Genomic DNA, 72,089 nt, shown 5'->3' on the forward strand with positions numbered 1-72,089 from the left:
CTCTTTTCAAGTGTTTCGTGATGTGGAGTTAGTGTAATGTACTTAACTCTTCCCTCCCCACTCCTTGTTGGATACAAATTGTTTTCAATGTTTGCCTAATATAAATAACACTGTGATGGACATCTTTTTGTGGAAAACTCCTTCCGTATCTAGGGATATTTTTTAAGAGGGAAGAGCAAACATGGAATTGCTGGGTACGAGAACATAAACATTATTAATATTTTTGGCAAAGACCACCATACACATCTCCAATGCCCCTCCCCATTAGGAGTAAGTGTGCCCCGTTCACAGGAACCAGTGAACAATGGGTATTTTAAGGAAAATTCAACCAAGCAACCATATGATCAATGAAAAACCCTTCACAGATTTGATAGATGCATTTATTAAAATTTAAGCTCCACAAAGACAGAGACATTTGACTGTTTTGGTTTGTTATTTCACTGATGTATCCCAGTCACCTGGAACTAGCACAGAGAAGGCACCTGCAAATATTGGTAGAATGGAATATATTTTCCACACTGTCCCTTCATCTAGGTGAGGAAGTACAAGGCCTCTTACCTGATGGACCTGGACTGCGATCAAGGCTGCCCTTTACAATCCTCATTCAGATAGATTTCAGTTAGCGGGTCATTGGGAAAACTCTAGCACAGGCGATGTGATGGCTCCCAGGACAAGTGTTTCTGGAGCAGATTCTTACTTTGTATTTCTGGATGCATCTTGTTAACAGGCTCATTGGAGGTGCTTTCATGGTAGATCCATGAAGCCAGGAGATGTCACTAGCATCGTATTGCCGGCAGAGGGAGAAGCAGAGCACTGAAACGGGTGGGTTTAAATGCCTTTGGGCCCAGGTGGCAGAGCAGGCCCAGCACTTGCCTGTGGACTGTTCAGAGACTGGGGGCAGATACCCCAGTGAGATGTGGGGGAAAAAGTCAGCCCGGGCCGTTCTTCTGTCTAGGCTCTCGGTCACCGACACACATGCTCTATACGGGGAGCCTCACACTCCGGTGGCTTGTCCTTCACTCCCTGATTCTTCTGATCAGTTCCCCAAGGTCCTTCTAGCCTCAGTGCAAATGTCTCTGTCTTGGTAAAAAGATCTCTCAGTCTCATGGACTGTCCGAGCACAGAGACGCATCCACTGTGGCCTGTATCTTGTGTTGTCATTGTCCATCTGCTGGTCTGATGTCCCCTTGCACATACAATCTGAGCACTGACTACCTTCATCTTCACGTCTGCATTTTGACAACCTCTCCTGGGTAATTCTCACGCTCCCTGAAGTTTGAAAATGCTTGGCCTCTTTTTGGTTTTGGAAAGCCGCCTAGAGTCTCTACGGGGGAGCTCTCTCCCAGGATGGGAACAGATTTCAGAGAACAACTGCAGCAAGCGGGGCTTGTGCGCACAGCAGGAGGTCCACACCATGATTTCAGGTGCTCTCTCCTGATCACCCAGAAGGAAAGGCTGGTACAAGGCAGAACTTTTTGTTTTTGTTTTTTTTTTCACTTACATAAGCTGTGAAAGTTTTTTTTATACAAGAAAATGAAAATAAAGGGTAAGTTATAAATGCCACCTCTTAATAGGACAGCAGTTAAATTGGAGCTGTACATCATTGACCACTATGAAAAACTACTTTCATAATTGTTTTAATTTTCTCTCTTGGTGTTATGAAGACCTTTATTACACACAGTTCTATATTAGCACCTTTATTCGTAAAGAAATAAAGCTTGGAAGAAAATTGAGGTTAAAACATGCCCTACCTTCTGATGGCAACGAGTAAAGTTGAACTTCGTCGGAAGGCATTAGATACAAGCTTGATGCTCCCCAGTCATTACATTCCTCCTGCCTCTTGTCTGAGCCCCTCCTCCTCCTCATGAGCGTTTCCTGCACGTGTCTTCTCTGATGGCATTAGATTAAACATACAGGAGGATGTCAGGGAAAGTTTCACCCGTGCTGTGTCAGTTTTCAGGAGAAGCATTTGCTCATGAAAACCTCCTCCTGGATTTTTTTTCCAGTCGTGATGAAAAGGCTTGTTTTTTTTTGGTAAAAGTCAAAGAAGTGTTTGTCCCTTGAAAGACTAAATTTTCAAAGATTTTTCATTTAATTTTAGCAGTGAAATCAGCAGATCATTGGATTTCATAGATTTAAAAACAAATCTATTTGCTTCATTTTTAGTAGAAAAATTATATATTGCATTGCATTTTTTGGGAGATTCTTTTGTGGTTGGGAACACAGCAACACATACAATGTGTTGTGGGTGGGCTGAGTGAGGGGTGGATCTGGTTGTTCATTTTCGAAGCCAGTCTCCCTTTTGGAATAAAAGTCAAGGGAGACATTAATAAGGAAACAGCTGCCTACCAGCCCGGCGCAAGGTGGTGCTGGCCATTCATAGGATGGTAGATGAGCGAACTTGTTTTTACGTTGCATTGAATCTTCCTGGACCTGAAGACAGAGCAGCAAAAAGCCAGGCCCTGCTCAGGTGTGTGGTGGAGATTTCAAACAGAGGAATAGCCTCTTGTTCCTTAAATGGTGTGGAGGAATATTGGAACCGCAGAGAAACTAAGACACTCGAGATCATTATTTGAGGTCAGAAGGTTTCCTGCTAAAACTCTCCCATTTAGACCCCAGGGACTGGACTCAAAGCGTGTTTATCAGAAGGCTCTGGAGCCGGGGCTCTGCTTTGACTGCTGGTGTAAGGCATTTGACCTGTAAAATTCCAGAGCTGGCGTTTGAACTGAAGCTTTAGGGAGACGAGTGATGACTGCATGCACTGGTGTGGGTGAATTTAAAAAAGTCGTCTGTGTATTTTTAAGTGCATTGTAGCAGGGCTGCTGTGCTTAGACATCACGGGGCCTTTGCAAAGTGGTCGCCCTCATTACTGTCCCTTCTGATGAACCTTGAGCTGGAGAGGCACTGCTGTTTTTGTTAAACAGCTGCTGCCCTGAGGTCGGGGGCGGACTTGAATAATATCGTTTATGAGTTAAAAAGCAAGGTGCCACCTGAACGGCTTAGGACTTGTCATGGATTCTAAGCCAGCTCCACAGGAAGGGTCTGAAGCCGGCTGTGAGCAGAGGAGGCCCCTCTGGAGCAAGGGCTGGCAAGGGGGCAGCTTTCGAAAGGGCAAACACCTACGTAGATGGGTAAGCACAAGTAAGTATTAGAAAGAAAAGAAGACCTCATGATTCTGGAGTCATGCCTCCAACAGTTCTGCTCCTCTCCGCTGGTGGCTACGTTCGTGGTGTAAACAATTACCTGACAGACTGACTTTAGTTTTTATCATTGTGAATTAATAGGATGGCAACTTTGTAATAGGATGGAAGAGACTCTGGTTGATTAGACTCCCGATCAACATTGCATCGATTCCGAGGTCATTCCTATTGAGCTGGCTGGTCCCAGAGTGTGGCTTGATTCCCGTGGCTGCTTTCTAGTAAGTTCCATTTTAGCTGGAGCAAGGCTTCCCCCTTGTCATGCCTTGAGTCCTGTCCCTATGGTCCCTTCACCCACATGGAACATCATAAGGACAGTTCCTGTTGTGGGGCAAAACTGTCCCAAACTGAGGACATGGAACTCTGGCTGCATGGCGATGTGGCCAGAACTGACCTCACACATGGTTCCCTGGGCCTCTTCCCCATGGACCTCAGAGGTGCTGCTGCCCAGAACTCGCTACTTCAAACTCCGGTTTAGGAACAAGGCTGGATTTGGGGTGTCTGAAAGCCCGTGATGGTCACCATAAGGCTGTTCCATCCGGCTCCATTTTCCCGATGCCTATTTTGGATTGCTAAATGATGTTTATCTTTTGGTTTTTGTAAGTAAGATTTTTTTGGTGAGGAAGATTGGCTCTGAGCTAACATCTATTCTATTGCCAATCTTCCTCTTTTTTTTTTTTCTTTCTTCTTCTCCCCAAAGCCCCAGTACATAGCTGTATATCCTAGTTAGAGGTCATTCTAGTTCTTCTATGTGGGATGCCACCACAGCATGGCTTGATGAGCAGTGTGTAAGTCCGCTCCCAGGATCCCAATCCATGAACCTTGGGCTGTGGAAGCAGAGTGCGTGAACTTAACCACTCGGCCACTAGGCTGGCCCCCTGATATTTAATTTTATCTTACTTTATCTTTTAATCCAGAGTAGTTGTACAAATCAAATGGCCTGCTTGTGATGTGGGTGTGACATTAAAAATATGAGACTCTCTTTTCTGTTTTTTTTTGCTTTATAAATTATCTTGGCCTCTCAGATATTTATAATCTTTTCATGGTTTTAGGAGATTTTTATTGGCCAAGGAGGGCATGGGATGGTGGGGGCTCCACTTGACCTCCATCACTGGGTAACTGTGAGGCTAAAAAGGAACCCTGGGCCTGTCACCACCGGGCTGCCTGTCCGACTCTCTGTTGTATGGGACGAGAAAGGACAGAAGTGGGCTTCTGTGGGAGCGGCCCAGCTCACCTTCCAGATTTGGTTTGAACTAAACACCAGGCAGAGTGGGAAGGCTGGGAACTCTCTGGAGTAGGTTTTGTGACTGCCGCCCAGGCCTTTGTTGGCTGTCTTCACTGTGACTGGACTGGGAGGAACTTGCCATTGCAGAAAAAGCTCTAGGATCTCTGGGGCCGGATGGGCGGTTGGCCTCCAGAATTTTCTCTCTGACTCTGCTTTTGCCCCTGCTGTGTGCATCCTTCCGCTGCGAATGATGTCGGCGTCCCTGGCTTCCAGGATTTCACCTTTTTTGTCCTCAACAGTTTGATCCACAAAATTACCCATTGTGTGGGCATTTGTCTGTTTACTATAATGAAGGCAACTGGATTTGTGATTGTCTATTAAATGGTCTATTAAATAGTGTCGTAGCTAGAGGGGCCTCAGCAAAAATAATTCGGCTTTTCAATGCTTCAGTAGGCTCCTCTTCTCATGCTGTTCTGCAGCACTTTTTGGGAAGATAGTGTCAAATGTTCTTTCTTCTTTTCTTAAACTAGTAACCTGAAGCTATTTTGGTGTTTTTTCCCCTGGGATTCAAATCTCAGTTTCCCCAGGACATGGACGAGTTCCTCTTGCCTTTCCGCCTTCGCTCTTCTCTCCTCTCTGGTGAAATGAAGTTTTCTGCTCCTGGCGGATCATCTTTGCTGTTGGCTGTTCTCAGTGCCGAGTCTCCCAGCTTCTCCAGGGCTCCCCCTGGGGGCTTGCTTCCTGGCCATGTCCCACTCTCCCTGGTTCATCTCTTCCATTTGCCTCTTTGCCTCCTCCATCCCCGTTGGCCATATTTAGATGGATGTTCAAGTGCTTATTTCATGGGCTCAGTTGCTGCTCTACCACGCTCACCACTGTCCCGTGCTCTCAGCTGGGAACGGAAAATCGACCTGGAGGTAGACGTGTCCAATCCCTGAATACCAGCGTTAGAAGGTCGTTCCCCAAATGTGGCATGGGTCCACCGGTGCATGCAATGTGTTTGTCCATGCTATGCAGATATATGTTTAAAAAATTAATACTTAAAATTTGTTTTATTGTTTATAAGTAAAACTGGCTCATCGCAACTGGGAGTCCGTAGAGGAGGATAAAATAGGGAGGATGAGGCTAAAACAGATTTTTGATTAAAAATTTTTGGTTAAAAAAAGCCAATTTAGGGGGAAATATTTAGTAAATAATATTAAGTAAGGGGCCTCACCAACAGCTGCGAAGGTGGCGGAGGGATGACACCAAAGTGGGCAGAGCACTCATCTACTCTAAGCAGCTCCTGTGGAGCCCAGGCCATGTACGCTGGGCTCAAGGGCTGCTGGGACCTGGGCCCATCCACGCCACTGGCACACACCCTGCCAGCCTTTTGAGGAGAACACACTGGTATCCACCTGCCCTGGAGCCTGAATGCCAGGAATAAGGAGTAGGAGCCCTCTGGATCCCTCTTCTCTGCTCATTGTTCATCAGGTTAACAGCAGCCCTGTTGGACACCATGGTTCTCCCTACATTGTCGCAGTCGTCACTTGTTTCTCTTGCCATTGAGCATCATTCACTCTACCCCTTGTGGCAGGACAGTTTAGGGAGATATTCATTTGCATTTGGCTTATATTTTTCCCTTTAACACTCCCACCATTAAATAAGCCAGGGGGTCCCAGGCCCGTTGGAGACCTACCAGCTAGGCTGCTTCTTTGAGAACAAAACCCTGAATTTTTGGGGCCCAGTTCCAGAGGGTAAATATGATCCATGTCAGCCATTCCTCGGAATTTTGCTCTCCTTTCACTAGGATTGGCCTTGAGGTTGTCATCTGATCCAGTTATGGCCAATAAGACCCATGGGAAGTCTTCTAGGGGTTTCTGGGAAAAGTTCTGCTTGTTAATAAGAGAGAGGAGAATGATGAGAAATTCCTTCTTGCTTGGGACACTGTGGTATAAGATGTGATATTTGGCACCACAGCAGCCGTTTTGCCACTCTGAGGGAAGACATGGCCAAGTCTCTGGAGATGAATGAGGCAGTACTGAAGGAGCCTGGGTCTTCATATTCTATTGAGTCACCAAAGGAACCTGGCGAGTTCCTTTCTCTGGAGCTCTTGTTAGATGAGATAATTAGTGCTTTATTATTTGCATCACTGTTTTTCTGGGTCAAAAGTCTCCCAAATGAGACACAGAGACTTTTACTCTCCCATGTGCCCCAGAAGTTATTTTGTTCTTTGTTTTGTTGTTTCGAGAAAAAAAAAGTTTTTTCCCAAGGGAAAAGTTGGCTGCAGACTCTACCCATCTGGCTTTTGTTTTCCAAAACTTGAGCTCCTAAAGAGTTTGTACCTGGGGATGGAGACGGGAGTAGCTGCCAGGCACCGCTGACAGAGGTGCCAGTTCCTCAGAGGGGGAGGTCTCCTTGGTGTACTCAGGAAGGTGGGTCCCTGGCATGGGGCCTCCCAAGTATGCCAGGTTTCTGCCCCCAGTCTGCCTCCAAGGGAACCCTTGGCTTGAACGATGAGGATTTCCATGAAGGTGTGGTGGGTTGGGGCTGCAAGGCCATGGCCTGTTTTCTGGACGCCATAGAAGCCCCCGTACTCTTAAGTGAACTGAAGGAAGGGTACGAGCTCCCAGAGAATGGCTGAGACAGAATTCCTAGTGGCAGGGATGCTTGGATTTCAATTCAATTTGATTTCAAGGAAATCCTGAGCCTACGGAGCAAGAGCTACTGCTGCTGTGCCATGTTGTACATCTTGCCACACTCCTTGCTCCAAATTTGTCTGGCCAGAAAGCTGAATTCTCCCCAGAGCATGTTCAAATGGGGAGGATGCCAAGGAGCACCAAAGGCAGTCGAGGGTCTGAGTAGATGCGCCACCTTTGGTGAGGGTCAGCCAGCCTTTGCCCGCCTTCTGCTAGGACTGCCTTTGGGGGTCGGCCCAGTTGTGTGGCATCAGGGACTTCCTTCTAGTTACAGCACCAAGGATAACGTCTCTCCTGGCTTTTCTTTCTGTGCCACGATGTCACTCATAACAAGGTGTATTTTGAGTGGCGCTCGCTCAGCATTTTAAGAGGTAACTCTCTGGTATCCTGTGATGGGTGAGCAGTGGGGCTAGGATATCGATGGCTGTGCTTGTCTATTCTTCAATGTCTTTTTCACATTCTATTTATGGTAGTTCATCGTATGCTTTCCCCCTGAAGTATCTGGGTGTTTTCTTGATGAAAATTTCCAGCGCCACAACTGAGTTTCCTTTTCTGAGTCACATTTTATTAAAATAAACTTTTTATTTTGGAATAATTTTAGATTTACAGAAAAATTGCTAACATAGTGCAGGAGGTTCTTGTCTGCCCTTCACCCCGTTTCCGCCAATGTTCACGTCTTCCATCAGCAGGCACACTTGCCAAGACTCAGAAGTTAACATCGGCACATTACTATTAGCTAAACTAAAGACTTTACTCAGATTCCTTTAGGTTTTTTCCTTCACAAATGCCCTTTTTCTGTTCTAGGGTCCAATCCAGGATCCCACGTTGCATTGAGACTGTCACAGTTAATTCTCTTTTTGAGATGGTTGTTTCTCTTTTCCCATCCTATTTTTAGCACACACACAGCTTTCAGTCATCTATTGTCTTCATCTTGTGACCTCCTAGCCACCAAAATGTCATTCCTGTCATTGAATATAGAAGTCATATCAGATAATGTCTCTCTAATAAAGTTCCCAACTTCTATGCAATATCTGCGAAGGTAGTAAAACCTTGACAAAATTTAAAGACAGTCTGGGCCACGAGCCTGATCCTCAATGTAGCTTCAAAATAAAATTCGGTGAAAACTATTCCCCAGAGAGCACCGTGGAAGGGAGTACGTACAAATCCTCACAAGGTAAAATATTTTTTCTTTGCATGCAAATTTGGAAATTTCCATATTCCTCCTTGTTTATGGGTTGAAAGGTTACAAGACAAATGGATTTGTATTTTTATCCTTTCTGTGAAAAGATTAGCATATGCTGCCTTTAAAATGCTCATAATAGTTTTTTAATATCCATAGACTTTCATATATGATTGTCTAAGTAATCCAATTGGGAAATTAATTGCTTGATCTTATAAGTTTCTGAGTACAAGACGTGGAAGGGATATCAGAATGTAATTCTGTTTGATGGTATCTTGAGATAGACTCAGTTTTGGAATTGATTTTTGGGTCCATAGGCACCAGCTGTGATATCACGTACAATTGGGGAAGGCCGACCTTGCCTTTTGATACTGTATATTCGCATTTACGCTGTGTCTACATTTGGTTTCATAAAATCGTGGAACAGAATTACAAAGTGGAAAAGAAGTCCGTGATCAATTATTTTGTTTTCGTGACACCGTCTCTGACCTGTCCGATCCTTTTTCCACTGATTGCCTGTGCTGTCTCACGGCCGTGCATTGTTGTTATTGCTTTGGCATCTTATGGCATCCTCGCTGGGTACCACTCCATCCCTGGCGTCCAGGTCAGTCTCATCCCGACAGGTACAAATAGCACAGCACCATCTGCCATATTGGAGCACTCCTGTGTTACTTCCCCCTGGCTTGGCTGATTTCTTTCTCTACTTACCTTCCCTGAAGACACAGGTGCAGCCTTCAGCCACTGGGTATTTGACTCTAGGACAGATTAGCCTCTATCCTCATGGCTTTGGGGACTTGGCTCCTTTCAAACCCACCTCCTTTGAGCTTTCTCAATCGCCCTAGTTGGATATAATCTCTCCTTCTTCAAAACCCCACAGAGCTGGGATCTGACTTGCTCATTTCTTGCAAATCACAAACTTCTTTGCGGGATTCCCCGTTTTTCTGGGTGTATGTTCCCCGAACCCGGCCTCACCCTTTATCTTGTGAGACTGTGGCATGGTGGCAGATGCTCTTTGCATGCCCTTAGCCAATGAAGGGCACCATTTCTGGAGCACCTTCTGGGTTCCAGTCATCGCCCATTCCCTCACGGATCTCATGAATCCTACCCACGATTTTATAAAATGCCTTCTATTATTCCCCCCATTTGCCTGAGAGGAAGCTGAGAACTTAAATAGCTGCTCTGGGCCACATTCGCTAGACTGCGGGCGAGCCAGAACTGGAACCCACTTGTGTCAGGATCCAGAGTCCGAGCTGCACTTCTCTCCCAGGAGCAGACCTGTGACTGTTGCCCGGGGAGCACACGATACATATTGTAGCCCATCAATCTAATGCTCTTTCTTAAGCAAAGAAGAATTCAGTCTTCTAAAATACATCTTGACTACATAATGCTGTCTTCCAGTATGTTGTTTGACTGCCCCCTGATCTTTGAATGACTTTATTGTATTACCTCCTGTCGTTCTTACATTCTGAAATTGATTTTGGAGCAGTTAAATTCTTTCCTTTGAAGGACTAATATGATGCTCTGAGGTTGCCAAGATCTCCCCATCCTGTGCAGGCAAGCAGCAAACTCTCTAAGCCCTGGGCAGTCTCCTGATCATTTTCACCAGCGACATTGGGGAACAGGGACCACTCTTCTCGACCCCCCTCTTTGGGAGAGGTCCCTCTCCCTGGAGCAGAGCTGCTGCAGTTGTGTTTGAGTGTTGGCTTTCCCAAGAGCTGGGTGGCTGCGTGCAATCTGCTGTGGTGTGAGACGGCGTGAGTTTCCAGGGTTGACATGGGTGTTTCTGGAGGCCCTGGGCAGGAGGAGGAAGAGCCACTGGCCTCGCAGAGAAGGGAAGCTCCAGGCCTCTGATTCCCATGGGGGTCTCTCTGGTGGGTCAGCCTGAGCCGTGGTCCTTCAGGACTTGACCGTTCTCGGGGCTCTCCTCGTTTGGACCACGCTGCGTCTCTGTGTTGTGGATGGCTGCGTGACTGTCAGTGGGACTTGGCTTCTTAGCACCTGGCGGGAAAGCATCAGATGCCTTGAGATGCCTGAGATGGAGGAGCTAACTTGGCACTGGCTGAGTCTCCCTTGGGAAGCACAGAGTGGTAGAGAATGAAGACAGGCGTGCAGGTCATCTTAACTTTCTCCTGTGCCCCAATGTGGGGCCAAATATGTCTTGGTGATGGAATTAACCAGATCTTTGTGGGCATCTCCATTCCCCCCTATTGACACAGACATGCCCGGTGGGTCCTAATGTCATTTTGGAGCAGACCTGGCAGCGTGTCCGTCTGTGAGCATTGCGGGCAGGCATGGACCTCTGGGGTTGCCTTTGTTAGTGATTTTTCCTGTGTTCCATTTTCTGTGAAACAAATTGTGGACTGAGAAGTAATTTATTCCCTCATCCCTTTGTCTCATTGCCTCAAATCTATTTCTGCCACGTTAGCCAAACTCAGTGCTGACTGAAAGTGAGACCTCATCACAGAGTCCTCGCCAAAATATGGGCCAAGAAGGGGTCTCCCGGAGCGTCATCTCATTTAGAAAGATATGCCCGCCCGCATCAGGGTTTATTTTTTAGAAGTCCATCTGATGTTTGACCTTGGCCAACCATGCATTTTTGGCTAGGACTCTGTCTCTGAGAGGGGTTGCCTGGCACAGCCCTCGCTTGCTCTTGGTGTTGGGCAGCCTTCATGAGTCTTGGTTTTGCTCCGTGACGTGGTCGAAGTGAACGGTGGACAAAAAACTGTGCCTCATGCCTGTCAAGCACTTTGAACTGTTTCAAAGCCTTTCCAGGCCTGTTATTTCATTTGATCCTCACAACATCCGCCAGACACTGAGCCCCAGGGAAGTTAATTGACCCGCCTGGGGTCCCAGCGGGAGCTGGGACTAGGATGAGGGTCTCCCACTGCCTGCCCCCCACTCACCTCTGGAGGGACGGGCCCACTGCCATGCTCATCTGGGGACTCACAGAGACACTCTCTGGTCCCCACTGCCCCTGCACCCAGTGTTAGTGAAAGCCCAGAAGACAGAACCACTGCAGTCAGCCCCAATGTTCCCATGGACCTCCACAGCGAAGGCCCACAGGGGCCCCGACAGTTCTGGAGGGCCACCCCCAGATCACAGACGTGGCTGTCTGGGTCGGTTTCTGCAGAGTGAATGGCAGGGGCTCCCTGGGCAGCTCCCATGGCTCAGACAGCAAGTAGAAGTTGTGGTCCCCCCTCTGCCTGTCCCCTTCCTCGGCTCTCATCTACACCCACGCGCTTCCAAGTGCATGCTGCTTCCCTCCTGGAAAGGGCAGTCTCTCCTTCCTTGTGTTTCTGCTCTGGCGGAGAAGGGCTTGTGGTCAAGATCTGGGGCTGCCGAGCTAGTTGGGGGTGAGCAAGTTTGAGAAGAGCTGGCTGAGGGGATGGAGGAAGTAACACTGCTCTGGGCCACAGGCCGTATTCCACTGGGAAGAGTTGGAGAGCATGAATGCAAAAATAAAATATGAATGTAAAATGCAAAAAAAGTAGACATTCCCGGGGACACATTTGCCTAGCATCACACTAATAAAGTGAGACAAGTAGGATGATGGGTTCCAAGCATCAGAAAAGAGCTCTCAATATTGGTGTAGTTGAGATCCAGAGGACGATCTCCAGTGTGGGAAGGTGGGCCTCAAAGCACCATCGCCAGGCTCTCCTTCCGGCTGATGGAGGCGCCTGCACACAGCCACTTCAAAATGAACAGGCGGAGTGCATGGAGGAAGGCTGGAAAGAGAAAGCGGCTCCAAGGGCCGCCACGCGGGGGCAGCAGCTTTGAATATTTCAGATGACAAGTCACTCTGTAGCTGAGACACCAGCAGAAAAAACTTGCATATTAACAAAGGGCATCTCAAATTTTAAACAGTTTAGGGAAGAAATCCTGCTTTAATATTAATCCAGAGTTTCCATTTATATTCATATGCGAATTTATCTCTAGAAAATAATCCATATAGTTAAGACTCCAGGGAAAGTAACTGATAAAGAATAGACATCACAGGCAGGGTGGAATAACCCTCAGAAAATCACAGTATGTGGCCGATTTTCCGAGTGGATGAAACTGGGCTTATAGTTTATGCTGGGAGTATTTGAGCTAAATTAAGTCATGAAAGAAGATAATACAATGTACCATCATTTTAAAGTAATTTAATCACGAAAAGTAAAAATTTGGAAGAAAACAGATATTTTACTTAATAGAAACCATCTGTACTGTACAGTAGGCAAATTGTATAAAAATGAATAAAACTGTCTCTGGAGGAGAGTGGCTCAGGCACCAGCTTATATAATGAAGATGTATATGTGCCTTTTAGCATTTGCATTGTCTATTAGACGAGGTAAATCGCAGCAGAGTATAAGAGAAACAGTTACAAATTTTATTACCGTCATATGACTGATGACAAACGCAGCGATAGAAATAATGCATATGGGATAGGGTCTGTGCCCAACTCCAAATGGCTCTCCACGTTGGACCAGTCTTGACGGCTGAATCTTCCTTGAACTTTGGGTCACTAGGATGTTTTTGTCCAGTGACTATTGCTTTGGTGGCTGGTACCCACAAGGACCATCTTTTAACTTGTTTAGGCTCCAAGTGTGCTATTTGGTTTGATTTGGCTCCACCAGCGAAGGAGTTAATTTAAACACGTCTGGAGTGGCTTTCGTGCTGGACTTTTGGCTCGAAGGATCCAGGCGGATGATCTGAAAAGCGCCCCTTTACTCTTGTCGACCTGCATCAAAATGCATTTATTTGACAGGATACTTTTGTTCTCCTGTAATAGGAGCTGGCTCACTCCTCTCTGTAGCTGAAGGTCGAGTGGCCACATTTTTCAAAACAGGCACTTGTTCCTAATCTGCAAATTAACTAAATAATCACAACTGCTAATTATACAGTATCTGGCCTGGAATACATAGGGCTTGAGTAATAATCAGCTTTTTAAATTAAGTTGGTGACAACCACTATTAGCTGCCATGATTTAATAATCCCAATAAATGTGCACATTTTAAAAAGGGGCTCTTTGTAATTTTTTTCCCCAGCATTTGCAACTGAATCTGTTAATGAAAAGAGAACACAACAGTTTTATGTTACAAATGATGCCATAATAGGTAAATAAAAGGGCTCCTCCAGACGCTATTAATGATCGAGATGCCGCGAATATGAATTGGAGACGCGAGGCAGAGCGAAATCTGAAATCAAGTTTCTATTTCTGTTTGTTATGATGAATTAAGGCCAGAAAGAGAATCTGATTCCTTTTGTATATTAAGCATTTTGGGGCAATAAGAAACAGACCCCATTAACAAATATGTAAAGTAAAAATACCTCCCTGAAGATTTAGACTTTGGCAAATTTAGAACAAATGAGATGCAATTTTCTACCTCATGTGCTCGCCCGGTGGTACCTAATATTGTTATAACGTATTGGCGCAAACAGCGGACCCGCGCCGCCGGGAACTGGGGCGCGCGCCTCGGCGGCAGGCAGGGGGCCGCCTGGCGGGGACGCGGCCCCCTCCACTCCTCCCACCCCGAGGACTCCCGCATTCCCGAGACCCCGCTGGGAAATCACCCCGCCTGGCAGCCGTGACTTGCCAAGTCCGAGGGGGCAGGGGCGCGGGGCGCGGACTGTTGACTGGGGCGGCTCCATCAGGGGCTGGTGGGGACGGTCCCCGGCTGACACGTACCCTCCTCCTGCCTCTCTCTCCCCACTGCTGATAGCACTTTTTTCTTTTCGGGTGGTCAATTGAAATTTTATGGCTAAGTTATTTAAAAGAGACTATAGAAGAACCAAATGAGGAAAGAATGATGGAAACTCTGCCTGTCTTTTACAATAATTACTCTCAGTAGCAGTTTGAACTAATTTGCATTAAAAACACCCATTTAACAAATCTGCTGAAAAGGGCGACTTCCTGTATACTGTTTTGTAAGACCTCAGGACTCTTTGTCTCCAAATAGAAATTTAGTTTCAATTATGGAAGTAGTATAGGGCAGTGTTAGTAAATCTTTCTGCACTGGCTGCGCTGGGCCTGTTGTAAACAATGTTGGGACATTGTATCTGAGGGCAAAATGGGCTCACTTCTCTGGAATTGTCCTTTTTACATGGAGCAACTTTAAAAGCCAGGAGGTGAGGGCAAAGATGGGAGCCAGGATTCAAGGCTCTGTTCTCTTTTTAGCATGACCCTAGACAAAATCCCTTATCTTTATGTCTTTGGGTGGTTTTTCATCAGAGCAAGGAAGTAACTAACAAAATGCTTTAATCTCTTCACTCTTCAAGGCTTTAAAAGTCTATGTGCAGAAATAAGTGGCTACTGTTACTAGTCAGACATCGGTCACCTGCGGTGGGCTGTAACTGTGCCCGCGTGTGGATGGCTCACAGCCCAGCGCTCTGCTCTTGGGTTCCCCGGGCATTGGGTGGTTTTGTGTGTCAGTCAAGTGACAGAGCAATCCGGATTTATCCTCCATCTCTCTCTCTCTCTGCTTGGTTTTCCTACATTGTAACTTATGTTTTCCTGATATTTTTATTTCAAAAAGAGAGACGAAGGTCCTAGGCTGGTTATCCAGGTGGTGACCGTTTGGGCCCTCGCGGCTTCTCCTTCTTCAGTTTCCTCTTTTCTGTTTTGTTTTGTTTTGTTACTTGAAAACACCTTAAAACTCAGAGAGGAGAGGAGTTGGGATTCAAAGCAGATATTTCTGAGAGCCTGTGGGCTACGTGGGCAGGGCTTGGCCTGCGGGAGGTCGAAAGCAGGGTCAGGAGGCCTCGGGGCTAAAATTCGAGTTGCCCCAGGTATCTCATTTTACAGATGGAGAAACTGAGGCCCCTGAAGGGGTGTGTGCACGCCAGGCAAGCCAGGCGGAGAGTTTGGGCATTTTTCAGTCTTTTCGTTTATTTGTGTTGATCCTAAAGTGACCACATTTTCTGTGCCTGTCATTTGAATGCTTTGAACATGGAACAGAGCTTTTGGAATTTGAAGTTGTGGCTGAAGCCGGCGGTAAGCCAACCGCAGGCTATTTGTGCTTCTCCCATTGTTTTGTTCTCATCCCTTCCCCGGCCTCTCTCTCTCCTTCCCTCCCTCTCTCCTTCCTTCTTTCCTTCTCTCTCGGCCTCTCTTTCTTTTAAGTTAACGTTCTGGTTGGGTTGGTCATTCACTCCCACCTCCAGTTCATGGTGTGTCCGGGGCAGGCTGGACACAAAGCCAGGCCTTACAGGAGGGTGCATGGGAACGCAGGGCCCAGGTGGGACGCATGGGTGCAGGTGCAGCAGGGTATCGCTGTGCCCTGGCTCAGGCCAGAGAACCTCTGGCTGTGGCAGGTCCTGCAGAGAGGCCGGGATGGCTGGCTGGGCCAGAGAAAGAAAGGAAAGAAGGGAAGGCTGCTGCTCCTGCCATAGCCGTGGGGACACCAGTGCCTCGCGGTTGCTCCTCTCAGGCACAAGATGGCACTCTTAAGCTTTACAAGGAGCTGGGTGCTCAGAGTGTAAATATGACATTCCACCCTTCCCCAGCCCCTCTCCCTGAGAGGCTCACAGGGAGGCAGGAAGAGGGGAGGAGAGTTGGAGGCCTCCTGGACGTTTCCTGGCGCCCACAGTGTGGGGCCCCGCTGTCCCCTGGGCGGTCAGAGCTCCCAGAGACCCACAGGGGGCTGCTCTCAAACCCAGGAATTGCCGGGGTGGTCCTCACTGAGGCCCCTGCAGCTGGGGTCTTGGGCTTTGTTTCCTGGAAGGAGCAGAAGCAGTAAAAAGAGCCGGCTCTGACCTGCGAAACACCACCAGACTGGCCCGGACAAATGGGCTGCAGCCCAGCTCAGGCCCTGATCTGATGGGAGGGCCTGCGTTTGCTCACCTGGTGCAGGTTCAGAGATGTGCTGATGAAGGCTGCCTTGCAGGGAGGCCTCTGGGTGTCTGGGAAGCCCTGGATCTGCTCCAGTGGGCGAGGACCCAAGCACATCCAGACCCCTTCTCTAGGAGGCCTTCCCAGAGCCCAGGGCGGGGAGGAGCGTGGCCTGCTGCTTACAGCATCTCCCTTGGCTGTGATTAGCCACCTGTCTGCCTGCGAGCCTCTGAGGCGGGGCCCAGCCGCGTCAGCTTTGAGACCAGCGCTGGGCTGGAGCTGGGTGCACTGGGAAGATAGTGGGGTCACATCAGCCCCTTGTGACAACTGTGTGACTCAGAAACCAAAGCTAAGGGATTTTGGAGCCACGAGGATCCAAGGCCACAGGAAGTGGTGTTAGGGTTGGGGGATGGAAACCTGCCGTGGAGGCAAGGGTGAGAGGTCAGGATGACCAAGCTTTCACACCACTCTGCTGCTAGCAAATGGGCAGTCCTTGCAAGCTCTCTGGACCTCAGTTCAACCGTCTGCAAAAGGAGCGTGAGGGTCCAATCAGGTTTCAAATTGTGGGTCGCACAGTAAACGTAAATTAGAACAGATGAGAAAGTGCCAGGCTTCAGGGCATGTGGTAAGGATAAATACTATTTCTTGAAACTTTTAGCATATCTCTGTACATATACACACGCAATTGCACACACAGACATGCACATACACAAACACGAATGCATGTGCATATGCATATATGTATGTACTTCAGGCCACGGAGTTAGACAGTTTGAGAAGCTGCAGCCCCAGAGTTCTGTAAGACAGTGTGGTGCAGAGGGAGCAGCTTGGCTTCAGAGTCCATGTGTCTGGGTTCTCATGTGGCCCCACCTCGTTCGTTAGCCACGTGACCTTGCATCTGTCTTTGCTTCGTTTGCTGAGCCTTGCTAGTCGGTGGGATGCTCAGGGCCACATCCGGATGCAATTGGGTGGGGTGAATACAGAGACCAACTGGGGGTGCTCTGTCTTTCTCTTTCCAGCTCTCGTGTTACTCCAACTCTACTAACCTTGCCTCACTGATCATTCTGATGTCTAGTCACTCTGCTCCTCTCAAGAAACCCTGACATCCAGATCCTCCTCCCACATAGTAGCTGTCTTTTAGAAACCCGCATAGAGTGAATAGGGGAAACTGAGGGCCACTGTAAACCAACCTGTGTGGCTCTTGCTGTGTAAGCCAGTGCCGTGGCTGGGTGCTTTTGCAAGAGCATAACGGCCCTGTAATCTGTTGCTGTGGAGAGTCCTAATTTACTTGGTGTTCTCTAGGTCAGTCCACCTACACACGGCTTCCTGGCGCTGGAGTAATTTTAACTTGATTGAAAACTTGCTGGTGGGTCCTGGCGGGGTGTACAGAGGGAGAGTTCTGTCAGAAGCAAAGATCCACAAGGACAGGCTGTACAGTGAGGACTCCAGGGGTATGAAGAGACCAGTGAGTTGGCAAAAGGGAAATGGCGGCGGATGGACGCCAGGGCGGAACAGGTCAGCTCTCCTCTCTGCTCTGAATGTCAATTCCACCCTCCTCTGAAAGGTACAATCGACCCTTTCTGTCATCACTCATTGATCGTCTTTTGCAAAGGTCTGTATTACTGGTTTGGACAGAAGTGTAGATGTTGTCTTTGTTTTTCATAAGCTGGTGTCTCAGGATGAGGATGGGAAGAAGACAGAGTCCCTGGCTGGGAGGAGCCCTGCGGTCAAGGTGGCACCTCCTTTCTAGTGACCTGCCTGTTTGGCTCAAGCATTACCTGGCTGCTGAGCCCCTGTGTGCTTATCTGGCTACTCCAGCCTCTGATCTCCTGCATCCCAGAACTCCAGCCAGCCTCCTGAGATGACCAGCCCATGTTCCCCACCTGGGTTACGGCGATAGCCAGTGAGAGATCCCAAACTGAGAATGTGGAGGCCAGGGTTCCAGCTCTGGCCTCTCTCCCTGGAACTCCTGGGCCCTGGGTCTCAGTTTCCCCATCTGAAAAGCAGAGGGGCCACATGGAATCATCTCTAGGCCCCTGAGGCTCCAGCAGTCCCCGTCTCCGTGTCTGGCTGGGCAGAGCTTACTCATCTGCTCCCCAGTGCTTGGACTTGGGTCTTAATGTCCCTTCCCCAGATCCAGGTGCCATGGCTCCCAGCTTCACCTTGAATCAGACCCTAATTCCTAACAATTTTATTCACAAAAGCTTTGGTTTGATCACTAGGATCCTTGCTGGGACTCCTTTAGTCCTGTTTCTGATCCAGTGGAAACTTTTTCACCTTCAAGAATGTCATGCAATTATCTCCCTGGAGTTTCCCTATTAGTTTTATAATCAACTTCACTTGACCAACTAAGAATTGATATTCAGCCCAAATGCATTCTTGTCAAACTGCATAATTTTACCTCCTGGTTCTACTACTTTGTTCTCTGTTATTATAGATAATGTTTAACTAGCATTGCCTTAATTGTGTTTGCAAAACATTATTTCTACGGGATATTAGAAGGCGTTTTGCAGGGAAGTGGGAGGAGTGTTCTAAAATCCAATATACTTGGGAGGCACAAGTCAAATACATTTGAACTGATTTCATGAGTGCAGACCTTTTCAGAGCCTTATCTATGCAAAGAGTGTCGGGTGGGGGGAGATCTCTCCCCTCACTGCCTCTGCCCTGCTAGGAGATTGTGGCTCCACGGTCAGGGCTGCAACAAGGAGCTGAAGTGCATCATCTCTGAGGTCCTTTTCAAGCTCTGCTCTTCCATGCTTTTGGTTCTGCCTCTCTCTTCCTTTTAACTAGTCAGCTGAGAGGAATTTCTGGGATGTTTCCAATATATAAGATACTGATCTGTGTGCTGTGGGAGTGCCAAGTGGACCAGACCTGGCCTCTGCCCTCAAAAAGGTTCAACTCTCCTTGGGAGAGGACATGTCAAGAGTTTGCTGGTGATTCAAGGTCATCTATGGGAAGCCACATGATTAGGAAGAAGTCCGGAGAGAGAAGGACAGGGGTCTGGGCCAGTTACTGGGGTTTAATGGATGAAGTTGGACCTTAGGTGCCTGTTACAAGAGAGCGATATTTGGATAGGTGGAGAACATGAGGTACCCCCAGTGGGAGTCATCAACGGCGTGGCGGTGGAAATGATGAGGCTGGGGTGCTGCATGGGACCTCGTTTCATAATGGAAGGATGGGGACATTTCATTCCAATGCTGCAAGTGGCAGCTCAGTTTTACTTAAATAGGCTTCCTCTGCGTAGTCCTGGGTGCTTCCTGTCCGTCCGTCATCACTGCTCTGGCTACTCCCTCCCACCTCAGCTGGCTCATTTGTACTTTTCCAAAAAGTACACATACATAGAGTGTGATCCACAGTATTTCCCTTTCTCTCTCATGAGTGAGCGGTTTGGAGGATGTGACATTGTCCTGCCTTCTTCCCTGCTTTGCTCTGAGGGTACATACAGGGGCACCCCAGAAACACCAAGGTCTGCATGTGGCATGGGGAGCCCATGTGAACAGTGCGATGATTCTGTCATGCCTGGAAGAAGGGAGCCGTCGCTTTGGGACTGTAGAAGCCAGTGTAGTAGAAAGGAAGAGCGTGCGACAGCTGTAGCCTTTGGGATGAGCACATTCACAGTGAACAATCCTTTAAATGAATTAGTTCATTAATTTGTTCCACAGATATATTTATCTGAGCACCTTTGACGGGCTATGCACTCACGATATAAAGGGGAAAGGGCAAAGGCATAGGCCTTGTTTTTGGGGCGCTCATGATGGACAAGGAAAGGCAAGCATGATAAACAACAAAATACCCTGCGGCCAGTGCCCCACTGCCTTAGTCCCCCATGCCCTGGGCCAGGTGCCCTGCAGTCCTTCTTTTCTTCTTTCAGGAAATGCTCACGACAGTCCTTTGCAAGCTGGCAGAGTTAGCCTGTGGTTTATATGATTGTGTCTTTTCCAGCTGTAGAAACTCAGTGACAAAGCAGGGCAAAGACCTTAGTCTGTGTGATTCTGTGGTGTTTGTTCTCTCTCAGGCCCCAGGGTCACGATAGATATGGGAGTGAAGGTTCTGGACCACAGAGGAGAAGTTAACTGTGACTGGAGAGCCAAGGAGGGCTTGATGAACAAGGAAGCATCTGGATTGGGTCTTGAAGGGTGAGTAGAAGTTTTCAAAGCATGAATTTGGGGCACAGAAGGGAAAAGCATTTTTGGAATAGGGAATAACATGTGCAAAGGCTACAGGTCAGAGAAAAGGGGATTAGGAATCTGTGAGAGGTTACGTCCAGTGTGGGAAGGGATGCTTGGGCTGGTCTGGGAGGAAGAAAGCTGAGGGCTGAATAAGGCCCCCACATGCCAGGGCGAGGAGTCAGTATTGCAAGCTGTTAATAACATAGATTTTAAACCAGAGGAGTTACCTGAATTTCTCTCCTCTTCTCCCCAACTTTACTAAAACAAAGTCACATGAGGTTATGTGTTCGAAGGATGACATGTTTATCTGGGGGTAGAAGCAAGAGGCAGACCATTATTCAATCCGTGAGGGCACCTGTACACCTTTAAATGGCACATAAGCAGTGCAACAGCTCCAGCCCCTGCTTGCTGCCCAGGGCAAACTGCCCCTGTCCGCAGCGGCACTATTTCATTGAGCAGAGAAATCTCAAAACCCCTGCCAACTCTGCAAAAGTTAAACATAGAGTTACCATACGTAATTCCACTCCTAGCTGTATGCCCCAAAGAATTGAAAACAGGGACTAAAACAAATATTCTTACACAGATGCTTATAGAGCACTGTTCATGACAGCCACAAGGTACAAATAACCCAAATGTCCATCAACAGATGAATGGGTCTATAAAACGTGGTGCAGCCATACAATGGAATATTATTTGGCCATAAAAAGGAACAAAGCACTGACACATGCTACAGCATGGATGAACCCTGGAAACATTACATTGACTGAAAAAAGGCCAACCACAAAAGGCTACATTTTGTATGATCACATTTATATGAAAGCTCCAGAAAGCAAATTGGTGGTTGCTAGGGGCTGAGGGTTGGGGGGAATGGGGAGTGACTACTAATAGGTACGGGGTTTTATTTTGGGGTGATGAAAATGTTTGGGAATTAGAGAGGTGATGGTTGCACAATGTCGTGAATGTAATCAATGCCATTGAATTGTGCACTTTAAGTGCTTAATTTTATGTTATGTGAATTCCACAGCAGTAAACAAAAAATCCTCATCAACACTGTGCTCAATGGGCACTGCCTATCGGCTGGAGAAGGGAGCAGCGTGGCCAACAGCCTCCGGACTGGCAGCGTGTGTTCAGGCTTCCCTGGGAGGCCCAGGCCCCATTCTCGCCACAGAGATCACCCTAGAGGCCTCGGGGAGGACAGGCTTCTTTACCATGTCAAGTGGTTATTTCCAAATTGACCCATTTGACTCTGTAAATCACTTTCTTGAATGCGAGATAGTAAAGGGCAAAAGTTATTTCTTTCCTATTCTTTTAATTGCCAGGATCAATAGGCACAATTGATTTGAATTGAGAAATAGTCTCTAGGTAACATTTAGGGACAATCATTGAGATCGGCACATTGAGAGTGACTGTGTGCTGCCCTCCGAGGGGACTGCCTCTGGGGTTCTGTCCACCGCAGAGAAGCCAGGGGGACAGCCTCTGCATGGTCAGTTGGATAGGCTGTGTCTGCTTCCGCTCGGGTGAGGTCAGTGGGAGGGTCAGGCCCTGAAACTACACTGCAGGGCGGGGGTCTGTGCTCCACGCCTTATGGCCCGGTGCTGGGGAGAGGTCCCTGAGCAGCGGCCGGCCCCCGGGAGCGCCCAGGCTGACCTGTATCTCCTTGGCTCTCTCACTCAGGCGCTCCACTGTGACGTGGGTCTGCCCTCTGAGGCCCCTTTCTGCGGGAGTTTGCTGCCATCGCACCTGGAGGGGACAGCGACCCTGTCCTTTGGGTCTCTGTTCTGGGTGGTGTGAGGCAGGGACCATGTGATCAGCTTGTGCAGATGACCCCCCTACTGGCCTGCGCCTTTCTGTAACTATTGGGAGGAACGGTTGGTCTCAGAAGAGAAGCCGGTTTCCAGCCCAATACTTGAGGAGTGATATTAAAGGGAGAAAGAAATTCTGTTGACTCCTAATATCCTACCTTGGTTAGACAGCTCGTCAATAGGATTGGGGGACAGGATTGATCTTTCGCTTATAATGCAGAACATTCAATGGATAGCAAAAGTGCTTTTAAAAGGGGCCCATGGAACACTTTGAAAATATTAATTAGTGTGTTGAAGCATTCTGCACAGCATATCATAGTGAAACTGCTCCAGGGGGTTGCTTGAGATGAATTATTAATAAGCATCCCTCTCCACCCTGCACCTCCCACCCTGATTTGATGGGAGTGGGTGTGGGTTGGGTGTCTGTTAGATGCATTCACTGCTCATTTCATGCAAGTGGGGCAGTTGGGGTCACCTATGTTTGGGGCCCGTGTGTCTGGAAAAGAAGACATACCCCGAACACCAACAACACACACTGGAGGAGAGAGGCTGTGCTGGAAGTGACTGCGTTGGGTCTGGTTCTTGATATTCCAATTGGAAACCAAATGGGTATGGCTTTTGGGGGTGAGTTTAAGGTTTCTTAAGGATTCACGCCAGAGTGAGGGTGACAAGGCTCAGGAAGCAGCAGCTTTTCAGAACGATCAGAGAAACCTGGGAGGCTTCTTTCTAGAATCCTCGGACCCCCGCTTTGTCTGTATCACGGGTGGGAGGAACCACCATTCCCTTCCCAACTGATCTGAGTGGTGGCCCGAATTCGCCAAAGCGTATGGAAATACAACGCCCCCTAAACAAGTTAGTGGGCCGATTCTGAGCTGAGAGCGAAGCCTGCCTTTTCCTGTTTTCAGAAGCATAGATTTGTAGAAATATAAACATATTAGGCAGGGCATTTTGCTTTAGAATTGTAAACTAATTCAATCCAGGATCATCGGACTACTTATAGTTCTGTAGAACTGAACAATCAGGATCGGTGGGTTAATCTAGCTATTGTGAGCCTTCCTTACCTTGGAAATAAGCCAAGGCATGAATTCACAGGAATGCCTCCGACAGCCCCTCGTTTGTCTGCTTTTGTTCCTTCCCTCCCCCAACTCATTTCACACTTTGCACTTACGGACTCCACGTCTTTTTTCTTTAAAAAAAAATATGTACAGATGTCTTGGCTTGCTGGAAAACACTCAAAAACTCTGTCTGTAATGATGGAGATTTTCGACATTATTGGAGATGTAGACCATCAGATGAAATGGTAAATTTTCCACTTTAATTTTATGGGTGTTCACTGTTTTCAGGATATAAAAGAAATGGCCTTTCCAGTTTAAAAATGAATTAGTCAACTGGACTTCTTTGTTCGATAGGTTTTACAAGGATAACTCTGGTCTCTTGGGCCATACAAATGTGCCTTTCTCCCCCAAAAGTTTGAGGTGTCATATTGGACTCCTTTGTGTAACTCTCTAGGGAAAACCGCAAACCCTAAGCTTAACTGGAATTTTCGTGTTGACAACTTCCTGCAATTATCATAGGAGCCGATCGTTAGCAGTGGACTGTGTTCAGGCAGGGAGGGACGCAGTAGCCGGGGATGCTTCTGAAACACCACCCAGACGCCTCTGCCTTTTATGGAGTTAAGAGCCTGACAAATTTTCCTGAGGAAGCCGTCCTCGCACACCGTGGACGTTATTGGCACCACGTCCTCTTGAGCGGGTTCTGTAGCCAACTGATTAATATTTTAAGCATGTAGACGACCTCCAGACCTTCTGAGTCAAATTTCTCTCTCTCCATCTTTCTTTCTCTATGTCTGTCCCTCCTGGAAAAAAAAAAAAGACTTCTCAGCTAAAGGTCTCTATGAAATTTCACTTCCCTGGTGCGATATTATTATTTTATTCACTTCATTTCGTCAGAATGAAGCCTAGATTTAAAAGAGAAAAATTAGCGCTGCCAACAGTGAAAGCACAATCGGACACCCTCCCGGTGTCATTTGGGAAGGGGTCTCCTTTTTGGAGAGCGTGACCCGGCCGGCCGTGCGCAGAACCTGCTGTCCGTCTCCAGCGCAAGCTGAGCGAAGGACGAAGAAGGGAAAGGAAATGAGCCCTGAGATTCTGCGGCCGTGTTCCTCACCTCACACATGGACAAAGGAATCTGCAGCCAGCAGCCTTGTGTGTGTGTGCGTGTGTGCGTGTGTCAGGGGGGCTTGCTAGAAATTGCAAAGTTTTATTTTTATTTATTGTTTGGTGATGATTTAGATACCCCACGCTGCCAAATCATAAACAGAAGGAAGCCCACGTTTGGCTTTTATCAGCTAAGAGAATTAAGGTTATTTTTTTCCTTGACTTTTTTTTTTTTAACAGCCCCAGTGCCTTGGCCGGATTCCAGTTCAGGTAATTACATTCTGTCTTCCTAAATTCCCCTGTAACTCCAATTGGGCAAGCTGCTCTTCACTTCTCTCCTAGAAGCTGCTGTGCCGGGTGCCTGGCATCAAACGGGGTGGCATTCCAGGAGTGGTCCCAAGGTGTTCCGCTGGAAATGCATTTCCAGCGGCTTCTGCATGCAGGGCTTGCGTGCAAATGGAAGTAGTATTATTTATTACTCTTTTCCATCAGCAGCTGCCAACCCCGAAACTATCTCTGAATGACATTTTAAATATGAAGGCCAGGGTCATTAGGATGATGAGATACAAGGGTCCATTTTGTTCACCTCTAGAATTATTGGGTGACTGAACGGGACTGGGGACTGAAAAGAAGGAGAACACATCTGTCACGGGAAATAATTCCTTTTCCACAAAACGGCTCTGTTTTTTTCTTATTTGTATGTTTGCTGCCTCCCGATTAAAGTTAAGGAGGATTATTGGGCGTTGTTTTTGTTTTTGTTTTTCTAGGGATGAATGGAAATGGGGGTGTTTTCCATGTGCAGGAGTAAAATACCATTGGCTTTTTAAAAAGTCTGAGATTCAGTTTCTTTACAGCTGATTTTTCAAATATTTATTGAGTACCTGCCATACACCAGACCTTGTCAGAGGGCTTTTTAGGCCACAAAAGCGCTTATTGTTTTTATCCTTTTCATTAATATTTATTTTAATTATGGATATTAATGTTTTCTTCAAAAACAATGAAAGTAATTCCTATAAAATAGCATCTGTACAGATGACCAATTCTGAAATAACACGCTTGTGTTTACACAATACGTAATAATGCCCTGTGTAGACGGCTGATGTTAATGAAAATACATTTCCCAAGATTGACACCAATATTCACCGCAAAATAGAATTTAGGATGTGTACTGAAAGACCAGGAAGAAATGGGATATAGGAAAAGCACTTTCATTTTAAAGATAAACACAAGAGTAAAGTGATTCCTTTTCTAGTTGCCAGTACAGCTTCAGGAAACTGCTGCCACGGGCCTATTGTCAATTCTGTTTGTTTCCTGATTCCTGCTAACCCAGGAGGTGAAGGTGTGGTGGACAGTATTTCTGAAAGAGACCGAGTTGATGCTGTGGGCACGCGCCATGACATGATGTGCAGTCCTAGTCTCGGTCTTCCCACATCCTGAAAGCACACAGATCCTCCCAGCACTTTTAATTTTTATTTTCTGTTAGCTTTAATTTTCCCAACTCTGCATCCTTCCACCACGAGGTGCCATAAATTGATGGTGCTATCCATTTACAGGTAGTGATCAAAGCTACTCTGAGGGAACCGACGACCACGTCTGACGAAGGTCCTATCATCCTGTGTTTGGATAATAATTTCTTTTCGCCCTCTCACCCCGCAATAGAGTCATTCTTTACAGAGCGTCGAGTCCAAGCAGATATTAAACAACTCAGCTCAACCCAGGGATCTCCTCTGGGCTTGTAACTCTAGTGAATTGCATTTTTTCCTAATTACAGGAAAAATAGCAAATTGGCAAACATCAGGAAGTGGGTACACCCCCTCTGATTTACAAGGAAGAGTGTAGGGTGACTTTACAGCTCAGGAATTCAGTGAAATAAATTTATGGTTAGAAAAATTCATGTTCTTAATGTGATGAAGGTCCTTTAACTTTTAACACGCTTCTCCAGTTAAGCTGTGCAGGACTCACACGGAAATGGCTGTCTACAGCTGCTGCAAATTGATTTATCCCCAGATAATAGTCAGAGCTGCAGACCAAATTGTTGGAAAGAAACAGTTCTTTAATTTCGGTGTTTGGGGCTGTCTATATATTGTTTATGCATATTCCCGTTGTGTATATGAGCAGAGATTTGTGGTGGCCTAGCTTTTCCGGGCAATCAGGGTAATTTCCCTCTAGCCCCGAGGGCCGGCACTGCTGAGGATCTCTGTATACCGCCTCCTCGCCGGGGGCTGCAGCCCACAGCAACTCCTTCCTTGGCATTCGTGAAATTCTTCAAAGAGTCAGGTGGTCTACGTGAGAAATTACGGAATCAATGTCTATGACAATACTAATTTGTGTTTGGAAAATTATATTTTGAGGATCTGCAGAAATCGTTTGCATTGTGAAAGTGATGAATTTGCTCCACTTATGTTGTTTTCTTGGAATGACAGAGGCATGGCCCCAATCCTGATATGTTTTGGCTTCTTTGGGGCTTCCCAGTCCATCTCTCCGGAGGGAGCAGAGCCAGACACCAGGTACTGGGGAGACCTGTGCCTTCATTCAGTAAATATTTCCTGAGCATCTACTATGTGCAAAGCTGTGTGTAAGGCCTGGGCGATGGGGGTGGATGAACCAGATGCCACCTCTGCCCCCCTAGGGTTTGTAATCCATTGAGAGAAAATAAAACAAGCAAACAGATAAATGCGCAAATCATCACCAGTTGTGGAAGGTACCCCCAAAGAAAAAATACAGGAGTTGTAAGAGAGAATACAGGGTCACTGCTGTAGGGGGCCCCTTGAAGGTGGCGACAGGAAGGCAGAGGCATTCAGCCCCCAGCCCTCTCTGCTACGATTTCAGGGGCATACCTTGCTTCTCTCGGCCAGAAGGAATCTTGGGGAGGTGCTGTTGGCCCGGGGATGAATCACAGGCTGGTCATGGCATAAGGCTCTGTGGGGTTCCGCCCAACCCTGAAGCCTCTGCCTTCTCCCAGGTTCCCAGGTCACCCTGTGTCAGCACTGGTCAGTTGGGCTCTCTCCTGTCCCTGGAAAGAACTGGTCATCTCTGGCTGTGCACTGTTTAGGGGGCATCAGACTTCCTGATGAACTGTTCCTGCTCCTCAGGGCCCCCACAGCCCGATGCTGTTGCCATCTTCCCCGGTTTCCACACCCGGGGTCAGGACTGTCCTCTTCCCGTGTGCGCCCATGTGTCTGAGCTCACCCCCTCCGCTCCCACTCCTGATTGGAAGGAGTGGATCCCTAGGACTCCAGCCCCTGGAAGACAAGGCTTGATTTTTCACCTTCCCACAGCTTTGAGCCTGGATGTTTGGGTCTGACGTTTTAGTGGGTAGTTGAGGACAGGGGCACAGAAGTCTAAAACATTTTATCTTTGTATAGCTTCCTTCTAGAGAAAATACTCACTGTGTATTTTTTCTTTAAAAAAAAAAACTGAGTTTTTGAAATATTTTGTTCCTTCTAATAAAATTAAGAGAGAAAAAAATTAAGATAAAAAATTCAAACATAGATATACAAAAATTATATGTAAGTGAGGAACAAGGGGAATTTATCATGAGTGATTAATTTCTTTTTCCTTTATTCCAGAAATGTTTATTGAACATGTTCTATGAAACAGATACTCTTAAATCGTTTTATCCCTCCATCCCTTTCTCTCGTCTCTTTTTTTACCAAGCATTTGTTGAGTACCTACCTGCTCCTGGTGAGATGTGGCCAGGCGCTGGTGACGTTGTGATGGAGATGTGGCTCCTCTGTCTTCATGAAGCACAACAAGCTGGTTCATGAGACAGCTATGTGCACATCAGCCCCTGGGAGAAGCCTTGCTGACACACACCTGTGCACAGGTGAGCCACTGGTACAACTTTCTGTGTGAGTGCCGAGAAAGTTGTGACTGGAACCATCTGGGGAGCCTCCCCAGCATCAGCGGCACCTGATTTAGGCCTTGAAGACTGAGTGGGATTTTTCTAGAAGGAGCCCTGGGGAGAAGGGCACTCCTCAGCAAGGGCAACACTATGAACCAACGCAGCGGAGGGAAAATCCTTGGGACAAGCGGGGAATGGTAAACCATTGGCTCAGGTCTCCCACGGTGACTGTGGAGCAGCTTTACTGTTGAACCTTTCCGGAACCTTCCCAGAACCTTCAACACTTACCAGTCCTTTGTACCATTCCACAGGGCCTGCTTCTGCTGTTGGCAGAATAAACCTGTAAATAAATACAGTGCACTTATGGGTCTTCCAGGCCCTGACCACAAAGTGGCCCTTATCATAGGTGAAGGGTGGGAGGCCTTGGAGCAAGGGATCCTGGTGGGGCCGGTCAACCCACCATGCATAGGTGGCTGCCCCTCCACCGGGTGCAACTGAGTCACGGCTGTAACCAGACAGGGAGCCATTGTGGAGACTCAGTCACTCACTCAACAAAGGTCTGTGGGACCTCGTTTGACAATCAGGGAGGCATCTTATCATCCTGTTGTCTTGAGCAAATTTGTGCCTAAAAGAGAAAACACTGAACCCTTCACTCATGTTTGCTCTGCTTTTTATTATTTAGTGTATTTATATCGAACTTTTCAAGGAGATCTGTGGGAGAATTTGCTTGACATCGAAGAAAAAATGATTTCCACCTTAGTTCACCTTTACACTAAAACTCCTGTGAATTACTGTTTCTGTGATAAATTGAAATGCTTTTCATTCTTCTTTCTTAGTTACTGTTCAGAGATTCATTCTTTGATGCAAACCTAATATAATGGATGCCTTTCAGTGGTGCCTGTCTGAAGGTTTTTACCTGTTGGATACATTCATTTCTTTATCTAGAAATTTTCCTTGAGGCCTAGGATGTGCTAAGTAAACAGGGCACCTGATCCCTGTCTCTGGAGAGCTCACGGTCTAGTGGAGGAGTGAGGAAACTCCACGAACAACCGCAGTGAGAGAGAAGACATGACATGGGTTCTGAGAGCCACGTAGCTGATGAGAAGGGTTGGCCCTGGGAGATGATTCCTGCTGGGGGCCTGGGCTGCCCTCTCAGATGGATGCTCGGAGGATGGATAGGACGTCAGGAGGCAGAGAAGGAGGGAAAATGGCATTGCGGGCAGAGGACACAGGGCAGAGGCAGGGAAAGGCGTGGCCAAGGCCAGGCCTTTGGGGAGATGAGGAGGCTCATCTCCAGACGAGGCTCAAAGGATGGCTTTGAGCCAGATTGGGAGGGCCTCCGTGCCGTGCTGGGGACATGGCCTTATTTATGCACCCGTCGTTTATTAGCCCCAGGACCCGGGAAGAAAGCAGGAGGTAGAAAACAGGGAGCCATCCAAACTCCAAGAAGGGGGTTACAGGGGAGATCTTTGATTTAGGGACACAATTGATGTAAAAAAGGGAAAGGAACGAAAATGGGCCATGGAGTCTCTAGGCACACATTTAGAGAAGGGCACGGCCCTGAGCTGGGCTCCCAAGCCAGGAACCACACTGTCCACGCTCTGCTCAGCACTTTCTGGCATCTGCACTGCAGGCAGGCAGCTTGTGGGTATGCGGCCCCCGACCCTTGGACTGCCAGAGACTGCCTACTGTGTGCAGATACTGCGGTTACGGAGACTCGAGGTCCACTGGCCGCACTCACGAGCACGTGGGCTGACAAGGGAGGCTGCACTACCTCTTTCTTGCTGGTGCTTCTTCCACCACTTACCTAGAAGCCTGGGGGCTTTACTCACCTTGGATTCATCCTGTATTTGGGGCTGCCAGATCACACCCAATTCACACAAAAGCCTGAGTTAATCCTGACCCTTCTATTCACCTGTTTATTCTTCAAAATGTGATTCTGACAACTGCAGAGAGGCTATCTAGACCCTCTCGTTGCAGTGTAACAGCGGCAACAGCACCGCCGCCAAGAGCAAGAGGACACATCTTAGGAAAGCAAATTCTGTGTAACGGGGTCCCCCATGCATCACGCTTACAGACAGTGACCTCACAAAACCAGAGTTGGTGACCACAGTGAAGATCTCCTTCCCGACCCTGGTCAAGCTCTAGGCTGAGTAATTTCCAACCTCCAATTGGGTTCTATCAATTAACCAACAGACGTGTCCAAGTTCACATTTTACTCAGTGCCTTCTGGTGCTGGATGTCATGGCTACTCCAGGGAAATCCTAGGGCCGGGCCTCCTCTCATTTGGCTAGGAAGCAAGGACAGAGAGAGAAGGACCCATAAATAAATGTCCAGTGAGCATCCATTCTGTACCCGTGCTGGTTAAAGGGAGATGGCGGGAATGGGCTCCGTGCACCAGAGGAAGGTATGAAATAGATTTACTCATGCCCAGTCCGAAGTGGTGAATTGGCCGTCCCCGGGGTCTGCTGACCCCAGACAGATCCAGTGTGAGTGAAGTCAATCTTCATTTATTGGGCACTGGGGAGTCAGAAACAAGAAAACTTGCCCCAATCTCAGAAACTCTCAGCCTGGGACACAGAGCTGAGCAGAGCCGACCATGGTGCAGGAGGTCCCTACATAAGCCTGGTTGGCGCAAGGCTGAGGGGAAGGCCATCTCAGTGTCCCTGTGTTGTCCTGAAGAGAGGTGCCGGGCCACAGGGCCACCCTCTCATGGATTTGCTAAAGCAGCCGTTGGCTCCTGGACAAGAGCTGGCTGATGAGGACACTCTGATAAAATGAGTGGGTTTTCCCAAGTTTCTGATGGTTTCCGTAAAAGAAGCTCAGGGACGATGACTCCTGAAGAGCACACACATCCGCCTGTGTAGCTTGGGGAGTCACCAAATGCTTCTGTGCCAGGAAGAGGGTCCTACAGAGGAGCCAGCTTCTAGGAGTCAGCATAGAGGGTCAACGACCAAGACACGAATTTGTCCCTTCACCCTCCATGGTACTCAGGAGCCCCACCCAGGGCAAGGAACAGAATGCTGTGGACAGCAGGAAAGCCTGTGAGCACACTGGCCTCCTGGCTGTCCTCTCGGGTTGCTGGGCTGTCTCCTGCTCCAGCGGTCTTGGTAGCCCAGGAAATGGGAAAGTAGAGACTAAGAAATGAAATCCATGGGCACTTTAGATGGAATTCTCAGGAAGCCCAGAGAAAATCAAAATTGTCAGAATTTACCCAGGAAATGTTGGCTTGGAAAAGAGATGACGTTGGGCTGAACTTCAAGTCTGGACAGGATGAATAATTACGTAGGAAGGCTTGCAACACCACCCTGGAAGAAATAAAGGCAAGAAGGGACAATTTGATTGCTCAGGATCCCTGTCACAAGGGTACCCTCTCCAGCCTGAATTACAGTCAAGTGTGTTTTAAGAGCTGTACGTATCAGGAGAAGTTCAAATCAACAGACTCATCCTACTGTGCTGACCATGATTCTTGAGACCGTGAAGTGTTCGAAAATATGGAACACGGTCGCTGACTGTAGGAGTAGAAATAGCTGAATAAAGAGAAGACTTCCTTATGGGGTAATCTTCCAGCGAGCAATCTCGTGGTTTGGTCTTGTGAGCAGGTTAATTTTTCAAAGTATTCTGAATGTGCTGAATCCACTCAAGTTTACTATTATTTATATCAGGTAGTGTGGTAACAAATGTCTTTCTTCTGGACACTCAGAGGTCATCAAATCTGTTCTGCAGAATTCTGGGACACAGGTAACAATGTCCTTCCGAATGTGGAGAATTAGGAAAGTGGCATCCATTTCTTATTGATCACGGTTTCTGAAGTAAGGGATACAGAGCTTTAATCTTGGTGCAAGAATTGAATTTGTTTTTGATAATACCAAATATTACCAAACAACTCCAGTGTGGGTGTAACAGCAACGTGAGGTTTGCATACATGCAGCTGAAACAGTATGTTTTAAATAAAAGAACTGTTTTGCACATATAATAGTGCCTGGGGGCTCTTTGCGCAGTTGGTATTTGAGTTTTCTCTGCTTTGACAAACTTCGTGCCCATTTTGGGAAAGGCGAGCTAAATTTCCAAACTCGGCCAACGCTTTCCTTCTATCCAGCCCACCCTCTCCCCTGACAGTCTTTGGTGGGATGTGGGTGATGTGGGATGTGGGTGATCTGGGCATGCGGAACCGTCAGCGCCCCAGGTCACTGGAGGAAAGTCTAGTTTGAGCGCCTTTCTGCGCGTCTCAATCAAGGTCGATCCAAGAGCGAGCGCTGGGGCCTCTTCTGGTCTTCAGAGGAGGCTCCCTCCTGGGTCTGGCGCTGGGTCACTTTGGGCGAATGCTAAGTAGTTCCCACTCATCCGTGTAAACACGGACGTCCTGGCGTTTCCTACAGGCCTTATGTAAAGTGATAAATTGCCCCCAGAAAGGCTCGACCAGCACGTGGGCCCTAATTGTCTCCTGGCACCAGGGGTCCGCCGAGCCCTTGAAGATGTGTTTGCAGGTTCCGCAAACCAATCGTGGACCCTCACCCTTCCCTTCCCTGCCCCCTCCCACTCCCGCCTAGGCCACGCTGGGTGCGCCTCGGGAGCTCTCCCGGGGAGGCCCCGCGGCCCAGCGGCCACACCCAAGCCTGCACGCGCGCCCGCCGGCCTTCGCCGTCGCCGTCGCCGTCACGGGCAGGGAGCGCACGTTTCCATCGGTTAATTAGAAGCCGGAGTCCGTGGAGCCCCGCCCGGCGGCCCGCGCTCCGCCCGCCAGGGGCGCCCTCCCCGCCGCCCGCCGGCCCTTTGATCGCCCGCGGCCCGCGGCCCACAGCCTGCGCCACGGCGGGCAGGTGGCGGCAGCGGGGCGCGGCGCCCGGGCGCACGGGTCCCCCGGGCGCGGCGGGCTCCCCGCCACGCCGCACATCAAGGCCCGGCCGGCCGGCGGGCGCCTTCATTAGCAGCCTGAAATTATAATATTATGTTAAAGAACAAAGCTGCTCCCCGGAAAAATATGTGCTGCATATCTGACAAAGATAAATTGGATTATTCAAAATAGTCTTGATGAAATGTTACATTTTGCAACTAATTATCAATCTGTTTTATCTGCAGACCAGCTGGGCATTTTTGTGCATGCAAGACCTGCCTTCGCAATGATCTTAAGATGTCACTGTAGCGTTTACATCTTTTATTTCAAGATTTAAATAACTAGGAAGTAGCTAATGTAATTCACTGCTGAGAAGAAAGGCGAGCTCCTTGATTCCTTTCCAAAGCGATCTCCTCCTAATGAACTTCTTTGGACTGTGAGTAATGAGGCTTTATTCAAATAATGTTTAAGGAAGCCTCTGTCGGTGTAATTTCTAGAAAAAAGGGACCAATGTTTAATACATTTAAAACATCTCTATTCATACGATAGTAGCTCATGGAAGGCCACAATAGTACTTGCCAGGGAGAACTCTGTGTTGCTTTTTCCGCTGAACTTGGCTGGGCCGAGCCCTTCCGTGGCCCTACAAAGCAAAGGACTCGGCACTCCTTTTTATCTGGCGCTTTCTAGAGCTGCTGTGTTGAAGATACTCTGGGTTGATATAAATCTTCACCATTAAGAAGATTCAGCTTCCTGCTCTTGTCTCTCCTTGTCAAAATCTCTCTCCTGTTCTGATCCATCTTGGGGATTAGGTCAATATACTTTTCTTGTTTTGTGAGCATTTTATGGTTTGAAGCAGGAGAAAAACAGAATCTAACCGCTTCTAGGCCTTTCACACTTTCCTGGAGGGTAGGGGGTGTCTAGAAGATGCCCTCCATCTGTATGTTTAGCAGTGAGCCCACTTGTTCTGACGTGGCAAATGCATTCTTCATTTAAGGAAAAAGACCGAACACTGTTGTGTATAAACATACGCAGCAGCGCTTTCCAGCCTGCCCTGGGCTTCAGTTTGTTACAGCTCAGGGATGAATGTAAGATGATTTGCTGTTTGTTGAGCAGTGTTTGCTTCTTCAGTCTCAGTGGACACTTGCTGACACTACAAGGAGAAGGCAAGGCTGAACTTCATTCCTATTTTAGAGATGAGAACACTGAGGCTCAAGGAAGGAGATTATGCCGCTTGCTCAGCGATCCCCTGAGAGCTGTGGTGGGGGCAGGGCTCGAACCCTTTCCACAACCAGCACCAACACGTGTTGTAAGCGCTCCACTTAGATGGATGAAAGATGAACGTATAATTGATGGGAGGGACATGTGGCAACCTGTCAGGATGTGGATTTCCCTTCTCAGTTGAGAGGTCTTCAAAGCGGTTATGAGGGAACATACCAAGGAAAATCAAGCAGCCATTTTCCCGCTAAAAATGACAGAACATACATTCTTCTTGCTTTCTAATTGATTTCATTGTGACTGCTTTTCCATAAAATTATCCCCAGATAGATTCTCAGAGCTGTCACTAAGCCATCTGAAATTCTGCATGAAGCGCATTTATGTGTGCATTTCTGTATCTAGCTATATAACTTTTCTCCCCCTTATTTGGAATGGTTAGAAAATGTCTTTTGTTCAGATTGCAAAAGAAAATTACACCTGAGCTACTCTCTGCCTGATTGGACTCCTGGGTATTGTACTTTGATATTCCTATATTAATGGTCAAATTATAAGGACTTTAAAGAAACACTGGCTGGACCTTCGTAAGACTATGCTCTAGTGAGAGTCTGATCTTCTGTTTTAAAAATGTTTTCCTGGGGCTGGCCCGGTGGCTCAGTGGTTAGCTTCACACGTTCTGCTTCCGGGGCACGGGGTTCCCTGGTTTGGATTCTGGATGCGGACATGGCACCGCTTGGGAAGCCATGCTGTGGCAGGCGTCCCACATGTAAAGTAGAGGAAGGTGGGCACAGATGTTAGCTCAGGGCCGGTTTTCCTCAGCAAAAAGAGGAGGATTGGCAGCAGATGTTAGCTCAGGGCTAATCTTCCTCAAAAAATAAAAAAATAAAAATGTTTTCCTGCCAAGATGCGTCTTTTCTGGGAGTCCATGGTCATCCTGGATTCGGAGGTTCTGGGGCCCCTTGGAGCTCCGAGGAGACCCCACTGGCCATGGCCTTTCCCGGTCAGCTTCCTGGGTCTTTTGCTCAGAGTGACTTTTGGGCTCTTGCCAGGCGATTCCAAAAAATCTCCTCTCTGAACAGACAGTGAAATCTCCATCACAGAGATGTTTGTTTATAGAGTACCAAATACTGGGTGCTGTGTTTTATTCTAAAATCATTTCTAATCTGAAAATTAGTTCATTTATATTTTGGAAGACATAAAACAGTTTTTATTTTCTCTTCTATGGAAGAGTTATTGTGTGTGTATAAATTATTTAGCCATCTTAACAGTATGTGGCACAAGAACATGTTAGAACTCTCCTGAAAAACTTTGCCTTGCCTTTTTTTGTTTACCCAGAAAATGCCTCTGTCCTTCATTTGTGGATGGCTGGTGGGGCTGGGTCCACTATCGTACTTTGAAGAGTTCTTTAAATAGTCTAGAGCAGGGGTTGGCAAACCTTTTCCGTGAAGGGTCAGATGATAAGTATGTTAGGTTTGCAGGCCGTCCTGTCTCTGTTGCATCTCCTCAGTTCTGCCGCTGCAGCTCAAAAGCAGCTGTAGATAATATGTAAATGAGTGAGCGCGGCTGTGTTCCAATAAAACTTTATTTATGAGCACTGAAATTTGAATTTCATATAATTTTCACGTGTCATGAAATATTATTCTTCTTTCGATTTTTTGCAACCGTTTACAAATGTAATAACCATTCTTGGTTTGTGGGCCGTACCAAAACAGCCAGTGCCTGGGTCTGGCCACGAGCTCTAGTTTACCCCTCTGCTTTCGAGTTTAATAAAGGTCATTGCAGCTGCTCTGAGCTCCCTTGCAGCTCTTGTAGGACTGAGTGAATAGTGCCTTTTATCTTTACAGATTTTTGTCTGCTTACACAGTATTAGGTTCTCTGTGAGTCCCCGTCCCCCAGTTTTATTGAGACATAGTTGACATACAACATTAAGTTGTAGGTGTGCAGTGTAATGATATGATATGTGTGGATGCTGTGAAGTGATCCTCACGATAAGTTTGGTTAACATCCATCACCTCATGGAGTTACAAAATTTTTTCCTGTGATGAGAACGTTTAAGATCTACTCTCTTAGTAACTTTCAAATATACCGTACAGTATTGTTAACGAGAGTCACCATGCTGCACATGACATCACCATGACCTATTTAGTTGATAACTAGAAGTTTGCACCTTTTGGTCGCTTTCACTCATTTTGCTTCCCTCCACCACCTCGTGCCTCTGGTAACCACCAGTCTGTTCCCTGTATTGAAGAGTTTGATTTGTTGTTGTTTATTTGTTTTAGATTCCACATATAAATGAAATCATATCATATTTTTCTTCCTCTGTCTGACTTATTCCACTTAGCGTAACGTCCTCAAGGTCTACCGATGTGGTAGCAAATAGCAGGATTTCCTTCTTTTTTTATGACTGAATAATATTCCATTGTGTATATATATATATATATATATAAATTTCCTTTATCCGTCCATCCATCAGTGAGCACCTAGGTTGTTTCTACATCTTTGCTATTGTAAATAATGCTGCAGTGATCTCTGTTAGTTTTCTATTGCTGCATGATAAATTATCATATGTTCAGTGGCTTAAAATAACACCAATCTACTGTCTCACAGTTCTGTAGTTCAGAAGCCCAGTGGGCTTGGCTGGGTCCTCTGCCGAGGATCTCACAAGGCCAAAAACAAGGTGCCCACTGGGCAGGGCTCTTATGTGGAGGCTCTGGGGAAGAATCCACTTCTGAGCACACCCAGGGTGTTGGTAGAACTTGGTTCCTTGCGAGTGTAGGACTGGGATCTGGTTCCCGGCTGCCTCTCAGCTGGGAGCTGCTCTTAGCTCTAGAGGCCGTGCACATTCCCTCTATCTTTAAGACACAGGGTGCCCCGGATCCTACTCATACTTGCAAGCTCTCTTACTTCCTCTTCTGCTACCAGCCGGAGAAAGAGCTCTGTTTATAAAGGGCTCGTCTGATCAGACCAGGTTCCCCCAGGTAAGCTCCCAATGTTAAGGTCAGCTGATTAATAACCTTAATTACATCGCAAACTCCCTTTTGCCATGTAGCACAACATAACCATGAGTTTCATATCTCGTCACATTCACAGTCCTGCCCACACTCGAAGGAAGGGGATTCTATAAGGGGATGAGTCATGGGTGTCCTTTGAATTCTGCCAGCCTCAGGCTGCAAAAGCCATCTGTTAGGATGACTTTATTTAGATGTTTAAGTTATATGGTTTCAGCTAGTAGGGAAATTCTGAAAGTTGAAGACTTAAATATGAATTCTGGATCTAAACTAAGGAATAGAAGTGAATCTGGACCAACCTCTCTGCTCAGCTGCTGGGAAGGATGGTGATTAGATAGGGGAGGAAAGGGAAACTGAGGTACAGGAAAAGTGAAGGGAAGCAGAGGGGGGGCGGGGAGGGTCCTTCCTGAGGACTTTGCACCCAGGAGTTAAGGAACCGACTTCGCGCTGTGAGGCTGTCAGCAGCACCTCTAGCCCTCAGACTTTTTCTACAAAATCGCACACATACCTGTTCACCGAGCAGCTACTGTGGGCCAGGCGGGTGCCAGACACTGGAAAAGCGAAAGCAAGGAGTCAGCGTGGCTGTGCTCAGGCTGTGCTTACAGCCCAGTGGGGCAGCCATAACAAATCAGCACAAATTTGTTACACAAATCATAACAAATTGAACTCAGGTAGCTTAGGACAGGGAAATTTATTCTCACGGTGCTGGAGGCTGGAGTCTAAAATCAAGGTTTCTGCAGGCTGTGCTCCCTCTGAGAGCTCCAGGGAATTGCTTCCGTGTCTCTCTCTGAGTGTCTGGTGTTGCCACTCTGGCCAAGTGCCAGTGGGAGGAGGTGATGCCATTTCCCTGGGCATTTCCAGCTCCCTCCCATGTTCTTCATTACATCCTTGACCCTGAATTACACTAGATTTACTGTTCTTTGGTATTCGACTTTACTTGAGCTTTGACCCCCATCCATGCCGCCAGTCTCAGAACATTGGCCCCTAGAGTGGGGCAGTGGTGAGGATGTCCCAGCTGAACACGTTGGTTTCCAGGAATCTCAGCCTGAGGGCACTTCCACAGGGACCTGGTTTCTCGCTGTAGCCTTTTGAGGGGAGGTTCCATGAGGCCAGGCCAGGTTCCTGCTGCCCAAGCCCCCAGCACTGGCCAGATGCAGGGTGGACCCCAGCCGGTGTTGTCCAATGGGTTGTCCAGTGGGGATTGACCAGGGCACAAAGTGGATGGTCTTTGGAGTGGGGCCAACCTGAGATACAGACTGGAGCTCAGCTTCTGCTTTCATCTTTGGCTTTGCCTGAGCAGTGACAGGGGCTATGTCTCTACAAGAGGCACATGCTTGGGGAGGGGAGATGGTGGCTAGGCATGGTTTGGTTGGCCAGGAGATGGCAGGCTGGGCAAGACGCTGGAGCTGGAAGCTCTCCCAGGACCTGAGTGGTGCTCAGCCCCACAGCTGGCGGAACCCCAGGTGAGAAGGGGGCAGGCGTTGGTGCGTTCCTCCTGGAGTCCTAGCTTCTTGTAGAGGGACACGTCTTCTGTAGCCAGTCTTCTCCTCGTGCTGGGGAGAGCTGTAGAGCTCTCCTTTTATGTTACTGAAGAGAAGCAGAGGCTCAGAGATGGTCACTGAATATTCCCAAAGTCGCCTCCCTAGAAAGCGGAGGTGGCCCTGTGTCCGCAATGGGGGAGGCTTGGGGAGCCACACCCACCCCCTGCTGGCTGGGCGGGGCTCCCCTTCTTCCTCTTCAGGGTGGACTTTCTTCATGCCTCTGGGTTGAGAGCTTGTGTTCCTCACCTGATGCTCCCCAGATAGCAGTGCAGGGACCGAGGACAGAAGGAGGTGGCAGACTCCACCTCCAGACTTGGGGTGCTGTGTCAGCCACAGTCTCGCTCCCTGACTGTTATCATGGCCCCTCGGGGACAGCAGACTCAGGTCTCTGGGCTCCACGTGGTGGCCAGGACTCTTCTCCCCTGTCTTCTGCCTCCCTCCCAGGGCGTCCTTCTGTTCCCTGAGCCTCCTCTAAGTCAGACCCTGTGAGATCACAGCTGCGGGAGATACGCAGGGGCCAGACAGGCTTAAAGGATTCCAGGGTGGGCTCCCGAAAGGGCTCAGCCAGGACCGGCCTCTGCTGCTTGTCACCATCACAACCACGACACACAACCTCTAGTGCCAGGCTGAGTGCCTCCAACGCCCCGGGATCTTGTTTAATGCTCACGGCAACCTGGCAAGGGAAATATTATTACTACTATTATTAAATTAACTAATTCCCCTTTTCCAGATGTGGAAGTTTAGGCTTAAATGGGATAAGCACTGGCCTCGCCTTGGTACTGCTGGAGGTTTTTCCTTCTCCCGGGAGAGGTGTTCATGAGCATGTGTGCATGTGTGCACATGGATGTGTGTGTCTTTGTGGATGTGTGTGTATTTGTGTGTGTGCACGTGTGTGTTGAGGGGTTGTGAGGCCTCGAGGAGCAGGCTGCATGGCCGCTTGGGTCTGCCCCTGCCAGCAGTGCCCACACGGAGGCCCAGGAGACCCACTGGGCCTGGCCTTCTGGAGAGCCAGCAGGGCTGTCAGGGAGTAAGAGGTGGCCAGCCTGAAGGTGGGCTGACCCTAGCTTTGTCCACCGTCTTGGGAGCTGGGAACCACGCTGAGGTCTCCCCTGCTTTGCCTGTGCTGGCCAAGCCAGGCCTTCTGGTCGGCGGCAGCCAGCGTTGTGCCAAGCTCGGCTGCCTTTGGGCCTCATGTCAGCAGCAGCTCCGAGTGCAGGAGTTCACGCCAGAGGAGGAGATTGCTCCGTGGTGGGAGGGCAGGAGGGGGGAGGAAAGGAGCTCCTGCCTCGCTCCCACAGTGCATCTTCTGAGCAGCCTTCTGACCACCCGCCAGCCTGCCTGGCAAGAGACGGTCCAGACTTGTTCTGATATGGCATCCATCAGCCACATGTAGCTATTTAAATGCAATCAATCAATTGATTAATTATCAATCAAACTAATTAATTAAAATGAAACTTAAACATTCAATTCCTCCGTTGTACTCACCACCTTTCACGTGCTCAATAGTTGCATGTGACTGGCAGCTCCAGGTCTGGCAATGCAGATAGAGAATATTTTCCTCATTACAGAAAGTTCTGTCGGACACCATGGTTCCAAACGGCAGGTCTTTTGGCATTCCCCATCGCCTGGGTCACATGAAAAATGGCTGTTGGGACTTCAGGGACCCCCTGCTTTGTCCTTGAGCCGCATCTATCCTGCCTCCCACGACGGGAAGGCCTTCACTGGTCTTTGGAGGCCTTTACAGGCAAGGCCAGACTTTAGATTTTGTCTCACTTTTGGGAGAAGACAGGCGGAGACAGGAAAACCTGTGGCCTTTTTCTTTCACGTATGCCCATCACAGCGCTGCACGCTTTACACCTGTTAACGGTAACAGCAATGCATGCTAAGAAAGATCATTTATTGGGTACTTAACATGTGAGAGGGTTTAAGTCAATATGTGCTGGGCACTGTGCCTGGCCCCCTTAGTCTTCTCTTCCCGCCGGGACGGGAGGTGCGGGACAGGGCCATCCTCCTTTGCAGACCGAAACCTGCAGCCCAGAGCAGCGCCCACCCCTCCTGTCCCGCTGGGAACCCTGGGACTTGATTCTGATGGAGTTCCGTCTCCAAAGCTCATTTTCCAAGCCTTTCTTCAGTCTCATGTTCCCTCTTTTACTGGAATAATTATAAATTTTAGCCTGAACCTTAGCATATGTATTTTTGCTCCCCATTTAAAATTCTTTGGGGCCGATCTTGCAGTAAATTGGGATGATGTATTGATGGCCTCCATGATCCCTGACATTTGTTCTTCTTTTCTATGTGGACTGGCAGAGTTGCTTAATTTTAAATCTCTTCGTTTCCATGTTTTAAACTATCATCTTTTGGAAAGTTATTTAAGACCATTTGTCCTCAGGTGATCACACAGGTTCTTTCTCCTCTGAAGAACTTGAAAACAAGCAGTTTACATTAAATATTAAAGCATCTTTCTACGACCAGCTAATTTAATTGTAAACATCAAGATAAGCTTCAAGGATGTTTTCCCATCACTGGATCCATCAATGGTATTTTCTGGTGAGAGGTTTCAGTTTAACATCCCTGATCAATCAGTGCTTTACTCTCAGGAGGAAATTAAAGAAATCACTTGAAAATGGCTGGGAAATAGAAAAAAAACCCAAACCCTCTTGGCTCCAGCAGGCGTTCTGGAAAGGTGGATGCGAGGTCAGTTGAGTGCTAAATGCTGTTCTGGCTCTCGGGTCCTCCCCTGGCACATCCGCTCCGACAGCTCCGTGATGAGAGAAGACAGAGCTGGCTGCTTTCAGGATGACTTTTGGTGGGCCACCGTGGTCTGTTAAAATCACAGAATACATATGGCAAGCGTCGGGGCGGGAGAAGGACGCTCGCTTTGGCTGGTCTTTAGAAAAAGAAAACAAGCTCGGTATCTACTAAGAGATCAGTTCGCGCCTGATTTGGTTTAAATGCTAAACCCTATGAAATGATCTTAAGCAGAAAAATCAATTTCCCAGAAGTCTCAGATGTACACTGGAACTCTTATATTTGAACTAAATCTAGGTAGAGTTAAATAATTGAGCTTGCTCTCTTTAAGTGATACAAATGTATTTCACGCTAGAAATAACTCATGTGAGGGGGGCAGCTCCAGAGGGTGCTAAGGCACCAGAGCCCCCCAGAGATGGGCCAGGAGCACCAGAGCCCCATAGAAGCAGGCCTGTAGCATCTTGAGGTCATGCCTACCATGAGGGGTCGGGCCAGGGTGGCACTGAGTCCCAGGTATCCTTCTATTCTGAATGAACTGGGAGGGGCGGGGACCAAACCTCTGATCAGAGCTGGATACTCTGGGAATTGCCTGCATTGATATCAAGGAAAGGGTGGGGCTTGCCATCCAGTGTGGCATTTGAGAAGCGAGGGAGCCAGCCTGGGGACACCCTGGTCCTGCAGAGGAGCAGAAAAAGAGGAAGGTCACCGTTCCTGACCTCACTCACGGTTTGGTCCTGACTTCCAGCTCCTGCCTGGGTTGACCTGGGATCCACACCTTCTCAGAGCCTGTTTCCCATCTGTGAAATGGGACTCCATTTGCCCCTTCAATTGCACCTTTTGACTGTCCTGGGCACTGGGATACAGCAGTATACATGGTGGACAGAACCCTGCCTTTCTGAGCCTGTGGTTCTGGTGGAGGAGACAGACAACACAGATCCAACATGTTTGCAGAAGCATTAGATTGTGGAAGGTGCTGGAAGGAAGAACATGGTTAACAAGCGTATCTGCTTCCGAGAGTCCTTGGGGGACTGAAGAAGTAGATACAGCAAAGTGCCCAGAGGTGCTCAAGGAACGCCTGCTTTTACTACTGTGGGAGTTCTAATACGATGGTTATTCTTATAGTTATTACCATCAGCATCGTCTTCATCCCGCAAGGCGTGGGGAGGAGAGAGAGAAGGAAAATAAGAAATTAGGAAAAAGGAATTAAGTAGAAACACAGGGCTGGTAGGAGAAGGGGGTTCTGGGTTTATATCATCCAAGATGCAGGCACATGCTGCCTGCCTTCTCTCCATTCTAAGTGGGCTCACAACCCCCCCCACGAGCCCCCGCCCCCTCATCCTGGGAGGCGTCAAGGAAGTTCTCTGGGGCCGGAGACATGACTTGGACCCTGCTGGCCCTCGCAGCTCCTCCATTTCCCTGCTATATCTGAGGAGCATTTGCAAGTTGGAACAGGCCAAACTCTGGCGTGAGCCTCTCGCTGCTGGCAAGGGACCAGTGGGGCGTGAGTGCTGGTGTAGTCTGCTCACGTTCGGAGATGAGGCATCCCAAATGCAGAGAGCACAAGTGTGCATGTTTATCGCTGGATTTAAAAGCTGGTCCTTGGGGCGCATTTACACTGAAGCCAGAGTCCCCGTGGCCAAGGCATCTGGCCGGCTCTCCTGGCCTCCTTGTTAGCGATCCGTTCCTCTTCAGAGTGTTTTTAACAGCTGGCTGTTTGCCTTGCCAATTTAGAATACACGGGTCCTGCAATGAAGGCATCGATAACCCGTTGCAAGGATGACGTGACGGGCGTCGATTTGGAAGATAGAAAGCAGATGAGGGTTACGCGGAGGTAAAATGTGGTTTCGATGCTGACAATCGAGGCTCTGAAATCCAAGCTCCCCCTGAGTTTCAGCGGCCTGTGTTTGTCTGCTTACTTTGGCTGCTCTCTCTGCTGTTGGAATGCCCTCTCCCTCCCCTGCAGCAGGGCCAAATGACACACGGTTCATCTAAAACTACAAATCCGAGGTTCTAGGGCCGCTGCTGTCACCAACCAGCTGTGTGACCTTGACAGGCCACTCAGTCCTCTGGTGTGCTTCCTGTTTCCTCACCTGCAAGGGAGGGAGTTGTTCCCAACTGCAGAATCCCATGATTCCATGGGAACTCCCCTTATTTAGAGAATTTGGTGAACACAATATGAGCTCATGGGAGACCATCCAGGGTCTGTGAAGTGAGGCAAAGAACCAGAGGGTTAACTTTTTACACACTCTGTATTTGCAGGAAAGCGCATCTGACATACTTCAGCCTACTTCGCTGTCAAGTCCCAATTTAATTTGTCTACTTCCTACGGAAAATCTTGGTAATACATTGATAAACTTCCATCTTTAAATAAAACCTGCGTGTGAAGAGAACTTCACTCCCCAAAGAAGGCACGACCTTAATGAGGTTAACTGTTATCAAACAGCACCCTAGTAAGATGGATAGTTGACATCAGGGTGACAAGAAGTGTTCTCCAGTCTGCACTGCGCCGCAGTCGGCCGGGGGACATCGCTTTTGGCTCTTATCCAGCAGGAGTGAACAGTAAATAAATGAAGAAGTATATTAGGCTGAACTGCTGACATTTGTATGCAGGGCAGTAAATGTTTGTAGATGAAGAGCAGCAAAAGATTTTTTAATAAATGCTTTTGTGACGGATTTTATACTAAATCATTTCTTGACATTTCGACTAAAACCAACAGCTTAGATAATGGATCTGATGTTCATACCATGCATATACTCGGGTTTGATAAATCCGCTGCTAAGAGGACCTCCATGAAACCGGATTCCCTCTAGACTGGGAGAAGATTGTATGTGGAATACATTAACGCGGGGAAGCTGGGGAGGACCCCGGGGTCTGTGCTCCGGCCCACGCTCCGGATCTGTGCCGAGGCTCAATAAATGGTCTCCTTGGGTTTTAAGTTTGGGCTGGACCACGTTAAATAAACTCTGTGGTAGAGATGACTTTATGATGGTTCTATTTTCTGATGGGAATATTTACTCAAGAAAGCAAGAGACAGAGAGCATGAGAGGAATGAAGGAGTTAGCAAGGCAGCAGTGGAGAGGCCATTTTGAACAACGTGTTGCCCTGCTTTCCCTCTGTGCAGGCCCTTCCTGGCCATTGTTCTCTTCTGGACAACACACACCAAACAGGGACACATGGCCCACTCTTCAGGCCTCCTGGAGGCAGCCCTGCTTTGTATCTGCAAGCCCCGGCTGGCCGAGGGGCAGCCTACTCCTCCTTGTCTGGCCCTTGAGGCCTGGGCTGGCCTCTCTGGGTGTAGTCGCTGGAGGGTCTTCCCACCTCACTCCATGCTGTTTCCCCCCTCCTCTCTGCTGGAGACTCCTCTTTGTCTTGCGTGTCCCTGCTCCCTACTGTCTTCCACTCAGCAGATTCTTCCCTTACCCTCCTATGCGACCTCCTCTTGGAGGCTCCCTCCTCTTCCCCTCTTTGCTCCAGGCAGAGAGGGGTGCTCCCACGGTGGTGCCCTCTGCCCGTTTCTGTCTTCCTGGATAGCTCCACCTGCAGTTTTCAAGGTGTTTCTCACCGCGGGGTCTGTGCATTACCAGAGACCATTAGGCATGTGGTGTGACATAATACCGATTCCTGAATCCAAATCTCTGGGGGGGGCGAGTGCAGGAATCTGCATATCCAGCGGGCACCTCCTCCTGATGTCCAGCACGTACAAGGTACCCATGGCTGTCTGTGGAAGGAACAAAGGAAGAAATGAGAAAATGAAGAAAGGTAAGCTATAACCTTTAGATTACTCAGGGCAAAGGGCTCATCTCGCATTTTTTTTTTCCAGGAAGATTAGCCCTGGGCTAACATGCACTGCCAATCCTTCTGTTTTTGCTGAGGAAGGCTGGCCCTGAGCTCATCCGTGCCCATCTTCCTCCACTTTATATGTGGGATGCCTGCCACAGCATAGCTTGCCAAGCAGTGCCATGCCCGCACCCGGGATCTGAACCGGCGAACCCCAGGCCGCTGAAGCGGAATGTGCGCACTTAACCTCTGCACCACCGGGCTGGCCCCCTCATCTCACATTTTATTGTTATTTTACACATGTCGTGTGTAGTTTTCAGCAATAAGTGACCTCCATCCTGATCCTTTGTGGTGCAATAGATTAAGCCATCCTTCAGAAAAAATTAAAAAGCCTTGACAATGATAATTGCTGTTCATATCACTCTGGACATAGGTTTGCTGATTGATGAGTTAGGAAATTTGCTTCTGAAACAACATGAAATGATGTGGGGTTTGGCGGGTAGGAGCTCGGCCACGCCCACGGAGGCATCTGCAGGGAGAGAAATGGCACCTGTGGGGCTGGACAGGCCCTCCCCAGCGAAGCCAGGGTGATGCAGACTCAGGGCACACTTCCTCCTGAGCTGGGCCCAGGCTGTGTAGGTACTGTGGGTTGCAGCCCTGGTGAGTGCGCTGACATTGAGGGCCACCACGGGCCAGTCCCCAATGCAGGGTGAGAAATTCATGTGGTTTGCAATGAGCGCCAGCACCTTCCTGCTCTGATTTTCCTTTTCCCGTTTTACATGCCCACTCTCCCTGGTGAATAGTCCTTGGCAGGTTTCCCGAGATATCAAATTCCAGGAGAGAAAATACACAGGTCATGTGTAAGGACTAAATAGAACCCTTAGTTGGAAACGACTTTTGTCAGGTGTCTGCCGAACAGCTCCGCCTTCAGCTACGAGTTAATCAGACAGAGAGCAGCGTGCAGGGAACATGGCATGGGGCCCTCTGCTGCCTCCCGGCGCCTCCCCGACTCACCTTGGGCAGGTCATGCCACTTCTCGGGCTGCAGCCTTCTCATCTCACTAATTAGGGTCTGGGTTAGCTGGGCCAGGCTCCTTCTAGGTCTGAGAGCGTGTAATTCGATCCACCTCCCGTCAGTCCCAAGCTGCCATCATCTACAGCTGGGATTCATAATTCTGCGCCATGCTTCAAATACTTAGCTGGGTTGTCTGGCTGTAAAATCACCTGTAGTTTGTTTTGCAATTCGCTGTGACTTCTAATCGTAGAAACAGGTGAGATGGGCACATGAAAAATGTTTAAACACTTTCTGTGCTGATTGCAGTGACTTATTTGGCCTGTGCGCATGACCTGGAGATGGTACCCAGAGATGCTGGGGTAAGTTTTTCACATGTGCACACTGGAGAGATGTGCCTTGGACATGGACGGGCAAGGCCACGGGGAGACAGAGGGCAGTGCTTGCTCTGGGGGCCTGTGTGATGTGTCAGGAGGGGTTTGACTCTGAGCCTTGGTTTCCTCATCCGTAAAATGGGGTTAACAGTCCCTTCTAGGCTTGTGAGGAGTAGCAAGTGTGATAACAGACATTGCAAATACATGCAAAGGCCTTGGAATGGTGCCAGCCCATAAGAAGCACTGTATTAGTGTTAGACATGACTATTTACACAATTCAGCCATGAGGTACGCTAACTTTCTTCAGCTGCTTCCCTCTAGGCACGGCCTCTTCCGTCACTGTTGGGAGGAAGATCAAGGTTCTGATTTTGAGGCCTTGGTGACTTGATCCTCGTGGGTAAGGAGATGCTGATGCTAGTCCAGGGGGAGCAAGGGCTGCATATGAGAGGAAGCGAGGAGGCAGCAGGGAGGGAGGCATATGTGGCTCCGCCTCATAGGCATCTAATCTGGGGACAAGCTGGGCTTGTCATTTGCTTGGCATCGAGTCCGCCATGGTTTGCATATGGGATGTTCGTGAGCACCAAATGCGTGGAGAACAAGACAAACTGGCCTATTGACTGGGGTGGGCCAGGCCACCGCTGACATTCCTGGACGCCCTGTTGACTCTGGACACGTCTCCACTGGGGCCGTGGCCTCCTTCTAAGGGACTCTGTGTGTGTGTGACTCTGCCCTGGCCCGTCAGCTCCCTGTGCGCAGGAACTGTGCTGGCACCTGCGGGTTCTCAGGTGCTGTTTGTTGAATGAGTGAAGGATACACTGTGACTCTGGGGGACACTTCATATAGCACATCTTTTCCTGAAAATAGGAGCCCAGGAAGTCTTACTCAGCTCCCTTCCCAGAGCAGCCACGTCAGCCCTACTTTCTCAGAGTCTATAATCTCCTGGAAGGAGAGTGGGCCTATGTCACTCTGAGCAAAGTGTCACCGGCCTGTTTGTATAGCCATGGTGTGTGACCTACCCTGACCCTCGACACATGCAGTGTTATCTAGCAGCTGTGTTTTTTAAACTGTATTGAGGTACAATTTTCAGCTGTATTGAGGTACAATTTACATGCCGTGAATGCACCATTTTCAGCATACACATCAATGACTTTTAGTGAATTTGCAGAGTTGTGCAACCATCACCGCAATGCAAACTCAGGACGTTTCCATCAACCCCAAAAGATCCCTCAGGCCCATTTGCAGCCACTCCCCTCTCCCACCCCCAGTGCTGGACAACCGCTCATCTACTTTCTGTCTCCACAGATTTGCCTGTGCTGCACATTTCCTATCAGTGGACTCATGCCATACGTGGGCTCTTTCAGCAGCCATATTGATTGCTCTCGCTCCTGGTTCCTGGCAGGAAACAATTTGTATTTGTGGTTGGAAACTATGTGGGGGTCAGGAGACAGCTGCTCCTGCCCACGCCGGCTGGAGCCACCCCCCCCCCCCCCCCCCCCGCCCTGTTCAGCCTCCTCCCCCGCATCTACCATTTGTGGGCCATCCACTCGCACGTGTCTCTCTCCGTTCTTGATCTCACTGCCGATGCTTCTGCTTGGTGATGTATGGTCCCTCTGCTGAACGAGTCTAATTTGGAACTCCCTGCCCGGTGCCACAATGTTAGTGAATAGTGTGACCTTCCCTTGGTGGACAGACTCTAAGGTGGCCCCATGATCCCGGCCCCCTCCCCTGGAGTGTGAGTGGGGCCTGTGTCCTGCTTCTAACTGTAGATGACAGCAAAGTTGAGAAAAGGTATATGATTTCATGGTTACAGGACCTGAGATCGTAGCACCAGTCTTGCTGGAATTTCTCTCTCCCTGTTGGCTGTAAGAAAGCAAGTGGTCGTGGTGAGGACCCTCACGTGGCAATGGTGCCTCCAGAAACTGAGGGCGGCTCCAGACAACAGCTGGCCAGCTGCAGGAACTGAATTCTGCCAACAACCGTGTGAGCAGGAGAGTGGGTCCTTCCCCAATCAAACCACCAGATGAGAATGCTGTTCTAGTTGATGCCTTGTCTGCTGCCTCATAAGACCCAAGTGGAGAACCCAGTTAAGCTATGCCTGCACTCCTGATCCACAGAAACTGAGAGATAATAGATGTGCATATTTTTAAGCTGCTAATTTTGAGGTGATATTGTTATGCAGCAACAGAAAACTAATGCCTTCTCCCCTGTAAGGCGGCCATCTCAGAGTTCTCTTCTCTGCTGCTTCAGCCTGCGTCCTCCACACGTCTTCTCCTCCAGCCCCACTGCCCTGCCTCACTTTAGGCCTCAACCTCTTGCCTCTGGACTGTTGCAATGGCCTCCTGCTAAGCTCCCTGCTAATAGACTCCCTCCCTACCTACCTCTGCTCTCCAGTGTCTGCTTCACTCTGATGCAGAGAGATCTTTGTGCAAACTAGGACTGGCCCTGGCCGGCCTTGTGTGGCATGACAAGGATCTCACTTTGGCCTACAAGGATCTCCAAGTCCAGTCCCGACATCCTTCTCAAGCTTTATCTTCTGTCCCTCCTGTCCACATGCCCATGTTCTGGCCACACTGAACCACCTGGCCAAGCTTGGGAGTTCTGGCTTTGTCTGACCTCTTGGATTTTGCATCTGCTTTTCTCCCTGCCTAGAATGTCCTTCCATCTCTTCTCAGCCTAAAAAACTCTTACTCATTCTTCAAAACCCCAGGTCCAATATCACCTCTTTTTGAAACCTTCCATGGACTCCCTAGACAGAAAGAATTTGGACTTTATTTGGCACACTGTGCTTTCCTTGTGTTTGCTGATGGTCATGTTGTCCTGTGATCCCCAGTGCCCCTACCAGAGTGTGGACAGGATTTGAACTTGCTCTCCCCCAGCGTTCATGCCTGACTGACACCTCTGGTGTTTAACGTACATCTTTAGAACAAACAGCTGACTGCCTGCTTGAACAACTGGATGACCACTTCAGTGCACGAGCCAGAACCTCCAGCCAGGACCTTGTGTCATGGACCTCCTAGGACTCCATGATTTACAGGGAGCTGGGTGTGCAGGTCGGGTGGGATGGGGGCAAAGGGAGAGATGTGTTCCAAATTTCAGGACAAACTCTGGACTGTTTTGCAGATCTGAACATCACAGTCATTGTTCTAACGAGGTTCTCTCCCAAGCTGGGGGACAGTGAGACCCACCGCCCCTCTATCCACTCTGGCGCCCTTCCCCATCCCCTGCTGGTGGCCCCAACACGCGGAGACCAATCCAGTAGAAGTCTCAAACTATTCGGAAGGAATCTGAGATGCTGTGGACCCTCCCCCATCACTATAATTCAAATCACGCCTACCTCGCACCAGGTACCCCCGCCCACCTGTCCTGTTCACCCCAGCACTCTTCACTGTCTGATGTACATGTTATTTATCTGCTTGTTTTCTGTTCCCCCAGGCAAAGTGTACCCCCTGTGAGGGCCGGGGCCTGTCCATCCTGTTCGTTTCTGCATTCCCAGTGCTGGGACGTTGCAGGTGCTCAGGGCCTCTGGTTCAATGACATGGAGGGACCACAGTTGCCACGGCCCCGCTCTGCCTGCATCGAGGCTGCCTCCTCTGCCTCCTGATCTTTCTAAAATTCAAACCCATCATGTCATCCGTGTGCCTAATCCACTTCACTGGCTTCTCATTCCCCTTAGGATAAAGAAAATAATCCTTCCCTCTAGGAATTTCTCATTTTACCAATACATCCCAGATTAAAAGTTTTAAAAAACCCCTCTTTTTATGGATTACACTTCACTCTAAGCTAAACTGTAACTCTAGCCCTAACCCTAAAAGTCTAAAAGATGTATATGAAGTTTTCTTCCTAACATATTTTTATTTTGGAAAGTAATTCGGTTTGTCTTCATGTATGTTATAATTCTAAATACTCAGAGCCTGCCAGTAGGTTCTTCTTTGGTTGATTACAATTTTAGAAGCTTAGAGCTAAACGTGTGAGGGTAGAGATGGTGTTAGAGGGAAATGGTACTACTGAGCTGGGTGGGAAGTGGGTGGTGGGGGGGTCTGACTATAATCCACCGTGTGGGTTATGATCCTTTGCCAGCCTATTCCTACGTGATGATGGGTATGGGGTGGGGGTGACTGACGTTCCAGCATTGTTTCTATTGGTTTTATGTTCTTTGCGGGTTTTGCACTTCTACTGGGGCTTGTGAAGCCGTGGCCTTGGGGGCCAGTTGGTCAACCATGAGAAGCAGCCCGCAGTTTGGGCAGTTACCGGACAAGGACAGCCCGTGGCCACTCTGGCCCACTGCCTGGCTGTCCTTCACCGAGGCGGGTCACCTTGGTGGGAACAGAAAGACCAATCATGTTAGAATCACAGAGGCCACTTAGCTCCATAGGGCTTGGTGTGTGGGGAAGAAATAGGTGTTGGGTCCGACCACTGGGCAGCAGCCGGTATGCGCTGCAAGGTCTTAGGGCCAGCATTCTTCAGGGTGAGGTTTTTCTCTCCCTGAGTGGGTAGAATAGACTAGAAATGCCATTCCTAGCTCTTTCAGGGAGCACAAGGCGAATAGGCAGTTTCCCTAAGCCAGCACTGCTTGTATAATATGTGGTCCTAAGAAATTAAAATGAATCCTTTGTGGCCAACTATACGCCTCCAAAGGACACCTCATTTGGTGTTTTGTCTTGTTTTTAACAGAGAATTACACCCACTCCCTCCAGCACCTATGTGAGTTGAGGATCTAAGCCAAATGCTGCTTCGTGTCACCTCCGGGAAGGACAGTGGCAAATGCATGAGCTCATCTTCAGGGGACACTTCAATTCCAGGGGCTGCAGGTGAGTGATAAATTGTGCTTTAGGTCCCAGTGAAAAGTATTCTCGAGGAACTGCTGCCTGAGCCGTGAAGTAGGAGACCTGGGCAGACCTCCGCCAGGCACAACATTTGTGCGGCCAGAAGTGGAGTCCAGAATGACAACCCCCGGTTCAGCCCTATGGAGCTTCAGTATGGCGAGGTCTGACTCCTGGCGAGGGAAGGAGATGCTCGGAGGCAGAGACAGACGTCTGCAGGGAGGAATTAGGAGGTTTGCTCCTGATTTTCCGCTTCCAGCCGTGACATCGCCACTCGGCCGGTCTGTCCTCTCCAGGAAGGCAGGTCCAGATGCAAAAGTGAAGTGGATGAGAGGCTCCAGAAGGTTCTCACCAGACTGCCTCCCCATCCATTGCTCTGCCCAGTGGCAGCTGCCGCCCACAGCCCGCCCTGGGTTCCAGGAGCTCCTAGTTCTACCCTGGGAGGCACTCAGAGTGCAGCTGTGTTGTCCTCATGCTCGCCTCCCCATGCTGTCCTCTCTGATAATGCATTTGGTTTGGTCTCTGAAAGCCTTCCAGATGCCCATAGAGAGGAGCTATCAAAGTGCTGCCCGCAGACGGGAGCTGCCCCCTTGCTGTGATCACCAGGGGAGCCCAGGGCCTCCAGAGGCCACATTGAACTGATAATTGCAACCCGTATGTATCCCTCAGATTTCCGCCAAGCCCTTCTGGTCAGCGAATGCTGCACGGAAAGTCCAGGGTTCGCTCTTCACTTTTACGGGGCCAATTAATTTCCTCTTCCTTCACGGAATTACCCTGCGCTCCTTGCAATGATGTTTAGTAATTCTCATCGACCGTTGAGAAGCCTGCTGGGACACTACCAACTGATCTTAACAAGCCCACTTACCGCAGGGTTTCCCACTGTTTTCCTGGGCTAGCAATTCCTTCTCCAAAGGCAAGCCTCCCAGGAGAACCTAGAGAAGGTGCCTCGTTATGAATATTTTGATGTTGAAAATGTTTGGCCTGCAAGTTGGTTGCAAAGCTGGCCGGTGTGTTTGGAAGAACAGGGTGGGCCTTGGGCAGACTTGAGGCAGGGTGGGCTTCCCATCCTGCTCCCTCCACCTTTTATCCTTCTCTTGTGTTCCTTCTAGCTCATCCTCAGACACCCCCGCTCCAGCTGCTCCCTGCTCCTCCACACGTCCACACTGAAAGCTCGTGTGCTAATTGGTGATTAGGCGTTAATGCATGGCGATTGTTGGCTTGTTTCCTCTCCTGGATAACTTGTGCTTCCTTTTTGTATTAGTTAGAGTCTTTCATGTCTTAACAAGAGGTCCAACTTGTAGGAGATTTCAGGCAGGCAGGTGGGCAGGTTATGAACTTTTGGCTCCCTTCCCGAATCGCATGCCTAGGTGATCATGTGTGCCACACGGAGCTGTGCCTGGCCCTGGGACTGGCTTCCACATGGGAGATCAGGTTGTGTGATAGAGACAGGGGGTGACGACCTCTCCGATCCTGGCTGCAGAATGTAAGAGGGGAGAGTCTCTGGATGCTCTGGGGCTCCACAGGATAACAAAGGATGGAGCACCTTGTGCTGCACCCAGGCTACAGGACCACCACAAGGACAGACTCTGCTTTGGGCATTACGAAAGTGGAGGGAGCCTCCTGTCAGAAACATACACATTAGGAAATTAGAATTTGCCATCAGAGAAGCTGAGGGGTAATCAGCTTATTACACCAGGAGACTTTATTATCCAAGAGCTGGTGAAATGGTTCAGGAAAAAAATCAATCCAATAAATGAAGAAGAGGGATGCTTACAAATTTACTATGGGGTTTGAACCCGAGAGCCGATTCATTTGCGTCTTCCAAGATTCTCCAGGCACGGGAGAGAGGCCACGTGGAGACAGACCATAGTTCTTCGCAGAGATGAACGATGTTCTCGAGTTTAGAGCGGGGCCGTTGGAAAGAGCTTGCTGCGCAGATACAAATGTTCTGTATCTGTGTAGTCCAGGATGGTGACTGGTCACACACTTGGCTGCTGAGCATGGGAAGGGTGGCTAATGCACCTGAGGAACTGAATATTTCATTTCACTTACTCTTAAATTTAAATCTGAATGCCACATGTGGCTGATGGCTACCGTAGTGGACACTGCATGGTGTGTGCAGGTGGCAGTGGGGGTGGGGAGGCATGGGGGTGCAGCATGGGAGGGAAATGCAGAGAGGTGACCCAGAGAGGTGGAGGGAACCAGATTGAGAGGACTTTGTAAGGCGTGTGGGCGCATCTAGATCTGTCTCTGGAGATGACAGGAAGCCACAGAAGGGTTTCAGCAGCGGAGTGATGCATTCAGATTTACAGTTTAAAAGACCCCCCTTCTGGGGTCCATGTGGAGTAAGACTAGGGCCAGGGGAGCAGAGAAGGTTGTAGTATATATAAATACACAGACACCATAGATATCTAATGATATATAATTGTGGAGGACGCTGATTGCCACAAGCTGTGCCGAGCATGCCACACAGATGATCCACCAACCGTGGGAAACCATCCCAAAGGGAAAGTTGTCTGGGCTTTGTGATCAAGCCATTGACTGTTGAGACAGAGAGACAGGAATTGAAGACACCCCTAAGGCCTGGCTTGCAGGTCCCGAAGCATCCTTCAGAGAGAGAGGGAGCCTGGGGGAGGAGCAGGTTTGGACACATGAGTTTGGGTTTCAGCCACCTGGATTAAGCAAGACTCAGGGCACTCCTTGTGCATGCCCCACCTTCAGGTTGGTACCTCCCCCCAGGACAGCACAGGCAGACCTTGGAAGGCCACTTCTCAGAGAGTAAGGGAAGATGATCCCGGGCTGGGGCAGTGACAACTGGCAGAGGTGTCTCTTCCTGCCCAGGTGGTTGGGGCTTGTCCTCTTTGACTGGAGAGGAGAGGCCGTGAGTGAGGTAGAGGCTCCTGGAAAGCAGAAAGGGTACTGGCTGCACCACACAGCCACAGGGAAAGGTGGCATTAATAGGACAGAGGTGCGATCAAGGAGCTCCTGTGGGCAAAGTGCTCTTAAAAATGATGCGGTAACTTACTAATTCACAAAGTTCCTATTTATTTTATACAGTAGTTTTTATAAAGCATTTCCTGCTCTACCTTAAAAAAAAGGTGTTTTTTTGAGCTAAACCAGTTATGTCTGCATTTATCCTTCTTTATTTATCCTAAAGAAATAACCATGGGCATATGCAAAGCTTTAGCCTGGAGGATGTTCCTTGTAGCTTGGCGTCTCCAAATGCTTGACAGTGGTACACTGGGAAATAGAGGATGCTATGACTGCATCCTTTAAATGATGCTGAAAGAAAATATTTAGGGACTTGAAAATTGTTCAGATTATGTCAACAAGTGAGAAAAAGCAAGTTATAAAATAGCATGTAGAGTCTAATCACACTGTTGTTTTAAAAAGTTATATATATTCATGGAAAAAAATTAAGATTATATACCAAAAATCATGGTTACTCTGGGAAGCAGAGTTAGAATTGTAGGTGTTTTACAATTTTCTTCAATTTTATGAATTTTCTACAAAAAACATATTTTGCTGTGAAATTGGAAATGAAATTTTTTGTGTGCGTGTGAAGGACCAGTCCGAGAGGGAGGGGCAGAGAGGCAGGGGGAGGTGGAGAGGGTTCTGCCCTGGAATCTGGCTCCATCTCCCCGAAGCTCACTGTATTAGATGTTTTTTAGATGTGAAAATGCAGAAAAGCTGTTTCTAGTGAATCCTTTGTCTTCAATCAAAAAAAGCATTTTCCTCCTCTGCCGAAAGCAAAGTGCAGGCTCTGTCTGGTCCCCGGCACTGAGCTGGCCTGGTGCGGAGGGCCCGATGGGATCATGCCTCTGTGAGCAGGCAGTGACACCTCTGCTCCCGTGCACTCAGCCGAGAAAGGCAGCTTGTACTGGAGCCTGGCTCCGTGAGATGCTGTCCTACGGTGGCTGTGCAGAGTCCTGGTCCCTCCTGGCGACAGCGACACGGCTGAAATGGGATTGCCCACTCAATCAGGTCGCCGGATTCCCTCTCCCCGGGGTCCTGACTGTCAGACGGAATCCACGGGAGTGTGAGCAAGGGCGCATGTCATTAGGACCCAGGCTGGGCCACGGCATCTCCATAGGTGAGGTTCGTAAGCCAGGCAAACACAGGGCTGAGCCACAGAGCTGGGACCTTGCAGATAGAACAGGTAAAGGCTTTTTAGTTGGGTCCTAGTCTCTTTCAACACATTCACTCAGTGGCGAGTTGGCCTGTGATTGGAGGAAACAGAATTCTTTACACGTCTGAGTGTTTCCGGCAAGGTCTGGCTCTCAGTGGAGGCAGAGAGCTGACTTTGCGGGCAGCCAGGCTGGGGCTCTCCCACACCTGTAGCCCTCCCCAGAGTCACTTTGGGAGGCCATGTGACCCTGTCAAAGTGGAGCATTGCTCAAAAGTACATTTAAACTTGCCTTTTGGAACAACCTTTCAAGCTTGATGCTCATTTGTTCAATTATTCTTAAAATGGCCAATCTTATTTCTTCAAGAAGGCAGATTTTTCTCTTCGGAAATAGACAAAAGTCACTTGGAGCTGAGCGTGATGAAGAATATGAGTGCCGAAAGGTGGACGTGCCCTTAGAGCACACTGGGGGCCCTTCTGATTGCCAAAGGCTACTGGGTAGGAAATAGCCTCTCCATTTTTGCAGCCGAGAGGACAGAGACTAGGAGAAATTAGAGGACTTGTCCTGGGCAGAGAAAGGCAGAGCCACGGTTCACAGCCAGTGCCAGGATGCTCACCATGCTGCAGCCTGGCATGGCACAGAGTGAAGCCTGATGGATGTGGCAAGATGACTCTGTGCTGGTTAACGACTTGCCATGACATGCTGCTGTGTTCTAGCAGAGCCCTTCGTGAATGCTTTTCCTGTCCTGTGCCCATGGCTGGTTCTGGGCATCTGGGGTGTTTCCAGATCATACCAATCTGGAATGACCCCAATAGCTGTTTCCAGACTTGATACACGAAGATACATCATGTGAGGAACGATGAACATTTTCGTGGCTCATCTGAAAGTTTTGGTGTTAGATGTGGGCAATTTTCCTCATTTTGTGCTGGGATCGCATACTTTTCTGGGTTGAGTGATTTATGTTTTCTTCCAATAAAACAGTCTGCCATTTAAAACCAGGCCTATTTGGACACAATCAGAGTAGAGTTCATTTGGCACACACTTCCCTAGGGTCTGCTCCCCCGTCAGAGAGCGGGGCCGCCTCACCCACCAAGAAGTTAGGCTGCTGTTTTCCTGCTTCTTATGAATTATTTGGACTTTATATTTAATATATATTCAGATGTTGATCTTTTCATGAATTCAGAAAAGGCTTTTCCCTTCCAATCTTCATTCATGAGGTTTTGGTTAACTAAACGCAGTGCTTCATGGTAGCAGGTAGTGGCTAGAGTTCTTTATGAAATATGGCCTGTAGTGGGTCTTGATTGTCAGTCTTTCTTTCCAAGAGTTTTCCATCTCTTTTAGAATTAGAAAGTTTTAGAATTTTGCGTTCAAGTTTTTGTGATATTTCTCCTCCTTTCTCTCTCTCTCACCGTGTCTGTCTCTCTGCCTCTCATTAGAAGGAACTAATGAGAAAGGCACAGAGAAAGTGGAATTGGCACTCGCTGTTGCAAAGGGCCTTGGGGAGAAGGGGGAATTGTGGCCATTGCAAGGCGCACCAAAGCAGTTTGGGGCCAGCCGTTGGCGTGACAGCATGACGAGGCATGTCCAAGTCCCCTATAATGCCACGGGCAAGGAGGGAGTGAGGCAAAGCCTTTGGAGGCCACCAGGGAGCTGCAGGAGAAAACTCAGGAACCTGGGGCGAGAGCAAGACGGACAAGGCCTGGTGCAGCAGCAACTCAGCTGTGTCCCGACAGAGGAAAGCCGCAATCTTGGAACCAGAGAGACAGGAAGTGAATGTTTAATACAGTGGTCCAAGAAGGTGGCATTTTTCCTTGACTGGAACAATGCGCAATTAATGTGCATTTGCAAGAAGTATCGTTAAGATTATATGTTCTTCAGAGAGATGGAGAATCAGGCAAGAAAGATGGTGCGAGGCATTTCTTGGCTTGGTAGAAAAACGGCAGATCACTTTTATATAAATTTGCCGACTTGGAGCTGCAGGGAACACAACTAGTGCCTCTGAGAATATTTCTTTTGTGTTTAGAAGTATCCCATGATCCCAAGACCCCAGACAGGCATATGACTGGAGAGCACATCTTCTGGAGCCGTGAAGTCTCAAAGCATTGATTTGCTGGGTGCCCACAGGTGGGCCTGACCTCACCTGGTTCTGGTCATATGTGACACTGGGTTTGTGCTGACACTGAGGCAACAGGTGCCAGAGCTGTCCCGCCACCACGCTTCTCCTCTGGCTGAAGCTGGGCTGCTCCGTGGACGCCCCCTGCCTGGCTCCGCTGTAGCCATCCTCTTCCTCTTTTGCCTTCCGTCTCTCCCGACCCTGTCTTGCTGAAGGCTGTTTCTTTCTTGCTTTAATATTTTAAAAAGAAAGCAGTGGCATTTCCTAAGATAGGGACTGTTGACGGGTCTACTGATGTCAGACTCAAACCTGTCTTAAAAACCTGCCTTCTCTGTGCGGTGGGTTTTCCATATTGGAGCCACAAAGCTGGCATTGTTTTGAGAGGGTTAACTAAGATTAATGAGGAAAGAAACATGAAGCCATAAAGGATCAGCATTTCCAATCAATGACTGAATAAATTTAATGTGTATTCCATCTGCAGTTTCTTTGGCACAAATGTCTGGACTCCAATTCCGAAAGGTTTTGCCTTTTTATACTTCTAAATAACTTACTAAGACAGGAACAGCGTGGACTTCCAGTTTAATAGTGCTTTATTTAAGGTTTATACTGCAGTCGATGTATCGATCAAGAGGAATTTGTAGAATACAGAGGCGTGTTTAATAAGAGCTAGCTAGAGGACCGCAAATCTCGCTATTCCCAGCACTTTATCAATTGTGAGTCGCAACTTCAGCATCTTATTTGGGAAAGAAAGGAAAAGGAAAAGAAAATTAATTGTAATAGAGTAGTGGAGACAGCAAAATGAGAGCTCTAATACCCACCAAATGCCCAAGTCATGAAATCAAGAAGATTCTCCATAGGTATTCAGAAATAACTTTCAAAAAGCACCTTTGCACATTAGCATCTTAGAGGATGTGTGTTTAAGCTGTCTGGAGTCACTGTTTCATGGGCAGAGGGATGCAGAGACTCTGTCCACTTTATTTCTAACATTAGCCTTGCACCAGCAGGAGAACATCTCTCTCTTTAATCACCCGAGATTAGCCTGCAGTTGCCTCTTTCTATTCGACATTTGAATAACAAGCTTGATGAAGCCACTTAACTCCCTCCAATTACAGGTGCCAAATGGGGGTACAAAAGAAAGAGGCCTTTTACATGTGTGAATGGTTTCACAGTCCAGTGTCATAATCAGATTCGAGAAATTGAACTTGCAGAAAGTTTGTGCTAGCCTTGTGGATTTTCATTTCAGATGTTGTCAACTCAAGGGCATTTGGACCAATCAATATCTGTCTGTCTTCTCGCACATAGAAAGTTGGCTATTAGAAAAGAGAGGCTTACAGCAGACTCAGCCAATACCATTAGCCCTAGCCTTAGGGCAGTTCTGTCCATGTGCCCGGGTAGGCACCTGCCCCCTCCCCTCCCCCACCATTACGGAGGCCACTTGGGATGTCATTTGGACAGAGCGGGCAAAGAGCACTTCTTTATTCTTTCTCTTTTTTACACCCAGACTCCCCCAAAATCAATAAATCTGTTCTTTGCTTATTTTCAGAACTTTACTTCAATATAAGCAAGGACTTTCCTTCCAGCAACAAACTTGAGTAACACCATGTCAAGCTTATGTGTGTGTGTGTTTTCTTTCTCTGTTCCAATTTGAAAAATAATTGGAAATAATATCTGATTGATGTTCTCTCTCTCTCGCTCTCTTTTTAGCTAAAGATTTCCTAGATGAAAGACCTTGATCCACAGCCTTTCACGATTCAGGACCTGGTTTTCTGCCCCATGCATCCTTCTACTCCCAGTGATTCTGTGACATTAAGGAAGGTGTTGTTTTCTTAACCAGAGAGAACTTTACACACATTGCATTCATTGACTGCATTTTGTATTTCATTGTCACTGATGATGCTTTTCTTGTGACTTTTACTTTGCACCGAGCAGCTCCCTGACTGAGAGAAAACCCTGAAGTGTTAAGATACCAACAGAGGGAGAATCGAGCATTGGTTAGTGGAGGTTTGGAGCATCTTCTGGCAGGTCTTAGAATTTTGTTCAGTTTATTGTGATATTTCTCTCTGTCTCTGTCTCTGTCTCTGTCTCTCTCTGCCTCTCACTAGAAGGAACTAATGGGAAAGACACAAAAAAGGTGGAATTGGCACTCACTGTTGCAAAGGGCCTTAGGAAGAAGGGGGAATTGTGGCCATTGCAAGGTGCACCAAAGAAGTTGGCATGTGGCCAGCTGTTGGCATGATGGCATGATAAGGCATTACCAAGATCCCTATAATGCCATGGGCAAGGAAGTAGTGAGGCAAAGCCTTTGGAGGTCACCAGGGAGCTGCAGGAGAAAACTCAGGAACCTGGGGCGAGAGCAAGACGGACAAGGCCTGGTGTAGCAGCAACACAGCTGTGTCCCGACAGAGGAAAGACGCAATCTTGGAACCAGAGAGACAGGAGGTGAATGTTTAATACAGTGGTCCAAGAAGATGGCATTTTTCCATGACTGGAACAATGTAGAATTAATGTGTATCTGCAAGAGATATCATTAAGATGAAGTATTCTTCAGAGAGATGGGAGAATCAGGGACTCAAGTGGGTTTGTTGGCTAGGCAGCCCTCGGATGCCTGACCCACCTCCAGGCAGAAAGGGCATCCTCCGCGGTAAAGACATCTGTTGGCAGACAAGAGTAAAGATGTGAATTTCTTTTTAGTTTCCTGGGAGAGCACAATACTTTCAGTTCTCTCTTTAATGCGACTCTGGATTGCTTTTTCCGTGACAGTTGCTGTAGAGATAGGATAGGCTTGCTGCGTGGTGCAGACGTACTCTTCATTTCATTGTAATTAGCAAGGGTAATTTTCTGGCATGGCTCCGGAATGGTCCGTGAGGGGTTTTCATATTTGAAAGCAGAGGAGAGCTCAAGGTGAGATCCTGAGCTTCAGCAACAAAGACTAGTTGGAATCTGGAGCTAGAGTGGTTGTGCCAGGACCTAGGTTGGGTTACAGCACCAGGGGGTTACTCAGGCCTCAGGGTGAAAGTCTTTCCTGGGTTCCTCGTGATGTCTTTCCCGGGGCCTGGTCAGGTGGGTTCCACGATCTGGAAACTGGACGGCACTGTCCTGCTATATAAAGTGTTTACTCTTTAGAGGGCTCCACTGAACTCTTTTCCTTTTTGATGAGAACATAGATCCTTCATTCAGGGGTTTGCCGTTACTACCTCCACCTAAAGCTCATCAGTCATCATTGTGTTATAATTGTTTGTGTATATGCTCATCTCTCTTACCAGATGGTAAGAAATAGCCTGTGTGTTTCTTATTCATTTCTGCCTCTTCAATATCTGTCAGTGGAACTTGCAGAGACGTCACTCAAACAGGTGAAGCCAAATGTGCCACTGAACACACTGTTTAGTCCAACTGACATTTTTTTCTCTGATAGCAAGATTTTCTCATCAAGGAAGCAGCATCCTGATGTGTACGTTGATGAGGCATATCTTGGCATGGATCTGTTTCAGATAGCGCGTGTGCCTCACTGCTCCTTGGACCAGACTTTGAGTGGCGCTAGTCTAACAACGAGCCCTGTTTGTTTGGTGATACTGCAATCCCCGTCCCCCCCGCCTCCCACCCCCTCTGCCACAGCCACACCATACCATTTCACCCTGTAATGAGGGGTGGGGCTGGGACGGAGGCTGAGTAAATCTTAGTGCCCATTTTCTGGTCATGTGATCGCTCTGGACGTGATCGTGTGGCAAAGTCTAATCTAAGTCTAATCAAAGTGCAGAGTTAAAGCGAATCTTTTCTTTCTAGTTGTGGAGCTGGGATGGTATGAGCCTAGAAGCTTCCAGAAACCCTTGTGTTTGCCTCAAAGAGAAGCTTGGCTGAAAGAAGAAAACCAACCTGAGTAGAAAAGGGCATGGGAGGGACCTGGCTCCATCCAGGTCTTTGATCCAGCTGTCCCCACCCACCCCCTGTAACTTTCCAGTTTCGAGCATCAAGCATCCTCTTTTCTCCCCAGCTCCACTGAGTTATGTTTCTGTCATTGCTACCAAAAGAGCCTTGATGAATGAGAAATCTCAAGATTCCTTGGGAGTTTTGAAAATTTGAATTTTTAAGTAAGTCCTCATGTTTTAGAGTTTTCTTCCAAAAAGAGGGGACTTTCATGGTCCAGAAGATAAGGAATTTCTATAGATGCCATGTGGTCTCTCTAAGCAATTTGAACAGGACTGCTTTGCAAAATAGTTAAACATTGTTCCTTTGAATTATTCATTTTCAAATGTGTATGTGGTTCTTGGCAAACAGGAGACAATTTGCATTAATCAGTGATCTTTAAGTATATTCCCCTGCAATCCTTTATCTCCAGATAAACACGGAGCTTCTTGAGCATTAGAAGGGAATCACACTTGTGTTTTAGGATGGCTTCCTCTTTTATGAATAAAATGAATAGGTTTGGGAGCCAAAATAGTCTTTTTTTCGATAACTGCAAGACTGCAATCTTCGTTTCCAAGGCAGTTGGATCCCACAGTATTTTTTCACTGTAACAGACAATGAAATGGAGTTAAAAAAAATAATAAAGCCACTATCATTTTTCAGAAGCACCAATCTGAAGCTCAAAGCAGGTCATTTTGTGTCTCGCCTACTGTTTCTTTTCATTCAAAACTATTTTCCAAATTAAATTCTCTGTAATGGTATTTTTTTTTCTATGCAATTTGAACTGAAGTTGCAAAATTGGAAGATTTTAAGGTTAAAAATAGAAGTGCAATGGTTACAAAAGTCCATCTTGTGACCAACCATCATAGTTGTAAGTGTGCTTGGTAGACCTATATTTCTTGTCTGCTCTATATCCTCTTCTTTGAAGATGAGCCCTTTTACATTATAAAATAGCCTTGCTCAGATTCAGAGGTCAAACTGGCACCTGCTCCTTCTGCCTTCCAGCCTGGGAAACCCTAGAGTGGGCGCCTGCCCTCGAAGCGCAGAGTCCCCATCTCTGCAGCATCAGTGATTGTCTTGAGAGTGAGTTCAGGACCTTCTTTGGACCACACAGGTTCCTTCTCAGGGCTTGTGCTGGAGCTTTCAAGAGGGAAGCTCACTTTCTCTAGGATCCGAAACTTTAAGGACCAAAGGTTGGAGCTATGGAGAGCATCTGCCTGAGGGTACAACCAAGCAGAGAGTACCGCTAAGCTGGATGATAGAGCTGTCAACCTGGTGTGGTTGAACCTTGGGCTCCAGTCACATAGGAAGTGGATCCTGACTCTATCCCTGGAGTTTCCAAGTTAGTTGAGGCAATGGATTATCTTTTGTGCTTAAGCTAGTTTGAGTTGTGTTTCTGTTACTTATGACCCAAAGAGTCCTGGTAGCTACAGTGTGATAGGGCAGAAATGAGGAACCATTTTAGTTTTTATATAACTTCTGCCAAAGTTCATAGATATGCTATTTATGCTTCTGGAGTCTTCTGGGAAATTGTGTTTCCTTGTTTGAGTCGTGGGTCTCAGCCACTCATTTCTTGTTGGGGGTAGGATGCACTGCATATCTTTATTATTTGTTTATTGCCCATAAGTAAGTGGCAGAATCAAATGATAGGGTTAGATTTGTTCCAGAAGCATCAACAGTAGTTGGGTACCTGAAGATTGTAAGATAAACGAAAACATTTGAAACTTGCAGTGGAAATGATAAATGGATTGAGAATCTGAGTCAGGCTAACTAAAGCAGACTTTTAGTGGGTGAAATCCTTCAGTTATAAAAAGCTGCTGTACAACAGGAAATCAGTCTTGAGTTGGTCATTTGGCTTCTAAACAGAAGCTTTGCTTGAGTTCTGGCAACGTGGTATATCCTACTTGCAGGATTTGTAAATCCTGGGGGTATACATGACCCACACTACCTGCAAATGATAGAAATGGTAGACATTGGCAGTGTCCCGAGCATGTTCACACTTCCATCTGCTTTATCTTAGCTTCTAGCCTTGGTCTTGTCTGTCATAGGATGGGGAGAAAAAGTGCTGGCTAGGGAAGGACCTCGTTATGGAGGGAAAGATACAGATGGAAGAGAAAGGAGGATGGTGATCCAGAAAGGCACACTGAGTTGGCTATGTTGCTGAGATTAAAAGAAAACAACAAATTTCTGCTACTCCTATGATTCTTACTTTTTAAAGCTAAAAACACCAGTATAAGAAGTCTTGATTTCCACCATGACTGACTTTGTACGTGACAGGCTGCTCTGGTACTAAGACCTGGCCATTTCGGTCTTGACTTGCCCTCCTGGTTGGCTCTACAGAGTAACCAAATCTAATAGCTGAGCAGTGTCATGGGAGGAAAGGTCTGGAAAAGTACAAACAGGAACCAAAGCACGGAGGATAGCAAGACACTTCTTTGGCTATAAAGCTGCAAATGCCATGAGTATGGAACTTATCCAACTGGTCACCTCTCAGGATGGTTTCTGGGATCTACAGAACCTGAACATGGAGTGATGGCTGGTTTTTCAGAAAAAAACATTTTTTGTCTTTTGAGATAATTGTAGATTCACATCAGTTGTAAGAAACAGTGCAGAGCGATCCTGTGTACCCTTCACCCTGTTAACCTCTTGCATAACTAAAGTACAATATCACAACCAGGATATTGATGTTGATACGATCCCTCGACCTTATCTGTATTTCACTAGTTTCACATGGGCTTGTTTGTGTGCGTGTTTAGTTCTGTGGAGTTTCATGGATTTGTGTGATCACCACCACAGTCAAGGTGCAGTAGCTCCACCACAAGGATTCCTCTCCATCTAAAAATTTAAGTCTTTAAACATTTTTTGTTGTGGTTTTTGTTTGAGACCCAACTTTTTCATGAAAGACGATGGGCAAATAGGATTACAGATGCCAAAGTTTGTGTTCAGCCCTTTTTGGGATCCACGTAGGCCAAACACTGCGGGCCACCTGCCTGTGGTTTCCACAATTAGGCTCCTGGAGATGGATGCGGAGGGACGCCGTGTCTGGGAGGAACCGTCCTTTCGATTTCTCCGCACTGATCTTCCTACTCCCTGGTCGTTATCCTGAAATGCAACCACGAGCTCTTCATGTTGAAATGCCAATACCTTCCCCTCAACCATGCTCCTCATCTGTCAGTTCATTTGGCTGCAGCCTTCTCACATTTACTTAACTTGATGTATAGGAATAATGGAATATAATGAAAATTCTTTGCAAACTATTGATTTTCTCTGCGTGCACCCAAATGGTCCACAGAATGTAGTTATTTTTAGTCTGTGCCATTCTCTGGCCATATTTTCAGTATAATGTATCATAAAAAAAGATCGTGGATTTAGTTAGGGATTCTAAAATTTAGTGTATCTGTAATAAGAAAGAACTGCCTGGTTCTGGGACAGCCCCTTCTGGGACCCCATCCTAAATCCTTCTTCTTTGCACTCCACCGTCTCTTGGCCCATCTGAACTTGACTCCCCGTGGACCAGCTCTGCATTCCCAAAGTCCCTCAGCTTCCTGAGCCCCTGTGCTTTCATATAAAATTATGTAGATCTTATATTATTATTATACAGATCAAGGGAGTTGATGTACATAGAACAGGCCCTTAATAAATGCTGGTTTTATTTTTAGCCATTTGTCAGTAATGCAGCACCTTCTATGGGCCAGGCATTTGTTGGATGGTATGGATAGAGAAAAAATAAAAGTTCTCTCTACCCTCAAGAAAACCAGTCTAGTTGGTTTCAACTGTTGGAATACAATGTGTTCAATGCTATGGTAATCACTTCCCTACAGGGAGTCCTCGCTTGCTAGGAGCCAGGGAAAGTCTGCCTTGAGAAGGTCATATTTGACTTGTTTGGCTCTTGGAGCAGATGCTGAAAGACTGAGGTTCTAAAAAGAGGGAAAGGCATTTGAGGCAGAAAGGAATGTGTGAGCAAGGTCCAGAAATGAGGGAACTTGGAGTCTTCAGAGAATGCCCCATGGATCAGAGACAGTGTGAGAACGGGAGAGTGGAGGGGCATGTGTGGAAAGGTCAGCAGGGACCAGAGCCAGAAGGCCACATGCCCTTCCAAAGCACCACTGTCCGACACGGAGTGCTGAGTTCTAGGAGGCAGAAGGGTCCACCTGCAGAGCAGAGATCTGGCGTCCAGGCGATTAGATTTGGAGCCAAGGCCTCATGTGTCTCTCCTTAAGTTATAAGGCCCTGGGAGGGTCAGAAGCCCTCCTGTTCGTGGTGGGAGGATCCCAGCTCCAGATAGCAGGGGCCTGACGCCAGCCCCACCCTGCCTTCAACCAGCTTTGGAGCCTTGGGCAAGTCATGGTCTGAAGTAGAGACTGGGTCTGCTAGCTCCTAAAACTCCTTCTAGAGAGCTAAGATTTTTGGGTTCTCAGTGGTTTTACAATACCGCAAAATGAAAAGGTCAAGAATAATGTGATAGTAGACGTGTTCTGTTGCTGTGAAAGTTTTGTCCCGTGCCAGAAACCCCTGTGCCTTGAATCCTGGAATCTACCAAGGATCTTGAAATCTAGCTAACTTCTTGGCCAAGACAAATCCTATTTGATCACAGCTGCTTGGATTCATTCAATTTCTAATTAATTTGTCACTGGCTCAGCCTACCTGGTCCCCAGCCCTTGGAGCCATGATCAGGAGCCTGCTCCCTCCACAGTCCCAGAGCAGCTCTCTTCATTCTTGCACAACCCAGTGTTTCCCACTTTGCAGGGACTGCTTTGGAAAGATCATTTCCTCTAAGTAGCCTTATAATGTTCAGTGTGTGATCCCAAACTGTGAATCCATGCAGACCCTGATGATGCGCCCTCTGTGGACCTGGGAGCCTCACAGCACTTCGTTTGACATGAAGTATCCTCTGCACACAGGAGGATTCATGTAGTCTGTGGTCACCTGGGAGCTAACAGGTAGGCGGAGCCCTGGGCAACTTTGAGCTCCAGCAGATGAGGATCAAATTGCCCACAGGCTTTTTGTGTCATAGATGTGGACAAAGAAGGGGCCTTACCTGGTTTACTGCACCATAAGAGGCGTGGAGAATGCCAGTTTCCCCAGATAGTTCAGGCTCCTGAGAGCAGAGGTCTGGCCTGTGCTCTCTGTGAGCTCCATACCAGCTCAGAGGTAGGCACATGGAGATGCTTTACGTAGACGGTGAACCTGACCCTGCCTGCTGCTTTCCCTGTGTTAACCCTATACACCCCCACCAGCTCCATCCTTTCCTACTATCATTCATGTCTCTGCAACCCCCAGCAAGCCGGATGGAGCCCAAATCACTCAGCATGCAGCCCCACAGGGTAGCGGAGCAGCCATGGCCTTTGGCACCAGGTGGACCTACAACAGGACAAGACAGAGCTTCTCCACGTGGGAGTTTCCCGACTTGTGTAATGGCAAGCCTCCCTCTGGGAAGCGTTTTGGGGAGACATGGCTCCCCATCTGACTCTCTGGGACTCCTATCTCTGGCCTCAACCGGACTCTTTTCCCTATACTTGTCCTTTAAGTGCAACTTCTACCCAGCTGGACATGCCCAGTCACAGTTTGTGCAGTTTTTTGGTATGAATTTATATTTCTGATTTTAAGAGTAATGTATGCTCATTTTAGAATACATAGAAATAAAGAAAAGCACACATAAAGAAGTCACCCATATATTTTTCTCTCCATCTTTTGATCTATCTAACTCTGCCAGTGTGTGGGTTTTGTTAATATATTTGGAGCATCCCCCATATTATTGTTTAACGTCCTTCCTAAGTGTTCCTGTCCTGTACCTGCTCCTTTTGTGTCACCACTTGGAATCTTTCCCATCCCTGCTTGCTCCTTACAGACTTTCTTCCCTCCTCAGCGCTCCTCCTCCCAGCACCCATTGCCCCGTCTGTGCCTTTGTTGGGTTCCTAATCACAGACATCCTGGCCTGTATTGTTCTCCGATTTTGTCCAAACCTCTGTGTCAGGCGTACCTGCCTCTATTTCTTTGTATGTCCTACAGCATCTACCGTTGGGCTAGAAAAAGAATTTTTTAGTAATATATATCAGGATGTTATTAAGGAATAAAAAAAATAATTAATACATTCATAAGAAAGCTCATCTTCATTAATTACATCTCAGCCACTACTATCTTTTATGCTCTGCTGGTAAAAGTTAATGCATGTCAGGACTTTTATTCCCGGGAAAGTTGATCATGGACTTTACTAAACTCCATGCTCTCCAGACAGTGTAGCAGGGGGACTGGAAACAAACATTTCCCACTGAATTGCCATGTGGAGCCATTGTTTTTAAACGCACACACTGGAGCTCACAACCCAAGGGGTTTCTCAGTCCTGGTCTTCCCGACTCTTTCCTCTCTCCCTCTGGCAGACATGAGAAGAGGGGCTGGAAGCATGCAGGGTGGGTTTTGGCGGTGTGTGACCTTTTTGTGGGGGAACTACTTTTAAAGACTTTCCCTCTGCTGTAGAAAAAAGTGACAAAGAAAATGTGGTTATCGGGTGTGTGTCAGAGATCAATGTTCCTTCACTGAGCGGCAGGGGAAAGATCCACACCCACGTTTTTAATGATCTGACCCAACGGAAATCTCCTGGTTGCAAAGATGCTGCCTTAGAATTTTAAAAAACCTAATAAATAATTTGTTATAACCGCAGGGTATCACATTGCCATGTTACTTATTATGGAACTAGGATAATATTTAAATTGCTTATTTACAGCATTAAAATAAATAGAGGTTTAGGTATTTTGGCAAAGCAGAGGACACGAGATGTACTTCCCTCCTTGCCCCGCTCGCCCCTCCTCTCCCCTCCCCCTCTCTCCCTGCCCCCTCCTCTCATGCTCCCTTCCTTCCTGCCAGGTCTGGGTTCTTTCCCCAGTTGCAATTACTCCATTATGCTATTAAAGTTCAGAATGTGCAACATGCCCGACCCCTGAAGGCATTTGCCAGTCATTTTTTTTTTTTTTTTTATCTTTTCTAATACCTGTAGCTCCCTTTCTGTGCTAACATTTGACTGTGAGCATTCTATAGGATCTGCTGGTTAGCTGTCCCTTGAAGGCCACTGGCCTCGGCACCTCTTATGGCCATTCACCAGGCCCCTCTCAGATCTCCGAGGGGGTGGCAGGCAACACAGTGAATTAAATATCAAGCAAATCAGATCAAATGGCAGCCTGGCCCCCCAGGTGCGGCGCAGGCTCTGGTGGAGCGCGTTGGAGCAGGCGCCTGTCCTTCCCCGGTTCACATGGGGCGCGGACCCTGCTTACATCAAGTGCCCCTCACTTAAGCCCCACTAATTGGGTAGGATTGCTGCCGTCTGATGAGTCATAATTAGGACGAGGCGGCTCCAGTAGGAGCCGTCTTATCGGCCGAAGGGTCAGGGACTAATGACTAGCAGAAGGTAACGGTTTTGTTGATGCCTGTAGTCTCTGTTAGAAAAAAACCCCCACTCCTGCTGCATTTCTCGCGGCAGCAGAGCAGGCACTGAATCTTTCCCCTCATTTGATTCAGTGACCTCTCAAGTGCATCATCGCCCCGAGGGCTCCGGGCCGTCCAGCAACTGTTAAGCCCCTTGGGTTGATAATCTTCTCCCACATTCGCCCTTAACACCAGTCGGACCACCATTAGCCGCAGCTGCACTGGTGCTCATTAGAGGCGATCGATAGCCTGCCAGATAAAGGATGCTCTGCCCCTCCGCCATCTCCAGTTACTGCGGATTTACAGGCGTGCCCGCGCACTGCCTTCCTGTCAGCTACGCAAAACAGAGGTTTCTTAAAAAAAAAAAAAAAAGAAAAGAAAAATATGAAAAAGGATGAGGGGAAAGTACATATTTACCTTCTTGGTCTCAGGACGCTATTGACTGTCTAGAGGAAATTTTATTTTCACTGTGATGTGAAGATTGCACATCTTTGCCTTCTGTTGCTCCTGGAGTCAGGCAGGCCCAGGTAAAAATGTTTCCTAACGAAAGAAGTGCTGGCCCTCCTAAAGAGGCACGTGGAGGGGTGGTGGTGACTCTGGAGGCAGGTTGCCCCATGGCTGCTTCCAGAACGCAGTGATCCCGGGCAGTGGTCGTTGGAGTCCTGCTTCTGGCCAGAAGGTGTTGCCAGAGAGCCTGGTAACTCCTGTCCTCTTCGTTTCCAGGCAGACACTGGGGGCCCCAGTGGGTACCGGAAGCAGGAAAGGTCTCAGGATGGCACAGGCCAGAGGCAGCTCTGCTTCTCGGACGTCTGCTGGTCACATCCTTTCAGAAGAGCTGGCTCAGGTTGCCCACTGGGCCATTCTTCCCCCATGGTGGGCTGGGAGGGATCTGGACCCTCATGGAGTCAGGAGCAGCTGTGGCATCTTTCACATCCTGGGCAGCAGTAGGCAGCGAGGCCCCTCCCCGGCCCCTCCTCCTTGTTCTCGGATGGGTTAGGGCACTGGCGCCTTTGGCAGTCTTATGGTTGCACAACTCTATCCATCCTCACTACCTGTGGAAAGGACTGGAGAAACGTGAAAGTACAGAAAATCCAAAGTTGGAGTAAGAGACTGCAGTAGCATCGCCAGACCAAAAAATTCAAGATGTTTTGCCTACATTTTCTGCATATGGGGCCATGTGGGAAAAGGGGCCGACCTAAACCCTGTCTTCCATAAGGAGGGAGTGCTCATGTGAGAACTATCTAGAAAAGACTCCAACCGAACTGCACTCTTCTCCCCCAGCAAGGCAGGGGTCAAGCTGAGGACTGAGGCGTCTCTGTGGCAGCAGAGCACATCTACACCATGCCAGCAACTGTGCCGGGCAGAGAATGGGAACTCTGTTCCTGGAAGTGTTCCAAAACCTGGGACAGGCCTTCTTCAGAGAGAGGAGAGTTCCTGCATGGGAGGGCCTCCAGCTCTGCTTCCCCCGCAGCCACACTGTTGGGTGAGAAATCTGACAGAGCAAGTTTAGGATAAGTCTCAACTTTCCGTGTGTCCTTCAGTAGGTGCCTGAAACGTCTGTGTAGTGACAGAAGCCATAACAACTGAAAAGTGGGTGAAAGGAAACCTTCCTCTGTGAGGATAAGCAGAGAATAGGGACAGGAAAACCAGAAGTTCTGAGCAAATGTCCTTCCATGAAATGAAGTAGCAGAGAATAGAAAATTCCAGAAATTGCTAGTTTTTAACAAGATTTAGGGTGACATTGCATCTATGAAATCAGAACAGGCATTTTGAAGGTGGCAAAAAGCAAGACCCTCAAGGCTAGGTACAAATAAATAATTGCTGAATTTAAAACTGTAGTTTTGCAACTAGAAAACTGAATTGATGAGGTAGAAGATGAACTTGAGAATGTAGGGAAGCTCAGAGAAAAGGGATGAATGAATAAAGTGATAAAGGAGAAAGTAGGAGAGCTGGAAAGGCAAGAGATCGATATATGTGCAATGGGAGTTCTTGAAGGAGAGAGTAAACAGAGAAGGCAAGGTAATCACTGGGGAATCCGAAGGGCTCATGAGGACCGGGCACAATTAATGGATGTTGGATTTCAAGGTACAAGGAAATATAACTCTAGGCTGAAAAACAAGTTCCCTCTAAAGAATTAAGAATCAGATCGCAACTAGCGTCTTTTGTCTACAAAAATTCCAAATCCATTCCACTTTTATTGGAACACACAGCTCAAATGCAGTTCTGCTTAACATTTCCAGTGGTTTAAAAAAATTTTGTTAGTTATGGACCTGAAAAAAAAGTTCAATTCTGATACTCCCTCATCCCCCACCATAATTTGTACTTTGGGATAAATTGGACAGCTGGTAGCCTTTTCTGTGATAATGAAGACAAGATGAGAATGCATCAATATTTACAGCCGTTTTATAGGAAAATATTTTGACCTAAGGATTCTCTACCAGTTGGGTCATTTTTAGGTGGCATCTGGTTGGCTAGCAAGCAGTAAGAACTGCAAAGACTTGTGCTCTCTCGTTGACTTCTTCCTCTCCTGGAGCTAGCGAGGTGCTCATGATATTGATTTGAACTGGCTTCAGCGAAAGATACTCTCTGATAGGCAAAGAACCTGGAAAATACACCACTCATGTGCCTTCCTGAAAGCTGTACTTGAAGACACACTGCAAGCAACTGGAGAAGGATTTGAACATCACAGTGTAAAAGAAAAAAGATCACAAATCCCGCAAAACTTGTAGAGCTTAAATAGCTTGCTTATATGATCAAAAACAACCCAAATACAAAAAATAATTAATGAAAGCAAAAATGTATAACTTAGACAAATAATTTAGTAGTATTAATTATCTGATTTAGGCTTTTATATAACAGCAAAAATTGGAAAATCAGACATAGCAAGAAAAAATAAGTGTGTGTTAAATTACTGTTTTACTTGGGAAGAGATGTTGAACAATATCTCAATGTTTATGGTAACTAGAGAAAAATATGTGACTTTTTAAAAAAAGAACCACATGTGGAATAGAAACAGGATTCACACTTTCAAAATAACTAAGGAAAAAAAGAACTAAGAAAAATATCTTTTTAGCGACAAATGAATAAAAGAAAGCAACAAGGAAGTATTTAAAAAATAAGACATAGCACGAGTAAGTCCAGAGATA

Source organism: Equus quagga, chromosome 2 (genome assembly GCF_021613505.1).
Source record: "Equus quagga isolate Etosha38 chromosome 2, UCLA_HA_Equagga_1.0, whole genome shotgun sequence".
Lineage (NCBI taxonomy): Eukaryota > Metazoa > Chordata > Mammalia > Perissodactyla > Equidae > Equus > Equus quagga.